Genomic DNA, 72,089 nt, shown 5'->3' on the forward strand with positions numbered 1-72,089 from the left:
ATTTTTCATGATATGCATATAATTTGCAACACTTCAATGAACATGCGATGTATTGTTTTTCGTCCCATTTGCAGTTTAAAAAAGTGTCGAAAGTCAAGAAAATTACGTGAGATGATGTAAGCCTTCTTGCGTGGAATATATTCAGCAAGAGTCGAGACGTTCTTATTTAAGATACGATCAGCTCCGTCTTTTACCGTAAGGAAATTGTTATTACTTCCATTCCTTGCAATCATAATTTAACAACAACATACTTAAATTAAAATAAAATATTTCTTTACAATTTGTCCACAACATGATTTTTAATATTTGATTGATTATTTAATGTTGCATCCACATAGAGTGCGGTGTAAGGTTCACTAACTTTTATGTTACATGGTAGCAACACAATAGTTTCCATGACAACCAGTGGCGTAGCTACTTCATAGTATAAATCAGTGGTTTCCAAACTTGAAGTTACTACGCCTCCCTGACAGTTATAAACATGTGCGTTTGCGCACACTATAAATCAGTGGTTTGCAAATTTGAAGTTATACNCTAAATGAATGCTTTCTTTAGATCAGTGGTTTCCAAACTTCAAGCAACACAATAGTTTCCATGACAACCAGTGGCGTAGCTACTTCATAGTATAAATCAGTGGTTTCCAAACTTGAAGTTACTACGCCTCCCTCAAAAGTATGTAATCATTTGGCGCCTCCCCTTTCATAAAAGGAACGCGCATTACAGCAATATGGATAAGAGCACAGGAATGTATCTATACTTTAGCAGATATTAGGAAAATTGCTCACTGCTACTAATATTCCCCTTAGACTAGTTCACGCCACCCCAGGGAGGCGCGCCTCACAGTTTGGAAAACGCTGGTATAAATGCAAGATTACATATTTTGTTGTTAAATTGCTAAGATGTCACTTAAAACCATAGGTTCCTAGGGCCCACGACAACCTTAATGTGGTCCCCAATGACAACTAAAGGTAGGTGGTATACCTGAAGGTCATTAATGTCTCATGGTATCAGTAATGAGAATGCATATTCTAAAGTGGTTCCGATTTCTAAGATAACTATTTCTTTTCACAAATGATTGCAGATAAGATTGTGTTTCGTATTTGGTTTGTTTCTTGGATGTCTTAAATGAAATGAAATTGCGCTCTCAAATTGGTCGAGTGCACGTGATTGCGTTGGTTACTTTAATTGAGTAAGCATGTAAAGTGTTTTGTAATGGAAACAAAAAAGGAAGAAAGAAAAAAAAAGCGCGAAAGACAATTGAAGTGGTTTAATTGAATCGGAGATTGAACCGATAGATGTGGGCGTACTCTAAATGTGTGCTTGTGCACACGTAAGTCTGCAAGAAACGATCTTTTCAGTATTCAAAGAAAGTAACGAAAACAGAAAGTTCGCATAGTATTCGGGTCATGTTGCTCTGAAATGGCGAATAGAAAGAACAAAAAAAAAAAGAAATACGTAAAAATGGTCAAAACACATTGGAAACACCGCTCTAAATATTACTTTATTATTGCCAAGAGTCAAGTGAATGCATGAATGAATTTGAAATATTTCCAGTAAGAAAAGATAGAATAAAGAGCGAGTAAACAAATAATAGGAGAATGAATTAAAATTGTTGAGGAATTCTTTCGGCCACGCAAATAGCTGTAAAAGAATCGGTAAATCGTATGGATTGAATGAATTGTATTGAACGAACTACCGTGCACAGCAAGGATTCGATTAGTCCGGAATTAAAAGTTTTTCTGTAATCAAAAAAATATGAGCTGGTGTGGTTGATAAGTAGATTCTAGATTCAAGTGTCTGATAGACTTCGATTAATCCGGTTGGCTATAGTCCGGTTTGTAAATGTCAAAAAGACTCGTGGGTCCCTTGTAATTCCAAGACACTGGCTAATGGATAAGATAGTGCTGCCCGATTAATCCAGTTTCAAATTGCCGCACTATTCGAGGTATTGCTGTATTCCTATTTATATGTTTTTGTATTTCGCGCCAGATGACATTACGTCTGCGGTAAAGAAATATAGTAAGTCACCGAAGTGTGGTGTGCAGTCGAATGTTGGTGTACAGTTTAATACCGTTTAGCATTTAGAACGAGTCTCGAAACGAAGAGCATCATAGCATGCATGCACACGTGTATATCGTGTGGTGTAGTTGGCATGTAATTAGACAAATCCATTTAGTCCAGGCAGTACCGTTAAATCGCGACATCAACGTTTTCGCTTACGTAATGCAATTAATATATATATATAAAAAGAAAATAAAAGTAAAAAGGAAATGTAACTTGTTGACGGTTCGCAGAAGGAGTCAAATGTAATTACGAAATGACGAGGATTTAAAATGAAATTAATGTAATTGAAAAATTGCCGCGCTTGTTAAATTCATTATTAAATCAGGTAGTTTGCAATTCGTTTTGTGTGATTGATTTGAAACGCGTTATTATTTGAATATGAATTATTACTTTGATTTATACAAATTTATCAAAATTAAGTTTTTAGTAAATAGAATGAAAGAAGTATCGCAAGAAAAAGGAGTATAAATCAATATAGCTTTAAAGAAAAACCTATATACAATCTAAATGATCCAAATGTTTAGTGAATTATAGCGTCTTAATGAATATAAATACACTTTATTACTTTTACATTCATGAATTGAAATGCACAGTTTATCTTAATGACTATAATTGAAATTGTAAATCCACTTTATATTTTAAGTTGTTAGATTTATTATCCAATAAATGATCCATAAAATTGTGAGATAATCTTAACCTAAATTATTTGGAGAAAGCTATAAACTCTTCCACAGTTTTCAAATAGATTGAACTTACATACATTTTCATTAAAAATTAAACTTATTAGTAAAATCGAATGTCTTCACAAATCATCCATTTTTTTTTAACTATTCGCGATTTCCTATACTTTACAGTCAAAGTTGATAAAACGAGTGACCTCTGTATTCATTATATTATCAGAAGTAAAAAAAAATAACATATAATTTTTAAATTACAATTTATTAGCTTCTTAATTAATTGAAGTCTAATTATTATAACTTGTTGGAACAGAAAATAAATAATTATAAATGTAATAAAATAAATGTTATTATTATTATTTTCTTTGTTTCTTTACGGTGATAATAATTATTTTCAATTATACACGAAGTTATTAAAGTACTAAAAGCATGTAGGAAATGTCGGTATGGGTCTCACGGCCGTGACTTAAATGTAACGTCTGACCTTTAATAGGTTCCCAACTTGTTTCAAGTAAAGAAAGAACAAAAAAAAACAATATAAAATAAAAAACAATAATTCAAGTATGAAGACTAAACAGACGATAAACATTATTGATCCATAGCAACGAGTTTTAAATTACTCACAGTTTACCTGTACTTTTATTACAGTACTTTTAGTATAGTGAAAAGCAAGCGTTGCATATAAATTCTTAGTATATAATAAAAGGGTTTTATTTGCACGCAAAAAACGTGAGTAAAGTGAACTATATTATAGCACTAAATAAATAATATATTACGTAATAATTTGATAATTTTGGGATGTAAGAGTCTTTTGCCTGTTAAAAAAGTCTAGTGATCTGCACGTAACTATTTTTATTAGAGAAATTAATTTTCCAACATAGTGAGAGTTTGAGAGCCGCAATTTCTTACCGCAAGAGCCGCATTTTCCCACTTATAGAATATAATAAACAATGATTGCTATGTGTACTTTGTATTATACACAAATTCAATTAAGTTTTTGAATCATTTATATGAGTATGGCTTATACAAAAGTAAATAAAAAATCATTTTGAAATTGGATAATTTAATTAACTGTAATTATCAAAATCATTTGTTAAAAAATGTAACAATTTAATCTTGTATTAAGTAAATTAATCTATAATGTGTTAGCTAGTATATAGAAATTAATTTCAGTTTAATTATACTTGGATTATAATTAAAGAAAACCATTTATTTCACTTGTTTTGTTATCAAATTTACCTAATTTTATTTTAATATCAATATTTTGAATTAATATCTGTTAAATAGTTTGGTTAACTGAGAGATTTGAAACTACTGAAACAACTAAGTTAATATATTTTGGTTTCATTTAATTAAATAATGAATGTAATAACCGTAGTAATTGCAATTCTTGAAGAAAACAATAAATAAAATGTGATTGGTAATTGGATTTTTTTTAAACTTATATCACGTACCAACTTATATAAAAAATCACTATCATTAGTTACTTAGTTGGAATGTCAAATTATTTAAATGTCAAATGTAATTTTCGATATTTTATTCTTTTTGATAGATTTGTTACGTTCATAAAGAACGTAGTGTATACGCACCATTATATTCCAATTTCTGATAAATTTATAACTTTCATAAAGTGTGTACGCGCACACAGAAATTGTACATCAAAAGAATTTCATTGACATATATTTGACGTTAGGTTTGAAGTTATTTTAAATTAACTCGGATAATCGAGCCAAGTAACTTGTAATCACGCAAGTATACCTTATTGTTACAAGGAAAGTATTATGTAATTTTTTTATGAAATAAACTTTGGTAATCATAGAGGTTATATATAATTTACATTGACATTTGACAAGTTACTTGGAAAGTATAGATTTTATGTTATAAAGTAGAAGTAGTAGAAGTACTTACTTGTTGGTTTATTGGGTATATTGGCAGCATAAGTGGCAGTGAACGTGGAAGAAACCTGTAAATGAAAACACAATTCAAACCGTCTGATATACAACAACAAAAAATAAACAAATAAATAAAAGATGAACGACAGAGTGTTTCCAATGTTTTTCCCATGCTACCGGATTTGGAGCAACCTAACTGTATCGCACCGATACGTATCCGTGCATTTCTTCTCTAATCATGGGAATCTTCGGTTTTTCCGCTGAAGATCTTCGAGGAACGTTATAAATAAACTGTGCAATTATTTATTGCATGGATAATTGGGTCAAAATAATTACGAGACGGCGGCGGCAGTAGTAGCAGCAGAAACGTATCTTGTTGCTAATTTCATACCGTATGGACTATATCATTATGTTACACATATAATATATAATTTACCTTCGTTTTGCTGGGCGCAGCACAACGAATGAAAAAAAAATAACACAAAAAAATCAACGTTTCGAGACAAGACTTTCTGCAAGACATAATGGAAACGTATGGTGGCAGGCTGCAATTAGATTCAGTTAGGAAAATATGCTGGATTTGTTTGCCAGTCGTAATTATATGATGCTGCTTATTATATATAAATATATATCAAGGTATTTAAATGTACGACCACCAAAGGTGAGTTTTTCATCCTGTTATAAATCATTGTAGAAATTGAATAGTCCTTTTTTTTATTTATACAGTCAAAGAGTTTATTTATTTATACGTATTTAGTCTGGTTTCAAAGAGTATGAAATATTAGCTGACCCGGACTATGCGATTTATTAGACACATCATAGAATAAAACATAATTTCTCATTTAAGACATTTTATATAATTCGAAAAACCAGTTGTAATTACACGCAAAACTAGTTATTTTATGTTAGAGATTCAATGGAAATTAATGTATATTTCTGAAAAATAATAGTTTCTTGCATTTTGGATAATTCAAAGAATAATACCAACTTTTGTTGGGTGCCATGGAAATCTATGTTACTTATTTGTCATAACCGTCAGATATAATTGTACTGTCATCTGTCATTAGTATTTGGAATATCACGTGTATGTATATGTCAGATTCATTCATTCATAAAACATTTACAATCGTGATGCGTGACAATTCATTCAATAAAATTTCAAAAGAAAAGGACGTTTGTTAATTATATGTTTGAAGTCTAGTTTATAATGCTTTATACATAATGAATGAACACTTAAGAGAAGTAAAAAAAATCCTATTGAAGATACGTTATTAAAGTTACCATTGTGCGGGATAAAAACGAGAAATATAAATATGTATCATGTGATCTTTAATTTGAAGCTATTTATCCAAGGCAAGAAGATACGATGGGATGAGAATATACGTATTTATTCCACCTTTCTTCTCAGCATGATTAAATGAGTTTGAATGCACAACGAGTTTCTCGAACGATATTTATAAATATCTTGGATTTAATGAAAGAAATGATTAAAGTTAAATAACTGGAATCAAGAACAACGTCTGGTATTAATGAAAAAAATATGTTTTTTTTTTTGTCTTTTTACTGCTATGCAATATGCAATATCTCTACAAGAGATAATGCATATTTTTATTATATTATACATAAAATAATTGGAATTACTGATTTGTAATTTGCAAATTTTTACTAAACATAAAGTTTGCTTTAAAACAAAAACGTTTAATTTCTTTAATAAAACACGTTCAGCTTGCTATTATTGTTATTAGGTAACAAATCACCTACTCATGTTTGTGGCAAGGTTTCCCCTTTCATTTGATTTTATCTATGCTCATGTCGGTGTAAAACTGTTACTTTTCTTTTGTTTTTATAAACATTTTCATTGAAACGTCGCTTAAGAAAAGTTGAAAAAGTACTGACATTTACCGAATTATTCAATTGAGTGTATGTTTTACATATTTCTATTAACATTTGACCTAATTAGACAAACATCATTTGTCAAAAATCGATTTATTATTGACATTTTGGAAATTGAATTTTAAAATTCACATTTGATCTAATTAGATAAACGTCAGTTGTCAAAAATTGATACATTATTGATATTTAGAAAATTGTTAAATTAAATATTTATATTGAAATTTGATCTAATTACAAAAAACGTCAATTACGAAAAGAGGTTTAGCGTATTATTAAGTTTACAATATGTATATTGCTTTATATTGGATTTGAATCTAATTAGAAGAATGTCACTTGTCAAAAATTGATACATTATTGATATTTTGATAATTGTTAAATTAAATATTTATATTGAAATTTGATCTAATTACAAAAACGTCAATTACGAAAAGACGTTTAGCGTATTATTAAATTTACAATATGTATATTGGATTTGAATCTTATTAGAAGAATGTCACTTGTCAAAAATTGACATTTTGAAAACTGCATTTTCATATTGACATTTGATCTACTTAGATAAACGTCAGTTGTCAAAAATTAACACATTATTGACATTTTGAAAATTAAAAGTGTATATTGAAATTTCATCTAATTAGACAAATGTCAGTTGTGAAAAATTAACAAGATAACTGACATTTAGTGAATTGTTAAATTGAGTATTTATTTATATTGAAATTTGACCCAATTAGAGAAACCGGTTGATTTATAACGTAGAAGATTATGGTAATACGTAGGATTAAGTACCAAATAAGGTGAAATGTTTGTCCTTAGAGTGATTTATTGAATGAGTTGAAAGTAAATTGTGGGTGAACTGATAAGTATCTCTATAAATATCAAAATATAATTAGATAATAACACCATATTCGATATTAGGTCAGATTAGTCACATTCTTTGAAATTTAATTAAATTAATTAATAAAATTGATGTAATTTCCTAAACCGATTTAAAATTTACAGTTTATTCAATCTTTTTGATAATTAATTAAATTAAATGTTTTACAAAATATTAACAAATAATAAATGTTATAAACTAAAAGATTAAATATAAAAATAATTCATAATTTAACAGGATGTTAGTTTTAAAGACTTCGAAGATTTAAATGATATTGTTTTTTTTTTATAAAAAAAGTAGTTTAAATATGAATATGGTAATTTAAACAACTTAATTATTATCTATAATAATTGCAGATGTTATTACAAATGTACATATTTTGTGATTTGAATATACGTCTTGTAATGAAAAACCCACCGCTAAGTACTTCCTTAAATGGAGATGATGTATAGCTGTGGATTCATCCACAGACTTCTAATTAGATGACGTAATTTTCGTTATTGTTTTCTACGCCGTCTGCGCGTGTTTTTTTTCTCTCCTGTTGTTTTTGATGTTGTTGTTATTATTATTATTATTATTATTTCTGAGTAATTAGTGGATGAGTTGGCTTCTATTCATAAAATCGAAACAACAACAAGAAAAAAATAACAGTTCTGGAAGAATATCGTGCATGATACGTAGCCTGCAGACCTCTCAAGGTAGTCAAGGCAACAAACAGTTACGTCACACGTCACACATCTACACGTTATTTATTCTTGCGCTATTATTTTTTGCTTCTTATTATTTATCCAGTCTGTTCGATTTCCCAAGGATGCACGGCGTGCCGCTATTACTGTAATTAAAAAGCAACCGTTGCATATGTAGTTATATAGATTTAAGTACATAAGATGCACCGACATCTGCGGTAATTGTTTTTAATTTAATTTACCTGCCATTGTCCTCGGCGGATTTGAATATAAACGCGATGCAAATGAGGGAAGGAATTATTTTTTCCGGTATATGCGTGGAGGAAGTCGAACGGTTTTTGATTGCCATGCAAACGGATTGATACAGGTTGAAAATAATACAATCGTTAGTTACACAATTCGGATTAGAGAATAGAAGATAATTCGATTAAAGACCGTTAAATCGTGTTGTTTAGATTGGACTAATCTTTGCTCTTAAACTGTTTTTTTTTATTCGATTTCATTATTTAATTATTGCGTCTACTAATTGATTAATAAATACTAGTCTGACGTTATTTTCAATGTGGCGCTTATAATTAATTATTTTCCGCTGTAAATTACATATCAAACATCTTCTTTTCTTAAACGTCAATTGTCAAAAAAAATGACACTTTACTGACTTTTTGATTTAATTACAAAAATGTCAATAATCTTTGGATTAATATGTTGTTTAAACTGTCATAGGCATATCTTCATTAAAGTCTATGCGAACGTCAGTTGTCAAAAAATGACACATTATTGATATTTTGAAAATTGACATATTTCTTTATATAGAAATATTATCAAATTAGATCAACCTCAGTTGTCAAAAATTGACATATTAATGACATTTTGTAAACTGAATATTTATATTAAAATTTCATCTAATTAGACGAATGCAAGTTCTCAAGATTTGTATTTAATTATAAGAAAACGTCAATTACAAAAAAAAATATAATTCTGACATTTAGCGTATTGTTAAATTGTAATATCTCTTTATATTGAAATTTCATTTAATTATACAAACGTCAGTTGTCAAAAATTGACACATTATTAATATTTTGAAAATTGACAATATGTATATTTCTTTATATAGAAATGTTATCTAATTAGGTGAACGTCAGTTGTCAAATTGACATATTATTGAAATTTTGTAAACTGAATATTTATATTAAAATTTCATTTAATTAGACGAATGCCAGTTTTCAAAATTTGATTTAATTATAAGAAAACGTCAATTTCGAAAAAATAATATAAATCTGACATTTAGCGTTTTGTTAAATTGTAATATTTCTTTATATTAAAATTTCATTTAATTATATAAACGTCAGTTGTCAAAAATTTACTATTATTGATATTGAAAATTGACAAAATGTATATTTCTTTATATAGAAATGTTATCTAATTAGATGAACGTCATTTGTCAAAAATTGACATATTATTGAAATTTTTTAAATTGAATATTTATATTAAAATTTCATCTAATTAGACGAATGCCAGTTCTCAAAATTTGTTTTTAATTATAAGAAAACGTCAATTACAAAAAAAATAATATAATTTTGACATTTAGCGTATTGTTAAATTATAATATTTCTTTATATTGAAATTTCATTTAATTAAACAAACATCAGTTGTCAAAAATTGACACATTATTGATATTTTGTAATTAAAATATTGACAATATGTATATTTCTTTATATAGAAATGTTATCTAATTAGATGAACGTCATTTGTCAAAAATTGACATATTATTGAAATTTTGTAAATTGAATATTTATATTAAAATTTCATCTAATTAGACGAATGCCAGTTCTCAAAATTTGTTTTTAATTATAAGAAAACGTCAATTACAAAAAAAATAATATAATTTTGACATTTAGCGTATTGTTAAATTGTAATATTTCTTTATATTGTCATTTCATTTAATTATACAAACGTCAGTTGTCAAAAATTGACATTTTGTAAATTGTCAAATTAAATATTTGTATTGAAATTTAATGTAATTAGATAAACGTCAGTTGTCAAAAGAATGACACATTATTGATAAATTGAAAATTGAATATCCAACATCTTCTTTTCAAAGTGTTTTAAACTAACATCAACATATTGAATTATTAATTTACTAAACAAACAGAAATTAAAGCCAATTTGTATCAATTTTAGAGTTTACCTGTATAAAAAATATATTCTTCGAAGAAATTAAATTGGCTTCAACATATCATTGAAATCTTTTAAAGAAAAATCAGAATTGTTAATTTAGTTCATTAACAGAAATGAAAGCAAATTTGTATCAAAGATTGTCCAGTAAATCAACTTTCAAAAGTTATTAAAAAAAATTGTTATAGCAAATTATTATGAAAAGCATGAAATTTCCATGCATTCACTTTAATACAATAACCGTTTCTAATATTTATAAACAAATAATGTTAATACTAATTACTTTAATTACATCCAATCGACGATTCAATAACCGTTGCTAATATTAGAAGGAAAAACATCGCAGTAGTAATAACAGCAACAAAAAGAACTAATTATACAACACATCAATAGCATGCAACGGCCTTGAGTGCGTCTCTGTCCATTTTACCATCTAAAAATAGATGCTCTAACCAATTCAACCGCAAAAAAGAACTTACATATTCTATACCTTTTACCTCCATAAAATGATCATCTCTTTTACGCTTTGGATTTTTGAAGAGTTGCATCACAGAAAAATCCCGAACATAAACATAAAGGTCATCCGTATTTTTAAATTGATGACATGGAGGTAAAACAAACAAAATTAAATAAATTTCTATGGCGTCTCTATTAAAATGGTCACATCAATTTACTTTAATTGCAGTGCGAGAGGAATCTTACAAGAATGAAAAAAATGTAATAATAATGTAGGAGACTACGAGTTAATAGCGTCCACTTAAATTCGTCGCGGAATCAAGGATGACGATGAAGTTATTAATTTCGGTAATAAATTTACTACTTTGTCATTGAAGGATATAGCATTGAAAAAAAAAATATAAAATGCGGATGTTAAATATAGGTATTATCTGTTATTAGTATTCATTGCTTCCAGTTCTTCTTGTAAATAGTATTAATTTGGTCTTTACTATTCATTTCCCACTTAAACCACTTTTTTTTTTACTTTGTCATTTTTTTATGAAAATGAGCTTAACTCATATTATTTTAGTATTAATTTGGTTTTTACTATTCATTTCCCACTTTTTTTGCTTTGTTATTAAAATGAGCTTAACTCATTAAGATTTAACAAATCAGTATTAATTTTGTGCGGATAAACCAATAAACCGGACTAATCGAAAAACTAAGTAGATATAAGAAGACTCTTGACTATATAAAGAGAGGAAAAAAAGATCATTAATTTATAAATAAAAATTATGTGCTATTTTTTTCAAAAAACTTGTTTTGATCAATTTTAAATTAGTTTGTTTTGAAATTTGTTAACTGGACTTTAGAGAATCCGGACTAATCAAAGTAAATTTTTACCAATTATTGAAATTAATAATTTTGTTTAATACTACTTCTATGTATAACATATTTTTTTGTATTACATAATAATTGACTAAATAATGATTAAAATACCAAATTTGTATATTACAATTACCTAAAAATACGAAGCAGGAAATAAAAAATAAGAGTATCATTAAAAAAACCAGCTAGAATCAAAAAGGATGAAACAAATAAGAGAGAAAAAAAAGTTGAACATAGGCGTGTACGAAAACTGTAATTGCATAATCACGTAGCGACTCGAATTGCGTCGGAATGTAATCTAATTTAATAAACGCAAAGTTACTCAACAATGCGAGGCGTAGAAGAGGCAGAAAAAAAAGGAAGAACCGGAGGATAATTGACGGATCGAAGTCGGGCCGCGGACAGCGTAATTCTATTCCTCCTTTCAACGTTATTAATCTGAATCTAACGGCGTTCTTGATTAAAAAGCAAAATAAAAATATCCATTTTTTTTATTCCTGGTTTTTCTTTCCTTCTCTTTTCATTGAAATATAATACTCTTCTCAATAGGTATTAAATTGTATCCTCTCATACAATGCGCAACGTGTTTTCAGGATACTTTTTGGTGAAATCCCATCGACAAGAATAATTTTACGGTGATTATCTGATTCACCGTGTAATAGATTTTTTTTTGTTTGAAATGTTTGTAAATTTTTGAAACACGTGCTTAGAATTCTTGATTAAATATTTAGTCTTTGGTGCATATCAATAAGCAATCATAATAAAAAACTGGAATTTTGAGTAAAAACAATAGTTTCTTGATCAAATATAAAAAGTGTCATAAAAGAAGTGTTACTATTTCATTTTTAATTATTTTTTTTATAAAACTGTTTTAAAAGAAACATTTTATTTTTAATTAACTTTTTAATTAATTAATATAAATAAATCTCTATCAATCATTAAAATTATATTAAATTATTCAATTTTAATGACTTTTGTATTAATACAATATTTTTCTTAAATTTTTTTTGAAATTAATATTTAAATTTTTTAACGTCATTTTCGTAATTTCTTAATTTTGACATTTTCATTTATTTAATTTTGTTTCGCATTTTGCTTAGGTCTCTGTTTTTCAATACTTGAGGTGTTTTTTTTGCATGATTTATTTTATCCTATATTTCAAAAATGTATTTTTCGAATTAATTTTATATTATAAATCTTGTAGTTTAATTTGAAGAAAATATGAATTAAATTAGCTAATAAATATTATATAATTATTAAATAAAAATTGACATAACCTCAACTAATAAAAAAATGGCGATGAAATAAAATAGCAACACTTCTTTTATGACACCTTGAAAAAATCCAATTTCAATTGATTTGATGAATGAAATTCGATAAATTTTATACAAAATTTATTTTATAGTTTTCTTATACGCAAAAACAATAGTGAATGAAAAAAAAATTGTCCGTATTTGTTGGTTGATGGAACAAAATCATTGATCTATGTCGAACCTTCGATTGAATCATTTGGATTCTCTGGTGCGTATTCTTCGGGATTTAATTAATGAAGCGTAACCCATGATTCTCCTATGTAGATAGATCAGATTTCCGTGCAGCCAAGTATAATCTGCATAAATTACCATGCATTAGGTTTCCTTAAAAAAAAACTCCAATTTCATCCACATAGATGTGCAGATAAAATCTTTAAAAATGCATCCACGAGTATTTTCATTTCCAACTGTAATTTATCGATATTTACACGAGTATTAGGATGAGAATTTCGCCCCTTTTAGAATGAATCGTTAAACGTGTAGAATTAATGTCAAAATAATGACGGTTTCATTGACGTTTTACACGTTTCGGGTCTAACTATTACGACTTAATTTAATGTAAACTTAATGCGCGGGTGCGGTCATACAAAGTTCGCACGTAATCACACCCAACGTAATCATCATCGAAGATCTCCTCACTTCCGCAGGTTTACAATACTCCTCTCCCTACTATAAACTGAAGACTGTTAAAATAATCATCAATTAAATGTAATGCATATCTTCATTCATAATGATACATTACAAATCATCAATTGATAATCAAATTGCGTAATTGAATTTAACTTTACTATCAAGATGAATCATCTTTTAAATCGTGATCAATGATTAAGATAAAAACCTAAATTCCTGTAATAAGCACTTCGAGGAGGATTAACGTGTAATTAAATTAATGGAGCAGTTTTATTACGCGTTTCGACTACTTTATTTACGATTGTGGAGCAAATTGACAAAGGCCCAAGAATAAATCCGAGACTCTAAAGGAGAATTCCTCAGCTTTTCCGAATATGGTTGTATAAGATTACCATCGCATTTCCAGGATAAATAATTGCGAATGGAAAGAGAAATACGAGTTTGATTTTCTTTGCGTATTTGGAAAATGATTTATAAAATCTGTTCAAATCTGCTTTAATTATTTACAAAATTTATTTAGAATTCTCGTTTTGATAATACGCATTTACAGGTTAAATAATAAGAAAAGAAACAGCAAGTTTAGTTTCTTCTTTTACTTGTAAATTAATAAATAAATTAAATATTTTAAGTGTAATAATAATTCAATACTTTTAAAGTTTTTCTAGTTGAAATAAAACCAATTGATTAGAAATCTCATCCGATTTAATCTAGGATTAATTCTCTTCTCTTTCTTAGAAATATTTGTTTATAATATTTTACAATTTGAAATAAAACTCATTTATTAGAAACTTCTTTAGATTAATAAAAGTGAGCTTAGAGAGAGAAACGGATAGAGAAGTTCATTAGTTTTCGCTTTAGACCACTTCATTTCCGTTTCCGGTTGCACAAAAACTCAATTAATATTAATGTTTCAGCTTGGAATTCTGATCACGTCTCATTTGCAATCTTTGTTTTTTAGTATTCTTAATGCGAATATCATTTTTTTTGCACCTTAGAAGAAAATAATGAAATAATAATTTTATTTTCTTGGTTAATATCAGGATATTCTTTATGCAAATGTAAAGCTGCGGTTGTAGTAAATTCGATTGAAGTATTAGCATATTTATTATATGGGACATTTCTTGTGAATCGTCTGTGTGATTCAATTAATGAAATTTTTATGAAGGTTTTAGTTGTAATCAAAGAGAGTCTGGAATTTCAATATGCAGATGAGTGCTATAATTGCATGTTTCTAATATATTTTGTAGATATTTCATATTTCAATGAAAATTCAATAATATTTTTGTCATCAAATCTAAATTGAAATATTTGTATTAAATTTGGAAAATTTCTAGAAATATTTCAATATACTACTGAATATTTGAATTTGCCGTCTATTTTCTTACTTTCATGAAAATTTAATAAAAATATTTCTTGAAATCTAAATTTGAATTTAAAAATTTGCATTAACTTTGGGAAATTTCTAGAATTTATTTATTATCAATGGAAATATAAGACGTATTTCAATGTGCTAATGAATATTAGAATTTATAGTTTATTTTCATATTTCAATACAAATATTTGAATATTTCTTGAGTTGAAACAGATCTAAGTTTGAATTAAAATATTTGTATTAAATTTAGAAAATTTCTAGAATTTATTTATTAATAAATATTATTTCTGTCTATTTTCGTAAGTCCATAAAAATAATGAACACAAAAAATTGAATATTTCTTGAGATCAAACAAATTTTAGTTAAAACTAATAAAAAATTCAATATAAATATCGAATTTCGATAATTTCTAAGGTTTTTCAATTATTTTCATCATATTATGGATTCAAACAATTTTGGATTGATTTTACAATTATAAAGTAACAGCAACAAAGAAAAACGAATGAAAAGCGAAAATATCTTTAAAAAAATTGATTGAACTTCCTTACTTTGATTAGCTTGTTTGTGGTAATTCAATGCAATTCAACAATCGTAGATATCAAACAGGCTTTTCTTCACCTCCACTTTCCTTCCCATTCCTCCGCATTGCATTGCGTTGCGTTCTTTCTTTTTCTCTTGAGGAAATCCAAAAGCTTATTAACAACATTCCAGCATATTTTAACAAGAGAACGAAAAGGAAAAGAACGTTTTGCCATGGCAATTAAACTTCTCCGATGCAAATCGCATTTGAATGGAAGTGAAAATGAAACCGAAAGTTGTCGTCCATTGTATGAGCTTTTGTTCGTAAACGCAAATGAGATAACTTACCAATACGGCGATGACGGTGAAAATCATAATAGCGTTGGAAGATGACGAAGATGTAGATGTAGAAGACGAACTCTTTGAGAACATCATCGCTGCGAAGATTCTGCAAGAGAGAAAGTTTATTTATTGGCAATATTATTCGTACGGAAAGTGTCGAAAATGGAAAACTATAGCGAATTAGGAGCTCGAAGGTTGTCACCGATTTGAAATGAATTGCGTTAATTGTAGATTATTCATGAGTTGATGGGATTTAATTAAAAGAGAATGAGGGAAAAAATTGTGATAATCCTCATTATTTTTTCCTTTTGATTGGATGAAATGGTTTAATTGAAGGTTGCATCCTTAAAGAAGTGGAAAACAACGCTGAAGTTTATCCTCGTCGGTATTAATTGTCAAGGTTGAGTTGAGTTAAGAGAGGATATGACATCGTGAAATTCTTCGATGCTCGCACAGCAACGATCATTAAACGCTAATTGTTGCCCATAAAATCGCTGACGAACGATTTTCTGCATTTTGCCAGACGAATCTCCACCGTCTCCGTCCCTTATCAAAATAGCTCCTAATTAACTGACGTTATTTCCACAAAGCCGAAACTATTCATGTTCGTCTATTCGTAGTTATCCACGAGACATAGGAGAACAAAAAAAAACACACATTTTCTTGGACATAACTTCTGCTGTTTATGGACAGGATATAAATTCCCGCGTCCCACTAACAAGGTAACTATTATCTAAATCATTTTCTTATTATTATTATTACGAAAACGAATGCTAGTTAGATTCCTTTATGATCATTTTATACAGAATTTACTAGTTATGGTTAGTTTGAGATGTTTATCGATAATGATGTAAGGTTTTTTGTTTGTTTGTTTGCGCAAATCATATTTATAAATGAAGAGTTTATTAAAAATAATATGTTTACTTCAAATAACTTTATGAAATTAATGATTAAAAAAAATAAGTTGTAATAACTAAATAAAAAAACTCTCCCACGTTTCTGTCAAATTTATATAAAATTTAAGTATTATCCGTCTATTTTCATATTTCCCTGTAAATTTAACTATTCCTGGATATCAAACAGATCCAAGTTCGAATTATTTAGAAATATTTATAGAAAATTTAGCAATTTTCTAGAATTGATTTATTTCATTTATCCACAAAAAAAGTTTACTTTAATATTATAATAATTTTCTTATAAAATAGAATCAATTTGTAATAATAAATCTATGACTAAACACGCAAATCTTACATAATTTTATGATAATTTCGTCTAGATCATTTTTACAATTTAAAAAAAAAATCTATTGTAAAGTAAGTAAAAGTAACTAAACAAAGTATTCTGTAAATAAACCATAGAAAATTATTTCTTCTTGGCAATTTTTAAATAAAAATGTTTAAATAAAGAAAATAATAATCAAAATTTTGTTTCATACATTTTTTTTTTACAAATTTTAATTAAACTTTAATTTCTGAAAATATATATTGCATAAAGTAAGCTGGAATTAAGTTTTTCTATTATTTTTTACAAAAAAAAATAGAAAATCAATGTAAAAATAAAACTATTTCAATTAATTATATTTCTTAGAAGTTAAGTGTTTAATTTTAACAAATATTTAAAATCTTAACGCAAGTTTAATTTATATAATGACCAATTTACGAGGAATTAATGTGTAATTAAATTAATGGAGCTTGTTTTAATGCTCGGTTTATTGTTTTAGAGTTATAGCAAAAGTTTTATTATTTACGATGGAAATTCGTCATGTTACTTTTCCAATAAAATTAAAAAAAAAGTAAAAAATTCTTCACAGTCTTATTAATCCTCTCCGAATATAGTTATACAAGATTACCATCATATTTCCAGGATTAAATAGTACTGAAGAAGATATTAAAACATCCATCATACATTTTATTGGACTTAACTTCTACGGCTTTCCACGACTGGGAAATAAAATACCGCATTCCTATTAACAAGATATAGTCTTTATCCAATTAGTTGTTTTTTTTTCTTATAAAGTTATTCTATTATTGAATAGTTTAAATAGTTTTCTTGATATTAGAATAAACATATTTTGTTGAAATTATTAAAAATATTGTAATTATTAGCAAAAGAAAAATGTTGATTATAAGATATTAAAAAAATTATATAAACTAAACATAATTTTTGATCAGAAATTTAAAAAAAGTAAATAATTGAGTTGTTTTAAACAACTAGAAATTAATACTTTATAGTTTACATAAATATAAATGGATTTATATAATGTCTTATTTCTTGGTAAATTTTTAGCTATAACTAATTTTCTTACTCAGTTATGAAAGTATTTACAATTTACAAATTTCAAAGAAAATTACATTTTAATATGAAATTAAATTTGATTAATTTCTGAAAATCTAAATTTATGATATTTAGGTTTTAAATGTAAATTGATTTGACTAATCTTCACGCGAGGAAATGAATTGACTGAAGATTAATCAAGAAAAAAGTAAAATTAAGCTTATTGAAAGTAAAAAAAAGAGTGAAGATCTCGGTAAAAACAATGATTATTTAAACATGCATTGTTTTATTGCCGCATCAAAGAGTTTGAGGAATAAATAAGAAACAGGAAGACGGAACCGCCATTTTGTGGCGTGAAACATGTAAATTAATGCGCCCATTAAAATAATGTGTTAAACAAATCCATTATACGCTATTATTATTTTTTACTATATTTTTTTTTTAATTACAAATAATTACACGTCCCCGAGAATCGTTCCGCCGTTTTGGTTCCGCTCTTCGCGCGGATCTTCATCGTCGATGAATCTGAATTAAAGCAATTTCAAGAACTAAGTATTCCTAATTCCACCTTCATCAGATACGAATCAGGTGTTTTCCTTAATTGTTTTGTATTTTAATTACGGACTAGATCGAAATCAGGAAGGACTGAAGTTTATAAAACTTCAATTAAAAATAGGAAAAGAAAAAACGTTTCTATATTACGTGAAGTTGTATCAAGTATAATAATGATAATAACACGATGCAGGTGCAATAAATTTTGTTTGCTGGTTAAAACTGGTTTAAATGTCTTATGCAAAACGAGTTTTAACAGTTTCTGCCATCAAAAAATACAGCTGATATTTGCATTCGAGGAAACGAGAATCGATTGTGATCTTGGAAATTGATCCATTTCGATGATGATCCAATTTCCTTCTTAAGGACAGGATGCGAGTATCCCTTTATTATTGTTTTTATTTTCGAATCGAAGAGTTTCTTCGATTCGAAAAGTGAAACAATCAACAGGTATCTCTTGAGTTTCGTCCTTGTTTCTGCAGTTGCATTTTATGCGGGGCTGTAAAATCGCATTTGTGTCAATGCGATGACGTTTAACGCGTCTCAATCAATGACATCGAGAACACGAGAATTTGCCGCGATTACTTTCATGGGTTTTACCGACGTTCACGTAACTTTTCAAATTAATGCTCGTTTATGTTCTTCGATTTTACTCATAGAACGCAATGGAAAGAAGAAAATGTATAATTTATTCGTTAATCGTATTGTTTCCTTCTGAATTCTCCAGAGGATTTATAAACTTTCGCTATTTTCAGATCTTACGAAGAATCTCTTTGTAATTTTTGTGTACATAAGAGAAATTGTACATTTGCATTCATTTTCTATTAGACAATAAGCTAAGTTCATTCTATAAATAAAGAAAAAAACCTGATTTTATGTTAAAATATAAAGTTTTAACTAATTATTATATATTTCTAATTAAAATAAGTGATCAATATTTCTTCTTAGTTTAATTATAAAACTTCTTAGCTTGCAGTTGAAGTGATTAACAATGATTTTGAATAATTTTTTACTTTATCTATATAATTTTATAAGATTACTTAAGAAAATATTGAAAAAATATACATTTTCAAGTGATTACTACAGAATTTGATATTTCATTGATTTAAATTGAACATTTTTTTATTACTAAATTGAAATCTTTTCAATAAGTTAATACATTTACATTTCAGGTAATCTCTATAGAATTTGATACGAAGATTGAATACGTCCGATAATTCATTTTCAATTAAGCAATAGAATTTTAAAAGATTTCAAGATTTTGTTTTATAAAAAAGTGGAAATTCAAATATTCAAATTCTAATGAATGCGCATTAAAACACTGAAACGCTTCTAAATGTGTTCATAACAAATTCCTATAAAATGAAAATATTTTTCTAGTAAATGTACATTAGATTCCTTTGAAACATGTTTATATAAGAAAATGAATATTTCTTAATAAGAATTTATTTTGTAGAAAATTAAAGTTAATACAAATATTGTAGAAACCGGAAACGTAAATTGGATTTGATAAAATGTATTTATTTTCTACATAAATTTCAGTAATTTAGATAAGTTTAACGATTTAATTAAGTCACTTCTTAATTTTCTATTAATATTAATTGAAAACTTTAGATACATTTTTGAAGCTACATTCACATATTGAAATTCATCAAAATGTGACATTTATAAGGAGAATCTTCACTATTTTTTCTCTTTTAATAGTTTTGTTATTATGAGCCGTAGGAAGATCGAAAGATTTGACATTTAAACTCAAAATCGAAAGTGGATATTCTCAATATTAATATCAGCATCTTTTTTTTTTCTTCTCTCTCTCTCTTTCGATGAAATGACGCAACGCGCGTTTAAATACAGAATTAGATAGAGATAGATGAATAGAGAATGAGAGACGGAAAATTACCGTTCGCGAAGTAATTATGTTTGTCGGCGATAAAACTCAGAAAATATTATATACGTGTTTCTGAACACAAGAAAAATATATTATAGATTGTGTAAAATACATGACGAAATGAATTCCATTTAGTGTAGTTCTTGCATAACCGGCTCGTGTACGTGTGTGCAAGCATTACAGAAGGAGAATGAGAGAGAAAAATGTGTGTATTCTGGTTAAGGACGTTGTATTAATATTAAAATTATGGAGAAAAAAAAACCGGGTACGGTTTTCAGTGGAAAATGTAAAGTGATTCTCGGATTCATAAATTCTCAACTGCATTTAGTCATGTTTCTTTTAGTAAATATGTATTAAGTTTAAAATTGTAATTTTCTTGGGCAATTTCAGATTAGTTACCAATTGAATTTTTTTAAAATTTGATCTGTATTTGGGTCTACTATATGTTTCACTTTCTACGCATTTAACAACATTTGTATCAAATTACTTGTATTATTTTTATTGTTAGAAATTATGTTTATTTAAATGTAATTTCCTTCGTTATGTATTCTTTATATTTTATATGTTATTACAATAATATTTATTTAGTTATTGTATGTAACAACGAACATAAATTTGAACAAATGAAATGAATTGTGAGAAAAATAATTTCATAATTTAGTGCAAAACAAATATGATTAAAGATATATACAGTGAGTGTGTCTGTAATGATTATAGATTAAGCTTCATATTCAAATAACAGATGTCGCTTTGTTCCTTATTATAAAATGTAAGAAATTTACGTTTTAGATTTACATTATTTCAGTGAAATTATGATTCTAACAAATTATACTGCAAAAATGAACAAATCAAATATAATATTGCAATGTTTTTCATATAAAAATCTATGATTTTACTTTATTACATGATTCAAATTTGTAAAAAAATGTTAATACTTTAATTTTCATTAATTTTATTTATTTAATTTTTTCTTCATCATAGATATAAATATAAAATTAAGGTGAAAATTTGAATAAATTTAGTTTCATAATTATTTTTGTTGATTGATGGAAATACTTTGAATTATTTTTTTTGAAAAATTTTCTTCACTTAATTTTACATAATTTTCTATTTTTCTTCGTATTTACCAATAAGCAAATCAGTAAATATTTTGTTTTTTTTGGTGTTGATTGACTGATGAAGTGTTAATACAAATTTAGTAATTAGATCATAATTAATAAAATTGTGCTAATATTTTACCTGTGTTGTTTATAAATAGTAAAGAATCCAATAGAGAAAGAGATTGTGAGTTAAGTTAAAGCTCCTGTTGCGTCGTCCTGAAGGAGTTTGAGTAATCCTTAATAATTTCAAAGGAAATATCACAGTATTTCGATTAAAATTAATAATTGCGTAAAAAAAAACCAACGAACAACCGAAAATAAAACTTAAATATTAATCAGTCTTAATTGAAACTAGTCGTGTGCGATGTTCTTCGTTCACTCGTTATCATCGAATTTTCTTTTTCTGTCTGCGTGCTGATCTTCTCTTCTCTTGTGTATTTACTTCGTTCGCTTCTTTCTCATAGTACATCTATTATTTTGTTGTTTTTTTTTTTGTTCGAATGATCACTTCCAATTTTAGCTCTGCGATTCTTCAGAGGTAAGCACCACCGTCATGCCGTTCGACGTCGAATTTGACTGAGCGCTGCGCGGATTGTTTTTTGACTGTATTGATGAGGATTGTGTGGATGTATGTGTGTGTATGGATGTTACGACACGCGCGACGCGGTCTCTTCGCGGTTTCGATGTGGACTGTGGGCTTCGCGCGCCTTCGATCGTAGCTCGGATTGTGTATCCTCTGGTCTTTGCTGGTTAGCGTAGAAAGCAAAAGGAAGGTTGGGATCAGGTAGGTAGATTCCATTCGAAGCTGCGAACAGTCGCCAGATGGTTGCGCCGTTCTTTCTTTCTCTCTATCCCTTTGTTCTTACACCTTATTCTTCTCACCTTAATTTTGAGGGTGGTCCTCGGTGGATGCGTGTCCGCTCGCTCACCTGTGCGAGCGCTCATTTTCACGGGGTGTTACGTGATCGGATTGCGTAACGTCCGGCGCGAGTCGAATACCCTTAACCTTAATATCCGCGTCAAACACTGCAAGAACTATTTGCTATTCCACAAATTGATTTGGAAGACTATTTGGGTTATTTGCTCGAATCTAGCGCAAGCTTAAAATTCGCGAAAAATAGTTGAAGCTAAGCATGCATAAGAAAACAGGATTATTGACAAATTTTTCGAATATAAAGTGTTACACCTTGATTTGGTATTTAAATTTATATGGAAAATAAATCAAATAAGCGGATTCTACTGAAACTCAAACCGCAACTCTAAAATTCCAAAAAGAATAACGTGACTTGAAAAGATATAACAAATTTTGACTATTGAATTTGTACCAAATTATTATGACAGCAAATTACTTGCATTTTTTTTTAATGTGACAACTTGTAAAAGTAATTGTCACATGTAAGGAATATAATTGTAAAAAAATCATATATGTGTATGACACATAAATTTACTTGCAAAGTTTCTTGTATTTATTCTTGTGACATGTGTATTTCCTTAAACAAACTACATCTCGTACAAGTTTAGGTACCCACCTAATTAAAGTGACTACAAAGTACGTGTAAGTAGTTATAGCATGTACACTAACTAAATTAACTAAATACAGATTTATTTTTTACATAAGTACAAACGCAAGGAAAATACACACTATACTAAAATTAACTTTGCAATAAACTACACAAAATTTTTCAAAAATTTTAGTATTTGATAGCTATACTTTATGCAATAATTAAGAAATTTGTTATTTCTTGATTTTGTTTAGAAACTTTACAGAATTTTTTTTTTTTTGGAAAACTAAATGATTTTTTTCTTATCAATTTTGAATATCAAATTGTTTACACATTCCTTTACAACGAATGTAATTGACTTAAGTAAATTTATACTGATGCAATCGAAAAATAGGTTTTAATTAGCCGCAGCTCTGAACTGTCGCCAATACATTAATCAGTAGGTGGATAATGAAGGTAATCGTGACTAGAAGAAATGCATTCGAGTGTCATGCATTTTTCGACTTTCGAAAAGACAAACATTCTTCGACAACCAACAAGATTATTCTGTTTGACAACTTGTACAAGTAAATGAGACAACTCGTACAAGTATATTTTTAAGTAAGCTAAGACTTTTAATTATTTTATAATATTTGGCAACTTGTGCAAGTACTTGCGATTTCTCCCAACTTAAATATTTAACTATTGATATAACGAAGTTGGTATTAACGAATTCCGTTGACATTTAATTTAATGGGTATGAATTCATGACAGGTGTACCAATATAATATATAACATTTCATTACTTATAGTTATTTCCATATGTATAAGTAATTTATAGTGTTGTACACATTTATACTTTTTTACTTAAAATCAATATTTTATATAAAATTGTGTAAAAAGACAATTATTTTCATTATAAAGTAAATTAAATTAAAAAAATATTAGAACCTTGAAGGTTATGTATGATTATCAACTGTCAGAAAGATAAATATTAAGCCTTAGATGACTATCCTTATGTAAATTGATGTACAGTTTACGAAGAGTATAGGTAACATTATGATGCCGAGAACGGTAAACCACATGTTGCAAAGCCAAAGACGCCGACTGTAATTGAGAAATTATCATTTGTTCCCACCACTTTTTGACTTCCTCAACGATAACAAGTTCTTAGAAGATGATGATGACCTCTCTCAATAATACTATTATTTGGTTTGTTAAAAAAAACAACTTAAAAATACACACAAAAATCATATTGTTAAATAATTATGATATTATTATTTTTATTTAAAACCAAAACTTTAACGCGAAGATTGAAGTATATAATAATTACATGATTTATCATAAAGAATCGACGGATGAGAGGACTTTCCAAATGCAGCAGCAACAGCGCGAAAGGAGTATTCCTAATAAGCTCATAATCAATTACAAGAAATGCATTATAACCACAAAGTATCATCATTAAATAGAAACATTTATTTTTGCAGCAAATTTCATTTGATTTACAGAAGATAATTATAGTTCCTAATCGTAGTTTCTGTTTATCAGATTTCGTTTCAATAAATTATGTAATATGTGATTGCATTGATTTCTCACTTTAGAAATAATGATTGGATTTCCTTTTTTTTTGAAAACTTAAATGAAAAACTTGACTTGGTTTTAATATTTCGTTAATTTACTTGCACAATGATTACTACATAAGCTACACACTGCATGGCACAGAAATACCTCGCATAGTCCGGATTCGATCAGTCCGGATTTAATATAGTCCGGTTTGAATCTCTTTTCTCTTTGTGTCCGGTTTCAAACAGGACTATGCGAATCATTGCGTATAATTCTAAATTAATTAGTGATAATTATTTTTAAATTATACTAAATTTGTATTGTATTTTGGTTATTTTAAATTCTGAACAGTTAAATTTATTGTGTAATAAATAATTGTTGCTTAAAAATAAAAGTATGTATTTTTTGTTGTTTTCCGTTATTCATCGACATTTGTTTACTCTTCTACAAGTTTATATTATATGTCTTACATAACATACGTGCATTCCGTTATTTGGTATAAGTTTATAAATAATCATCGTATATACAAAAAATTATCCATTATTGTTATTACTATTATAACTGTATCCGCCTGTTAAATTATTGTTATTCATTGTTGGTGAAGACAATGTTGAGAGGCTCATGATCTAATTATTCTCCATCAGTTGTAGTACCACGAACGTGTACGCGATTTATGGACGGTTCTCGAAAAGAGGTACATTGTTGCAATAGATTATTTGCAACAGGACTCATTCATTAGGCGGCTTAAGACTTCGCGCAGGCAAGTATCAATCACGATGGAGGCGTTAAATCGTGAGGGAACACAATAGGCCCTAGGAAACATCTCGAAGCGTTATTGCGCAATTTGCTGAAGATCGTTATCGCATGGAGGAAAATTAAAGTTGACAATTTATTTGACATCTGTTCACTTGATTTAAGCATGGGAATTGTCTTATATAAACTATACAGTTTGGATATTAAATTTTGTATTTTCAAGTTAATTCAATTTATATTTTAAAATCGTATTACAATTTAATTGATTGAAATATTTGATTTTCATTCAAGTTTTCGTGAAAATTTCTTGTGATAAGAAGTTAACAATTTATTGGCCAACTGATTTAAGCATAGGAATTGTGTAATATTTTGTGCATTTCATTTATATTGTTGAGTTATGTTTTTATAAACAATTTTTGTTATTATTACTTGACAATTTATTGAACTAAGATATTGGATTTTTTATATTTTCAATGAAGATTTTGTAAGCAAATTCTTAATTTTGTAAGCAAAAAAAATCAACGATTGGACTAAGTTAGTAGTTAGTTTTATATTGTTTTATACTAAATTTTGTATATCAATATTTGTGATTCATGTTTTTGTATTTAATTCTTATTACAATAAATTAGACAAAATATTCTTTTTTCCATATTTTTCTACTAAATTCTCATGAAAATTTAACATTTAATTTATTTTTATGTCTGATTGAAAATTCTCTGTGTTCTGCAGAACTTACGTTGCAAAGGGTTGATCGTAAGTCGAATTTGTTCGTTAGTCAGGGAAATTTAAAAAAATCAAAATATATTTCTCTTACCACATTTTATCATGGTTTTTACTTTTATATATGTTAAATTCCGTATTACTGACTGTTTAAATATCTTCGATTAGTACGGTTTCAAACAGTGCGGGATATATTTCGTGCCAATTACAAGCATTGCATTATCTAAGAGTTGAATTACATAATGAAACAGTATATGCAACTGTATTATCTTTGAACAAAAAAATGTGTGCTACTACTGCCATCTTTGAATCAATAGACTGGCGAGAAAATCGTATTTTTTTTATTACGTAAGTTATTAAATATCATGACTTTTCAAATAAATATGTATGTGTGAGAAATAAAGAAAAATTAAATAACACCAACATTTCCGGTATTTATAAACTATTATGATTTTCGTTTATTTTCGTTACTGTGCATTTTCTTTGCAGATTTAATGGACATATGAATAGATGTCACTTAACAAACGTTATAAAGATTTTTAAAATAAAAATTGTTAAGAGGTTTAATAAAAAAATAATAAATTTAATTGAAATTTAACAAAAAAAAATGTAAATTAATTATAAAAACATTTTGTTAAATGAATAAATAAATTTTGTTTATTATTCTTTATAAAAATGATTGAATAAATTCTAAATTGATAGTTTTGTACACGTTTATTACAGAAATAATTAGGATTTTTATACTTTGATTTATATATATATTGATTTTTAATTTATTGTAGAATTCAAGTTGAAACTTTCTTAAATAATTAAAAAAATTAAGCTTCGGAAATGGTAATTTTGAAACAAATGCAACATTTAAGATGGACAACGGTAATTAGTTTAGACTTTCATGTAAAATGTTATAAATTCTGTGTTTCAGTGTTTAGAGAAATGAAAAAGTATATTGATTAAATAATTATTTGGTATTATTATCATTTCATATAAAAATATTTGAAATTAATTAATAAAATATTCAAATTCTCTTAAATTAAAAGTAAAAAAAAAATATATTACAGACAGTTGTACGTTTTGGAAACACTGTTCCATTGTTATATTCGATAAAAATCCACATCGATTTAGTATAAGTCGGGTTGTATTTTTTGCTTTCACTATATATTCTATGCAGCTGATGGGACAGCAAGAATTGTTAACAAAACGACAATAGATTTCGGTATTAAATTTAATTACGATCGGTCCATTAAGCATCAGATTGCAGTCAAATAAAGCCACTAGGGAATTTCACAAACGAAATAAATAAAAGAGACCTCAAAACATAGAATGAAGAACGGATCTGACGAAAAAAAAACAGTATAAAATAGAGTATAGAGTAAATGCGAATCAACTAAATAAATTATACCTATATCACGAGTGTTCGAAATGAACCGTGGGGTGGTCCAGTTCGGAATTTATCTGCGTTTCATTGGGAACGAATGCGGTGAATGAATGATTTAAGTGGTGGAAATCACGGTCTGCAATTTTTCCTAAACCTGTGTATCGGGATTCAATACTCATCAATCCTTATATAAAGCCCTCAAGACACTAAATTGTTTTTCTTTCCCTTCTCCTTCTTCAGGATTTGTGTGTGTTTGTGTATCTATATAGAATAATGAAGGGTCGAAGATAAGGCCGGACCTTTTTGGATCGTCGTGGATATTACAATTTCGCTAGGAGTAATTTTATTACAGCTTTATCTTCACTTCGCCAAAACCGCGCATCCATCAGATAAAGCTAATTGATCAACGTACCCTCGTCAGCGCAGCTTCCAACTAGTTTTAAAAGCAACTGTTTTTTTTTTCATTCTCTTTGTTCGTGCTACGAGAGGTCAACTTCATTACTGCAGTTTGTCTCATATAAAAAAATGTAATATACTAAAAACAAACAGTTAGCAATTTGTCAAATTACAAAATCGTTTATTTTATTTGTAAAATTTGAAAATTGTTTTTCAAACTTGTAAAATTTACAATTAGATTTGGAATTAATAAAAAAAAGTAAACGTAACGTCTTTGTAAAATTCGAAAACCGGTTTTGAAATTTACTAATAAAGATTATATAACTAACCGGTTTATTTAAAATGTTGATGATAATCAAAGCGGTTTTGTTATAGAAGTGATTATTAATTTGTAAAATTGAAAAATTAACTAAGAAATTTTTTAAAGAAAAGTAAAATTTTAATATATTACATACAAAAAAACCGTTTTAAAGCGAATTTTGGAGATAATGAAAGCGGTTTTATATAACGGAATAAATGTGAAAATTTATCGGTTTTTGGAAATACCGGTTAACGGTTTAATTATATGTTAAAATTATTGTAAAAAACCGTTTTTTTTAAATACCTTTTCATTACGATATGATAAAGTTATTCGAAAAAAAAAGTAGGTAATTACGTTAATTGTAGAAAGGACTGAGCGGTGACTCGTTGAATAATGAAATTGATTAAATTATAGCATGGTAGAGGTTAAAGCAGTTGGCATGGATCGTAATTTAAAACATGCATTTTGCTGTGCGAAGATATGATACATTCTGGTGTTCGTGAGTGGTGCGAATATGTCTGTTTCTGTTCTCGTTCCCATATGCATGGATGCTGCTCGTTAGAGGTACGTGCATAGAGAGAGAGACAGAGAGAGAGACAGAGAGAGAGTTCAGTTTTGTGTATGGGAAAATTTAATTAAATAACACGAATGCGGTTGTGTGGTTATGCACTTTACACACTGCAGCGCCGGCCATCATTAAGTTAATTAGGTAAGGCCACAACGGTTCGGGGTTTTCACGGGGGGGTGCGGTGGGGTCGAAAGCGTGGCTTTTACGAGCCACTCGAAACCGCTTGAATATGTGAAACGCATCCTTGATTGATACACTGCTAAATACTAGATTCATCAAACTAATTTATTATTGGCTTTATTTCATATCAACCCTTATACTATTCCACTTTCCTATATAGTATACATCATAATTCAAGATTCAAATTTACGAAAAAATAGTTTCCAATTAATAGAGGAACTTAAAGCTATATAAAATTAAATAGTATAAAACTTCACTGTAATATAATTTTGTGTACTAATAAAAATAAAAATAAAATTCAATTAAAATTTGGTATATTTTGAAATATTCAAAGCGGACTATAGTAAATTCGGATTGATCATGCGATGTATGTTTCTTTAGATTCTTTGAAGTAATTTTTCAACTTTTCGACATTTTGCGTACCAAAAAAAAGGATTTATTGATTATTCAATTAAAATTTAATTTATTTTGAAATATTCAAACCGGACTATAGTAAATTCGGATTGATCAAAGACGATTGATCATGCGATGTATGATTCTTTAGATTCTTTGAAGTAATTTTTCAACTTTTTCACATTTTGCGTACTAAAAAAAGGATTTATTGATTATTCAATTAAAATTTAATTTATTTTGAAATATTCATACCGGACTATAGTGAATTCGTATTGATCGAAGCCGTACTATGTGAGGTATTAGTGTATTAGATTTATGAAACTAATTTCTCAACGTTTCCACAATTTGTATAGTAATTAAAAATAATAAAATTTATTGTTTTTTTCAATTAAAATTTAGTTTATCTTGAATTATTGAAACCGGACTATAGTAAATCCGGATTGATCGAAGACGTACTAGGCGAGGTATTAGTGTATTAGATTCATCAAACTAATTTCTCATCTTTTCCACATCTTGTGTACTAATTTAAAAAAATAGAATTTCTTGGTTTTTCAATTAAAATTTAGTTTATTTTGAAATATTCAAACCGGACTATAGTGAATCCGGATTGATCGAAAGCGCACTATCCGAGATATTAGTATATTACATTCATCAAACTAATTTCTCAATTTTTCCACATTTTGTATACTAATTTAAATATAGAATTTATTGATTTTTCAATTAAAATTTAGTTTATTTTGAAATATTCAAACTGGACTATAGTGAATTCGGATTGATCAAAGGCGCACTATGCGAGTTATTAGTGTATTAGATTAATCAAACTAATTTCTCAATTTTTCCACATCTTGTGTACTAATTTAAAAAATAGAATTTATTGATTTTTAATTAAAATTTAGTTTATTTTGAAATATTCAAACCGGACTATAGTGAATCCGGATTGATCGAAAGCGCACTATTATTAGTGTATTATATTCATCAAACTAATTTCTCAACTTTTCCACACTCCACTATTCCAACATTCATGCTTACATCAAAATTCAAATTTAATTAAATGAAATTGAATTGAAGTCAAACTCTATAATTTTATAGATTTCTATTTAAAAGACTATAATCTTAAGTCAACTTATAGTTAATAATACAAAAAATAACTATTATTAATAAATTTTAGTTATTGACTAATAATTATCATCAATTATTTAATGAAAAATAACTAACAATTTATTAAAAAAAAATAGTAATATTGACTTATTAGCTTAGCTCACTAAGTAATAGTAAATACCAAGTAAGTGATTGGTATATGTTATGAAAGAAGAAAAGTAGTCTACGGTTTTTGGAATTATTGCTTTATTAACTTTGTCACAATTTTATTTGTACAACTAATTTAGTTGACTAATAAAGTTATAATAATATTGAATAAAAACAATAAAATTTCAATTGTTTTTTATATCGATTAATAACGATAATGTGTGTATATTCATTTACCAAATTTGTTATTATTTTTGTTACAATTATATTTGTATAACTAATTTAATTGACTAATAAAATTATTGTAATATTGGATAATAATAAACATTCCATTGCCACCTTGATATTCCTTTAATTACCTTAATGGATTTGATAAAACTAACATTATTGTTGTACATTAATATTAGATTAATCGTTTATCCAATAATTTCCTGGAAACATTACGTTCGGATGGAATTTGCTCAATTTTAACCATTAAGTAAAAACCGTATTGTATTTATTATTAAAATCATATTATTACCAGAATATCGATCAAACAAAAAACAAATTAATACAAAAAAAAAAAACGAAAATAATACCACACGCATTTCCTTTGTTCGTATCAATAAAAAAATAAAAATAAAACGAATTCACTTATTTTTTTTTTGATGAATGTTAAAACTATAAATTGTTATTAAATATATGTAATTTGTGTACTTCCTTCTCATAAATTTAATCTCATGAATATTTTTTTTAACATTTATTTATTCACAAACTGCCACAATCAAATATAAATAATGAAATTTCAATTTAATTCTTGCATTTTTAAGTATAAAATTATAAATATTTGTTTTAATTTTTGTCGAAAATAAAATTTTCATACTAATAATTTTCAAAAAATAAATTAAAAACGATACAAAAAATTACTTGTAAATTACTTGGCAAGTTACACGTAACATCAAATATAATTAATATATAAGAAATTTGTATTAACATTAATCAAATGTTAAAAATAGTAAAAATGTAATATAATTATGACTATTAATTTTTAAATAATATTTTTTTTTAATTATTTACAAAGCAATCTATCTACAATAAAAAGAAAAAAGATAACATGCTATAGTTCTGGGCTTAATAGTGAGAAAAATTCAAAATATATATTGGAGATTGATCCAGCTACCAAACTCCACAGAGTGCTTATAAAAGGAAAATTTACAAAAAAATTGATGTTTTTAGTTTTTCGTTAATAACTCGAAAAGTAATAAACTTTTTTATGATTTAATTGCATAATAAGATGCACGCATGCGTTGCGCAACTTTTTATGTAACAAAAGTTACGTAATGTTCGTTACGTAACTGAGAAACGAAGTTTTTCCAATTTTTTTCCAGTTTTTTGTCAATTTCTCGACAACCCCTTAAGATAATTACATCATCGACCATTCGTATTAAACCTGAATGTCTCACCTTTCCAACGAGCCTACTGCCGTCTTCGTACTGCTGCCGGGTCACCTGCTATGAGCTGTAGAAAATTTGAAAAAAAGTGAATTGAATTTGCGAAAAAATGGATGTTTTTAGTTTTTCGTTAATAACTCGAAAAGTAATAAACTTTTTTATGATTTTATTTGCTTAATCAGATACACCCATGCGTTGCGCAACCGATGTTGGTATTTAATAATAATAATAATCTTTATTAGTAACAATTGTAACCAAAGGGCTATCGATTTATAATTATCAGTTTATAAACATTATTATGAGATTTAGTATTTTAATTTCTTTGCTCAATGATACTTTTGTCACTTTTAATTGTATTAATTATCCAAATTTATTGCATAAGGTTGAAAGCATCATATAAATTACATGTGAGGCATAAGTATCTATACCAACTATTATGTAAACATGGTAGCACATTATATAATTAACAATTCAGTTTCTGTCATCTCTATTTTTGTGTTTTAAAACAATGAATTGCTTATAAAATTTTATAAACTTTCAGTTTAATTACATATTTCTTATTTAATGTTTAACTAAGATAATAATGAAAATACATGCATGTTGTATTTATTATGTAATAATTGCAATTATATGATTATGACCCATTGTGTAGTGTGTATATGGGTTTTAATTGAACGCGTAATATAATACAAATAATGATTAACGGTTTTCGGTTGCGGCATATCGAGTCCAAAATTTGCAACGAGACCTGCACGGATTAGAAGTTATATTAGAGACATTTATCTATGGTGGAAAATCTATGAATATTTAATGCACGCATTGAAATATAATATTTACGGCCGCCTGACTACGTTTAATGGCGAAATTTATGGGGGGCCGAGGCATCGCCTCCGGAACAATATTTAAATAGGGGGCGGCATGATTATAATTCAAACCCCTCCACCGACCGCGCGCGCGTTAATTAATACATATAATTGTACGTTATACAATCCCCATCCACCTCCAACCCCCAGTCGAGTCGAAGCCGAATAATCTGATTAGTGGACTATTTCGAAGACAATCAGCGATTTGGGCGGCGGCCGAAAACCCGCCCTACACCAAATTCAATGAATATATATATATATTTCTACAAGGACGAACTTGATCCGAATCTGATTCGATTCTTACCAAATACGAATCTTAATTTCCCTCATCACAGCGGATCTCCGCAGGGGATTTAGAAGCACGCACAGATCAATTCTTGTATCCAATTTGTTTGAGTTTGCTGGATTGGGAAGTATTGCTTTGCAGATGCGAAAATTGCAATGGATAAGATAAACGAAACAGTGAAGTTTGCTGATGCTGGATGAGAGGGAAACGGAATTAAACATTAATAAATCTGGCGCCCTTTATGCTGCCGCCGCCACAGCCGTCGGCTCCGGGGCGTGCGGCTAGGATTTAGACAAAGCCATGACCTGGCGCAACGTTTCCCAAGGACTTCTGAAGTATGGGATAGGCGGCAAGGGTGGCGGCGGCGGTGGCGGATATATACAGACTAGATACACTTTAAAGATAGCACTTCAATCAACTCCTGTTTGTCTTTAAACTCGAGCACCACTTTGCTTCTACGTTTACTTAAAAATTCGTCTTCGTTTGCAGAGTCTTATGAATAATAATTATTACGAATTAATCAAATTGCAATTACATTTTCTTCATTCAACACTCAAAATGATTTATATTTCATACATATTATAATTTTTCCGAGTCTATATCAAAATCCCGACAACCTTAATCCCTACTGTCGGGATTTTTTATTGTTGGGATTTTGGTTGACGGGATTTCAATCTACGATTTTTAAAGAAAACAATTTAATAAGTTAATTATTTGTCAATTTAAACGTAATATGTTATGTAATGCTTTGATGTTAATAATCTTATCTACTAACTATCAAGTTGATTTTTATTTGTATTCTTTTCAAGATTTCTTTTTAAATATTAAACTTCTGTTTTAAAACCTTTGGTGAAGGTTAGGTAGGTTCTAGGCAATAAAATGCGGCGTTTTGGTTAGATATGAATGCTATAAACCGAAGTTTCCAGACTGCAAATAGCAGCGCGATGAAAAAGGGAACGAGCGAGGAAGAGGGCTGGTGGCTATGTAGGTTGTAGTCTGGATATAGCGTACGTGCCTGCGGTGCGTTCTCTTCAGTTCAGTGTCCCTCTTCCTCCTACTACTCCTCATTCTCATCCTCCATCTCCTGCTTTACCATCTTCTTCCCTTATTCTGGTGGCTCGATGTCCCGGTTTGGGGTTGAAGGATAAGCCGTGCGCTGCATGCATAACTTAGGAGCCACTCACACACCTCTCTCACACACAGTCTTCTAACAGCAAGAACATACACACGTCCTTCTCTTCCCTTTGCACACGCATTGTTCTTTCATGATACTTCTGGAATGGACTGTCACTGTATGCCCATGTACATTTTTTTTTCGCATGCATTTTTCATGCGCGGTCCTTCAACAGCAGACAATAAAAGTAAAATATATGCAACAATGCCGGAATCGTCTTTAGATATATACCTAACCTGCATATACATACCTTATTTATACCTCATCAAATAACCATTTTTATATGCTCACTGCTAAATCATTACTAACTGCGCAGTTGAATTGGTTTAGAAGCTAACAAATTTCGAGCTGGAAAACTTTTAAAGTAAAACTGAAAATACAAAATCTCAATTATTTATTTTGTAAGCTATTATTATGATAATCTTTAATCTTCAATATTTTCTTTAGAGAAATTTAAAAAGATTGAGAATTCAATGGAAATCACTATGGTTAATTCAGTATTTTACTGAATTATAGTACAATTATTGTTTATGTACAATAAATATAAACTGGTTTACTAATTCCAAAAATTTGTAATTCTCAAGTGAAATTTTCAGAAATTAATTTTTATTTTTAATATTTTTATTTTAAAAATTGTTAAATTACTTCAAAACTTTCATTTTTAATCAAAATTTTAAAAATCTTATAAAAAATTTCAAAACTTTCATTTTTAATCAAAATTTTAAAAATCTTATAAAAAATTCTTCTATGTTTTAAAACGACATTAAAAGTAATTGATTTGTGAATAAGAAAACAATTTTGAATTGTTAAGTTAGTTCAAAAGATTCATTTGTAATCATGTTTTTGCGAATCTTATAAGAAATTATTCAATGTTTCAAAAAAACATTAAAATTAGTTGATTTAAAATTGATAAATTATTACAAAACAATATTTGTGAATCTGAATGTAATCTCAAAAATAAATTAATTTGCTCTTAATGAATATTTATTACTGTTTCATAATTAAACATAGAGATGAGAAAATAAAAAGTGTGAATCTGACGAAATTTTTAAATTCTCTTAAAAGTATGTCGTTGAATATTTGTTACATTAAGTATTTATTAGTATAAATTTAAGTTATTTATATATTTGTAACTCAATGTTAACATGGCTTTATAAATGATTATGTGTATCGAATCAAATTGAAATTAAATGTAAACTGTTTTCTAGTTTTCTTCCGCACTAATCGTCTGTGAATTAGTGACAAGTTGTTTGAGATAGGGAATCACCTGTTTGCGCATTTACTGTATTATTCAATGATGTTTGGGGCAAAGATCTGGAAGATAGCCAGCCAGAACCGGCCAGCTCCATCCGTGCTTTTCCAACAGATGTTGCAACACCGGGAATGCCGTTGTTGCATAAAAGCAGGAAACTGTATATAAATAAAATGCACATATAAATCAAAGGCAACATTTTATTTACGCTTCTTTCATAACACAAAAAAAGATGTTTCTGTAGTAGTAATATCATGAATACATTTTCATCTATTATTAGAAATCTAATTATTGGTATTTTATTGAAAAAGAATAATTACTAGTTTTAATATAAATTGAATTATAATACTGAATTATAAGAAAAAACCAACAAATAAATGTACATCTAAAATACAGTGGAATCTCGCTTAACGAGTTTAATCCGTTTCAAATTTTTTACTTGTATAGTGAAACATATTCAAAAATACACATAATATCTGTACACAAGTTTTAAAAATGATGTAGCAGGCGATCAATCCGGGACTTCTCTTCTCATCGTCGTTCGTTATGCGAAACGTTTCTTGTTAAGCGAGTCATTTTTCTTACAATTCTCGAGGTGCTCGTTAAGCGAGGTTCCACTGTATATCATTTTAAGTTCAAAACATGCAACAATTCCAACATAAAATACAATGCAATAAATTTCTTTGTTTCAACGAATAGTTTTAATGATCTTTATTTATAATGTATTTATTGATGATCGGGGATAAATGAAAGGTAAAATTAATTCGTCGGTAATTGTTCATGCGAAACAATTGGAAACCGTATTGTTTCATTAAAACATTCTGCGGATATCGAATTTTGATTTACGCATTCATCGGAAATGTTGATGCAAATTACAAATCGAGAATGTGATTTGTTAAATATCGTAGGAAATAATTAGTTTAGTTATAAAGGTAAGTACACATTTTACGTTATTTATTGTATCAAGTGAAGCAACAAAAATTGAATATAAGTACAGCTATATTTCGCATAGCGCGGATATTTCGATTAGTGCGGATTTGCTATAGTAGAAAATTTTAGAACAAAGTTAATTTTGATTGAGCAAAATCATTTCTGCTACACTACACAAAATTATGTTTTATATAATTTTTTTTTGAATATAATCAAGTCTTTTAGTGTTGTTTATTTTTGTATGTATTTAGTTCATCGATCAGTCCGGTTTCAAAGAGTGCGGCATATTCATGGAAACGGCACTGTGCGAGGTATTGATGCATTTATTTGGAATTAAAAAAAAAAAATAATAAGAAGTATGTCACAAAAATATTGTTTAGTTTTATTAATTACAAATTGATTACTTACAAATTTCTTATTTTCAAGTTTCTTCATTTCATATATTTACTACGTTGTTTATTTATAAAAAAAATGTACATTTATAGTCAAAGCAAATGAATTATAAAAGAAAAACTAAGAAAATTTAATTGAAAACTTAAAAGATTAAAAAAAAAATCGAATTTAAAATAAAGAATTGTTTAGATATTATAATATGTTGATGATTAAGTATTTACAAATTGTTACATTTATATTGTTGTGTAAATAATGAATAAGTTGTTAGAAAACATTAAAATTGTAAAAATTGTTTTTTTTGCGAAAAATTCTTGAGAGACAAAAGACAAAATTGAAGACAAACGAGACGGTATTTTTTCTACACATACACATTCTTCGGGAGGACCAAAAAGTTTGAGAAACACTGTATGGAATCAAGTAAAGAAATTTAGGAAAGAATTTAATTTATAGATGTTTTAGGGTTGAAAAGAAAAGTATTCGTTGTCCGACCTTTTCCAAGATATTACGGCATTATTAAGCAAATGTTTAAGTTTGTGTACCGCTGGGGGTAGAAAGGGTGCGCGTGTTTGTTTGTTTGTATGTATGTGTATATATGAGCCTCACAAATATTTGCGCGTCGAGTTTTAATTTCCTTTCGAAATTGTATGTGAAAGCATGCTTCGCTCATCATGTATGCACGTATATATAGATATATACGAATGTTGCAGGGTTGAAAATCGATAATTCGAAATTAATAAATCCAGGCGTTTACATGGAGCGCGAAATAAACGTGGCGCGAAGCCCACATTCGCACGAACTACTGTTTGGATTTGCCGAAGAGATTCTTCTCTTTTCTCTCTCTCTCTCTGCTTCCTCGTGCAAATAGTAGCATCCCTCCGTTGTGTCGGTCTGGCGTGGGCGGTTGCTCTGTCTGTGTTATTATTTTATTATTAATGCACACCCTGATTGCAACGATAACCGTTACAAACCGTTCCGGGCCGTTCGCTGTTTGCGCCCGACTCGGTTTTGTGCATCTTGTGCAGAATCCACCGAAACGCAAATATTTCCGAATAATTTATCTATAACAAGAGTGGAAATGCGCCGTTCTGTGATGTATGTAAATATTTGCCACATTCCGCAAACGCCACGGTCGTATCCGTACTCCGCTTCGCTCCGGATTTCGTTTTTTATTTCATTCTGCGCGAAGGTAGGTGGTTGTTTATGATTCCCCTGTATGTCTCTAATCAACTGTTCTCTTTGCCTTCAACTCAAATTAACGTACAACTTAATTAAATTATCTGTGACATATACAATGACCGTTCGGTTAACGTACATACATTTCTGTACGTTAAGCGAATGTACGTTGATTGGATGCATATCACATTTTAAATAAAACACTGTTCTTTTGCCTTCAATTCAAATTAACGTACGACTTAATTAAATTATCTGTTACATAAGCAATTCCTGTTTGGTTGACGTACATACATTTCCGTACATTAAGCGAATGTACGTTGATTGAATGCATATCATATTTTAAATAAAACACTGTTCTTTTTGCCTTCAACTCAAATTAACGTACGACTTAATTAAATTATCTGTGACATATACAATGACCGTCCGGTTAACGTACATAAACTTCCGTACATTAAGCGGATGTACGTTGATTGGATGCATATCGTATATTAAATAAAACACTGTTCTTTTGCCTTCAATTCAAATTAACGTACGACTTAATTAAATTATCTGTTACATAAGCAATTCCTGTTTGGTTGACGTACGTACATTTCCGTACATTAAGCGAATGTATGACTTAATTAAACTAACTGTGACATATACAATGGACGTTTGGTTAACGTACATAAACTTCCGTACATTAAGCGAATGTACGTTGATTGTATACATATCATATTTTAAATACATATTATATTTGAATACATATTATATTTTAAATAAAACACTGTTCTTTTTGCCTTCAATTCAAATTAAAGTACGACTTAATTAAATTATCTGTGACATATAAAATTACTGTTCGGTTAACGTACATAAATTTCTGTACGTTGATTGGATGCATATCATATTTTAAATAAAACACTATTCTTTTTGCCTTCAACTCAAATTAACGTACGACTTAATTAAACTATCTGTGACATATACAATGGACGTTTGGTTAACGTACATAAATTTCTGTACGTTAAGCGAATGTACGTTGTTTGGATGCATATCATAATTTAAATAAAACACATACAATCACTGTTCACTCGTACGTAATATGACAAAAACAATGTACGTTAAGCAAAGAAAGAATCGTTAATTAGAAGCGAATTTCTATATAAAAGTTGTTAATACATATAACATTTATTTTCTTTTCATTCTTGATGTTCAAATTGTACGTATTATTGAATCGAATATATTTATGTTTGTTGCATTTATCAAATGTTTGTTAAATAAAATTATTTATATATAAATACATTTTATCATTCGCCAATTTTGTAAATGTAAAATGTTATTTTATTTCTGTAATTATCTTGTGTTTTTTAAATGATTGTTGATTCACATTATAATTAAAATATCTGTGTGCTATACAAGAAATGTTTGTTTATATACATAATATGTATGGAAATTAATTTACATTAAGTGAATATTCGTTAATGGAATAGTAAATTATGTAATTCATAAAATAAAACATATACATGTTTATTAATAATTTTTATTCAGTTGACGTACACAATGTTTACAGAAAGCTAATGTGCGTTAAATAGATAATGAATTTTTATATACATTTTTTATATACTTGGTGTACATCTAACATTTGATTTTCAGTTTATAATACCGTACGTATCATTGACGTATATACAGTGGAACCTCGCTTAATGAATTTAATCCGTTCCAAAATTTCCGGATTTTTACTCGTATAGTGAAACACGTTTTCCCATATAAACTAATATAAATTACGATAATTCCTTGCCGGAAGAAAATAGTATAACTTGGTCTCGATTTTTAATGATTTTGCTTTTCATATCTATGGTTCTATTTATTATTTGCCTTTTTATTCGGATATATGAATAAAAATTATATTTGCAAAGTATAGTCCGCTTTAAGCAAAGATGACATAGAAAATCGGAGATGGTTAATACATTAAAAAATACACATAATATGTGTACACAAGTTTTAAAAATGATGTAAAAGGCGCGCAATCCGGGACTTCTCTTCTCATCGTCAGTCGTTATGCGAAACGTTGTTAACGAGCAATTTTCTTACAATTCATTTTGCTCGTTAAGCGAAATGCTCATTATGAGAGGTGCTCGTTAAGCGAGGTATTTTATATGAATTTAGATTGTTCCTTTCATTTATATATTAACGTTTTTTATGTCCACACCATCATTTCTTGATCAGTTTATTTATATATTTCATACTGTACGTGCCATCAAATGTACTTTAAAATTATGTGTGTTATATAAAACAATTTATATAAATACCTTATACTGTTTGTAGTCATTCTGTTAGACCATTTAAAACCAGACTTTTCGAGTAATAACTGTACGAAACGTTCCAAAAACTATGTAATTTTTTTAAAATTTAAATTAACGATATAATTATTATGTTTTCTTACTTAAATTGAATAGTAAAACGATACATGACTGAATTTCTATTTTTAATACAACAAAAATATTTATAAATTTATTTTTTTTACAACTCAAAAAATATGCAATATCAACACATTTCTCTATATTTCTTATCTTTATATATAAACTTTATTATTTATTGTATATAAGTACAAAATTTATAAGTCCTGAATTAGTTTCGGTTATTAAATTTGAGCTGTTAATTATTTACTCAAAATTTATTTTTGCTAACTAGTTTTTAATTAATAGTCAATATTATTTTAATATATAGTTAAATCAATATAATGATTTAACTAACCAAATATAGAAATGTTGATAAATTACGAAACATGTGCTGTGGACTTTCAACTATCTGCTAATTGAGAGAGAGAGATCAAAGCCAAACTACGAACTACGCACACTGGATTTCATTACATTATCATCGATAATGGCTACTATAGTTGGTATTCCCTATATTATTACAAGAATCGATTCCTGCAAATGGTGCAACAAATTGGAAATGTCGACAGAAGCAATACATATATTGTATATACAGTTTCAAATTCTATATTTAAAAGACTTATATACCAAGTATATTGTAAATTATAGAAATTTCAGCGTATTTCCATTTATAATAATGTAACTAATTATAGAATTAGAAAATTGTTGATGATGAGATTATATAACAATTTTGTTTTTTTGTATGTATTAGAGTTATTGACTTTGCGGAAAGTTGTGTGACTGTTTCTTGATGGGAAAATTGGAAGGCAAATCATTATTATGATGTCAGCGGGGAATGGAATTTCGCTGTTGATGGAAAAACGAAGCCTCGGAGGAGGCGGAGGCAGCGGCTTTAGAGCGTAGACAAAAAGAGCTGAAATTTAATTTGGTACGTGCATGTTTTCCCCGGCTTCTCTTCCGCGCGCCGCAGCTTCCTTTCCAGCTCACGTGTCCTTTCTTCCTCTCGTCCTGCCGGCAGAAGGAGAGGAGGATTCGCAGCAGGAAACAAGGGCCAGATTGATTGAAGCCGCGACAACCGAAGATTGAACGACTCCCGGAAAACCGGATATTAATGGCCGCCTTATTCGAATTCCTACTGCTCTCAGACTCGTCTGAGTGGTGGATGAAGACGCAATCGTTGCGAACGTAAAAAAAGGAGAAGGAAAAGAAATAATACAGCAGGGATTTGCGAGGGGTTGAGGTCGTCGCAGTTGGTAATTAGCAGGACGATCCGGTTGATGCGTTGCCATGAATTGGTCGTAGGGTTTTGGTCTGACGCGGGTTTAAGTTCGTTTGAAGTACTGCTGACTGAAGTGACACAAATGCATGGTTTGTGCTGCAGCGCTCAGTTTCAGATAGTTAAGGGCCACAAGGGCTTTAAACCAGCCGCACAATCTCTGTTACGTTTAAACACGCCAATTTCAAAGGAAATTTCATTCCTTTCACGGCCGTAAAAACATACGGCCACATCCACATATAGACTCTCTCTCCTCTGCAGCTCCATCCGCAGACACATACTAAATCTGCCTAATAAAAACTTCTTTACGATACTTTCTTCTCGTTCCACCCATAAACACCGATAACTAATCTATTTTTGTTATATATTACCTCTATCACCGTAATTGCAAACGTATTGACTTACTTTTGTTAACAAAAGAATAATTAACTATATCCTTTTCTACACACTCATTCTTTATTTTTTATAACAAAATAAAAAGCAGTAAAAATGAATAATCTAAACAATTCGTAATATTTTCAAAGCTTTGACCAATATTAGTTCCAATAAATGAATAAATAAATTTATTTTTAATGATTCATACTAATTAGATTGAGGTAAATCTGAAAAATGTTAAATATAATAATATCAAAATACAATAATTATTAAAATATATGAACAATCATTGAGACTATTTACATTTGATTTATGAAATTCACTCAAAAAGTTAAATAAATAAAATATTTCCACTGTTAAAATATTGATATAAATAAGTTTGAAATTCGGTTTTGGAATTTGTACTAAATTCCAACAGTGTTTTTTTTTTCTGTTGCGGCGACATTTAATAAAATTCAAAGCGTTTAACTAATTTCGGAACGAAACGACTTCATCCTTAATTAATCCGACTCGAGATGAATTTTTTATACATTCTTTCCACCGTTTCAAATATATTTTTTTTGTTCATTTTCTTTTTGTCCCTACGAACAGCTTTCAGTTGTTTCCCCGTGTCCTTTTTTACGTCTGCTACATCCTTTCGCTCATCTCCTCAAACACGACCTTTAAATATTTAAATGCTTGCCTTGTGTTTTATCTCGTATTCTCTCACTCTCTAGTTATACCACAATCGTCTTTCTTTTACGCTTTTCATTAGTTCTCTCTTTCTCGCGTTTGTTTTGCTCTCACATGAAACTGAAACATTTGAAATAAAAACTTTTTCAGTCGGTCTCCAATTTTGTTACTCTCCCAATTTTTAACAATTCGTGCAGATTGATCGTAGCGCATTTCGCCCGACTCTCAAAAAAATGGTTATCTATGGTATGAAAATAAGAGAAATATAAAAAACGATGCGTGGAAATGTAATAAAAATATGGTGCTCGTCCTCTTCCCTCCCACAAAGCCCGGGCTGAAATCATTCCTGTGTCAAGCAGATTCATACATATTTATCCTTTAAAATAAATATTCGCCAACATGTGCAGCGCATTGCTTGTGTTCCAGAAGTGCGGAAGTAATGTACATATAAATGCATAGCGACAATTGCTCGAGCGTTCATCCCACTATAAATTACATAATGTTTGTTTGCTTGTACTACATTAATTGACAATTGAATTTTCAAGCAACGAAGAAAATATGAATTATTACATAACAAATAGTTTTTTTTAGAACTTTAACTCACTTTTTAACAATGTTATATGTAAATATGTAATGTATTTACTTATTTTTGTATTTTTTTCAAATATTTTTTGCTCTTAATAATTGCATAAAATAATTATGTTCATTTGTTGTTTAAATTTTTACTAGACTTATGAAATATTGAAGTAATTTCTTTAAATTTTGATTAATTTATTTAAAATTTTGTAAAAATAAATTGTAATTTGTGTAACTTTCAGTGCATACATATATTTTTTTAAGTTGTTTTCTAATGTTTCCCGGGAATTTGAATCAATGACGTTTATCAATCATTACATTGAGTTCTTTTTGTGAAACTTTTCCATACAATACGAATTTTCATACTAGTCTCACGAACTAGTTCCGTTCAACTTACGAACAATTGAAGTTGTTCGTAAGTATGGGGAATTTAAAAATATACTTTTCTTACCCCACTATATCATGGCTTTTACTTTTATATACTTTACTTACAAATATTTTTGAATGTAGACATCATAATTATTTAATAAAAAACAACAAAAAGAAATTACTACTTTTTGTTTGGACAGTAACAAGTTAGAGCTTTTAGAATTTTGTTCGTAAGTCCGGTAGTTCGTAATTCGAGGGATACTTGTATACAAAAACAATTAAATTGTTGTCGGTCATAGTAAAATATATAAGAAATTGTGATTTCACAGTTAGCATAATGAGTAATGAGTGTAGTAAATATTTGTTTTATTTTCCCGGGAAATTTTCCCGCAATATTTCAATTATCGAATGCTGATTTTATCATCATCTTAAATTCTGATTAATTTACTAATATTTTTTTAAAACATAATTTTTACATGCCAATTTCTTTAACATTACAAATTGATCATTATTGTTTTATTCATTATCTCAATACATAAATATAATTTCGTAAATTAATGATCATATTCTGTTTCCAAATTTGTATCAACCTTTAATAGAAAAATTGAATATATTTATATCTTATATAAAGTGAATACATTTAGTATTAATTGCAAACTAAGACAATGCGTATAATTATATCCAAATCTAAATCAAACAGTGATTAAGAAAGTCCATCGATTAAAGCGCATAGCATGTGTCTGGAGATTAGCTTGCAGCCAATCTTCGTTTTTATTGCACATACTTTTGCCCAGATTTTATTAATTTTCTTTCATTACGCCGCCCTCCGCGTGCTACAATTATCTTCAGGAGCATTGTGAGCCCATTCCTCGCACGTGCTGAAATTTCATTAAAAAAATATCGCGCACGCGATTGCCTCCCTCTGATTGCGTTTCATTTCCTTTCATTGCTATTTTATTTCTACACTATTAATAGTTTTCTTGCAATCTCGTCTGGTTTTACAATTTTTCATTGTTTGTCCATTACCCAACCAACAACATTTTTTCTGTTCTTGTTGTTATTGGTTTTTTTTATCAATGCAGTTTCGATTTTTGTTCCGCTTTCAATTTCGAAACTAGGCATTTTTATGGCCAAACTCAAAAACAATCAAAATGTACTCCGGCGGCGATGCGTTTTATTTATTTTTTTTCTGTTCGTTTGGTTTGTTGTTGCTGTTGTTGTTTAGTGTATTTTTTTTTTGGTTGGAGTTATTTTACGACTGCATTTTTATTATTCCAAATGTATTTCGACTTGTTTCAGTGCGTTTCTACTTTTTTTTGTCGTGCAGTTCTGGACATAAATGGAATAATTCGACGCTGAATTTAGTGCTTGTAGTAATTGGACACATTGCTTCAGTTAGTTTACAGAAACTGAATCGAAAAATAAGTTGAAACTTTGTAATGTTCGTTTAATTTATTAGCTTTTCAATGATCAATAAGGCACATAAAAATACTTAATAAATATTAAATTATGTGTATGTTTTTATAATTGTAATTTGATGTAAAGTTTGTAATTCAAGTATACATTTATTACTTCTCTGTTTATTTCCAAAGGACATTAAGTAAATTACTTGAAAACTTTAAGTGAAAATGAATCTAAACGAGGTAAGTCTTGTATAAGTTTTATTTGACACGTTGATTTTACTTTAATTAATAAAAGTTTACAATTTTTTGACAAGAAATTTAAAATTTGAAATTGAAACAAATGAATGAAATATTTACATGATAAATATAAATAATTTTATAAACTATTTAAATTTACTAATAATTGCTTTAATCCGGAATCATTTAGAATATATTTGAAAGTTAACTTTTTAACTTATAAATTTTTGTAATGAAAAAAAATATGTGAACACTTTATGTGTTGTTAATTGATATGAAATGAATGAAATTATATGTTGTGTATTTGTAGAATAAATGCATATATTCAAATAATTAAATATTTAAGAAAATAGTGAACATTGTCTGGTGGGAAATTTGTAGTTTCAATAACATCAATATTTATTCAGAAGTAAAGTAATTGCAAAACACAGTAAATTAAATATTGAAATGTTTGGGCGTTGTTTCAAAAGCCACGTCAGCAATTATTATATAGACACGTACATTTGCGCATTGATTGCCACTAATTATAACGTACATTACAGATGCATAAAGCACAGTTTACAGCTTTCCGGTGGATGAATCAAGAATGATGTTAAAAGGACATCATTCTTGATATATTTATGTATTTTATGTATTTTTTGTATCAAGTTGGAACTAATGAAGCCGCGCTGCGGAAAATCTGAAAGGAATCCGACGTTTTTCTAAAAGAAAAGTTCTCGTAAAGAGTTTAAGTTGCAACAAGGAAATATGCGAGGCTGAAAGAGGAAATAAGGGCGGAAGAAAGAACAAGATACGGTTCGAGCGAAAACAGGTCTTCGTCTCCCTCGAGAAATCGAAATCGCTCAAGTCTCCATGCAAAAAACGTCCACTTGTTCAATCACACTTGAGTTCATCGAAATATATTTTATTTGTTATAAAGCAATTGCCGATTAGCACTCTTTTAATTCGCGTTTAATTAATGAGGCCGGAAGTGGGGAAAACTTTAAATCGAGCGGAAAATTGGGTTTCGAGAAGAGTTAGTTTCGTACTTTTAAGGGCTGCGTGAACTTTAGGCCTCGTTACATATTTTTTTTATTGCGTCAGGGTTTCGTCTCGTTTCTTCTATGCTTTGTTTTTTTCTTCCTTCTTCTTCAACCCTTACCTTAGGGCAGTAATTATTGGCACGGAACATGCGACAAACTGCGGCAATGAAATTTTCTCACACACTCATATATACATACACATTTTTGTATATGTACACACACATATATATACAGCAAGAATACAACCTCTGCACCTTTCCACCTACGAAACTTAATTATTATGTAATTATTCAAATCGCTGGAAAATCTATGCATTATTCATGTAAGCGTATGCATCCAAATACACAAGTTAAAAATCGCGCCAAGCTGTTCACAGAAATCTTACACTTCTCGGTATTCATTCTTTCACAACAAAAATATTATTGTTAAACATTGATTTTTCATCAAGTTTTTTTTTAAATTACGAATGTAAAATTCTTTCATTTCATAACAATTAAATCATTAGAAATTTTAAATTGTTTATTGAATAATTTAATTTATTCTTGTTTCAATACTTGGAATACTTTCAAACCAACTTGCCACTGAGCTTATACACTCTGAATCTTATCGAAGAAGATTGAAACGAGACGAAACGAGAACCTCCCTAATCGCTTTCAAGTTAGTATTAGTGATATTAGTGATGTCTAAATTGACAATAAGACTTATTTGCGTCTATGTGCATTCTGTGGTGTTTGGTCGCTGGATTCATCTCTAATATATATTTTAATTTTTCATTAATTAATCCAAAACTAGAGCATGTTATCTGTTTTTCTTTTTTTATGCTTGTAGGTAGATTTCTTTGTAAAACAATTAAAAAAAATGCCTGTTTTCATTAAATTTAGCAAACCCGGCGCATTCACCAATTTATTATCTATTTCTAATGTATGTTGCAATGAAATAAAACATCAAATATACGATTGGAAGTATTTTTTGTATTTATATAAGAATTGATTTAATGTTTGCCACAGCCGATGTTCATCGTGAGGTAGATCGGTCTTTTTCGTAAAAATAGAAACGATTGCTTGAATTTGCAACAAATACAATAAATACGCACCTGCACATGACTCATCGTAACTTATCAGCACAGGTGTTTTCGTAACCATGGTACCAGGCACGAGTTTTTAACAATCTCCTAATTTTTGTTATTGAATTTTTGTTTTATCAATTATATTTGTATTAAAATTTATATAATATTAAAAACAGTAAAAACGTTTAAAAATTGATGCAAGACTTTGAATTTATTAATAAATATATAGTCTTATTTAATATTGTCTGAATTACTGTGAGAAATGATTAAAGGAAACAAATATCAGACATTAATTATGCTTGAAAACCTACTATATTAATTAAATTATTGTATTAAATCAGGGAAAGAAATGTTCATTTTGTTTACGTTAATTGTTAAAAAAGTAAATTATGCAACCAATATGCAATTAAATTGGAATATAGTGAATGCGTTTACTAATGTAAAATAAAAGATAAAAAAAAACTATATTCGACGAGTGCAATGGAATGCAACAGTAAAAAAAATGCAGACGTCTGCTTAAATTCTCGGAAATACGCATTATCAATGAATGAACTTGAATGAAACGTAGTAAAAATCATAAAAAAGATGTGTAGAAAGTTCCGTCTCTGGTCTAGACGTTAAGATAAAAATAATTTATTCCTATACATTATTCCCAAGTCTCGATTATTATTTCCAAATAGTTTGTTTGCATTCTTTTCCTTTTAAATTCACTATTTTTACACGAATTACGTAACGTGATTACACAAGTTACTTGCTAAGTAATGACTAGTGCAACTTGGATAAATTAAATGCATATTTAATAAGTGCGAGTATTTGAACAAGTGAATATACTTGACACGTTACTTGGCAAGTGATTAATTTAGGAATTGTGCAATACTATTATATAAGTTTAAGACAACAGGATAAAAATGTTCAAAACTAAATGTATGATTATATTAATATTGTCGATATTGGATAATTCCATTGTAGATCGTTCTAATATGAGCGGCGACAGGCTGAGAGACACCATGAAAGATGTGTTTAGTGAATCCACGTTGATGGGGGAACCCTCCTGCGGCGTTTCCAAAACAGGAATTGAAAATTTACGCGCGCCCCCATCTAATAGAGGCGAAATTACTTAGGCCAAACGCCCTCCAACCTCGACAGGGGTTGTGCGCCTTTTGAAATGGGGGTGATGTTATAAGATGGTGAGATGAGGAAGACTTTATTTAACCCCAACAACGCACGCACACAAATTTATTATGTCAGTGCGAAAGCACCCGTTGTGTTTGTACACTTTAGAAATCTAGGTTGGATTTAGATAGGAAATTTTGCAAAACCTGGATGATGTTTATTAACTTAATAAACAAATTAACCTGGAATGTTATTTTATGGTATAATAAGCCTGACCCTGTTGACCGTTCTCAGTGGTGTAATTTCATGGAATTAACGGTACTTTATGATAATGAACGTGAAGTTATCAACATAATTTAGGACGTACCTTCGTGTTATAAATGACATATGTAATAATAAGCCTACTGTTTCATTACTTACTCAACAAATACAAACATTGTTATACCAGTTGCGTATTTTGTTTTCTATTCTACATATCTTCATTGATAAATGGAAATTACTATCAGGATATTTGCAAACAAAAATGAGGAAATTTAATTGATAAATATTTACTTATTTAAGAAAAACACAATACAATTACAATACTTTTACTTCCGAATATTATTAAAGAAAAACTAATTATTTAATTACTTACATTCTTATATATGATTTATTAATCATATCGACCGAATTGCTTATTAAAAAAAATTACTTATCCCAATTTGTATATACATTTTCATTTGATTTTTCTATGATTTAGAAAATAATAATTTTTAATATAAACTCAATAAGTAATTGCTTGTATATAGGAAACATTTATAATATATAATAATAAATATAGCGAAATGTAATGCAATAAAAAATATAAATTTTGAAAACAGGACTGAAATTATTAAAATTGACTATGATCTAAAAAAAAAGAAGAAAATTAAATTATGAAGATTTAAGTTTAAAATGAAAATCTTTAAAAAAAAAATGTATTTAAAATCTTATTATATTTGAATATTTTTTTTATTATAATAATGCATTTTTTAAATATGTGAAATTAATGTACGGTGTAAAAATGAGGAAATTTAATTGATAAATATTTACTTACTAAAGAAAAACTCAATACAATTACTTTCATTCTTATTTATGATTTATTAATCATAATTATATCTACTATAGTGAATTAGTTTTCTAGAAAATATTAATTATTAATATAAACTCAATTAATAATTGCTTGTATATAGGAAACATTTATAATATATAATAATAAATATAGCGAAAGGTAATGTAATAAAAAATATAAATTTTGAAAACAGAACTGAAATTATTAAAATTGACTATGATCTAAAAAAATAAATCATGAAGATTTAAGATTAAAATGAAAATCTTTGAACAAAAAATGTATTTAAAATCTTATTACTTTTGAATTTTTTTTATTATAATAATGCATTTTTAAAATAAGTGAAATTAAAGTACGGTGTAACCCGAAAATACAAAAGACTACAATTCTACGGTGTTACAAGCTTTATAGAAGTCTAAGGTAGTTTATGGTACTATTGAGAATTCTAAAATTTGGTGTTTCCAAATGAATATTGTCGTCTAAGATCTGGTGTAGTCTCAAGTATTGATGTAAATTTATTTATTTCACCTACTTCATCGTCTGAAGAAATACTTTATAGTTGTTTAAATTATCTATTGTTCTTTATATTGTTGTCATTTATGTCAATATTCTAAAAACAATAAGTCTTTAGATATTAAAAATAACTTATTTTGTTTCATTACTTACTCAACAAATACAAACATTGTTATACCAGTTGCGTATTTTGTTTTCTATTCTACATATCTTCATTGATAAATGGAAATTACTATCAGGATATTTGTAAACAAAAATGAGGAAATTTAATTGATAAATATTTACTTACTAAAGAAAAACTCAATACAATTACTTTCATTCTTATTTTTGATTTATTAATCATAATCATATCTACTGTACTGAATTAGTTTTCTAGAAAATACTAATTATTAATATAAACTCAATTAATAATTGCTTGTATATAGGAAACATTTATAATATATAATAATAAATATAGCAAAAGGTAATGTAATAAAAAATATAAATTTAGAAAACAGAAGTGAAATTATTAAAATTGACTATGATCTAAAAAAATAAATCATGAAGATTTAAGATTAAAATGAAATTTAAAATCTTATTATTTTTGAATATTATTTTATTATAATAATGCATTTTTAAAATAAGTGAAATTAATGTACGGTGTAACCCGAAAATACAAAAGACTAGAATTCTACGGTGCTAAGATCTAGTGTGGTCTCAAGTATTGATGTAAATTTATTTATTTACTTACCTACTTCATCATCTTAAGACATACTTTATAGTTGTTTAAGTTATGTATTGTTCTTTATATTTTACGCCATTAATAGTGGTAATTTTGATGAAATTATCTCAATTTTCTAAAAACAACAACTCTTTAAATATTAAAAATAACTTACTTTGAATATGTTTATGTTTATTTTGATGCAGTGCATGGAAGGGAGAGTGAATGTAAAATAAATGTATTGCATAAATTCGTTCCAATTTCAATGTTTATTCAGTACGTGTTTGATGTGAAGATTCGAATTCGAAATTTTCGAGTACGGTTTGAGGATGGGTCGGGTGGATGTTGTTTGAAGATCGCGGGGGCGGCAAATAAGTCATTGAATCCGGGATTCCTGGCCACGTCAGCACACAGACGGACGACCCTCATGGGAGTAGTCGAACTGTATTGGTGTCACACCGGAATCGTCCATAATATATGTCCCTCACCCTACAACGACGTCTCTTAAAAAAAAATATAGAAAAAGAGGAATGGAAAGGAAGCAGAAGCGCATGCAAAACTATTGCAACCATGATTAATGCCGTGGAACCACCCCTAAACCAAAAAAAGATAAAAAAACACGAAGGTTTGAGAAAGAAAAAGCACCCGAAGCAATAAAAATCCCCCCACGAGCAAGAAGAAAAAAAAAGGTATACATCTTAAACTGAATTACTGTTATTGCTCTCGAGCTTCTTCAGAAATTAAAATGCTGGAAGCCTTCGGCCCCATTTTACATACATATATATATATACCATTCTCGTGGTGGTTGCGGTTTTTTTTATTCTGCTCGTCATTTTTTTTTTCTTCTTCTACACTCTCTTTTTAGTCTGCTCTTAAAGGATTTTCTTGAAACAATGAGACGCGGGTTATTAACTTTTACCCTTTTGGCCTGCTTCTTCTATCTCCTCGGCTACTTATTTCACCGTCACAGGGAAAAAATATTGCAGAAGAGGGGTCAGAGTGAGAGAGATTCGCATATGCAAGCTGCAGCACTTTGAAGCGTGCATAAATATTTATAAGATAAAAAATTCCGGACAGGCTCACGGGATAAATTATTTTCTACATCAATAATTCCGATCCAGCTGCATCCCGGATGAAATATTCAGGTTCCGGATATTGCTGGAAATTGGACCGATGCCGAACATTTGTAAAGAATAAAAAAAATATAATAATTTATAGACAATTTAGTGGCGATTGGTTAAATTATTGTATTGACTGAAAGTTGTTTTCATCAAAAAATGTTTGAAAATACAAATACGAAGAATATTGTAGGTGTATTTGCAAGTGGAATTAATCTTTCTATTCCACTTGAAACTACACCCCATTTAAACGGTAGATAGAGAAAAACGTGTAAAACGAAAGGTATGAAAAAAGCGCAAAATTTCGATGTTTATTAATTACGAATATTTTTAATTTTAACGTAAATCAAACAAAACTATTGAAAAGCAAAAAAAAAATATATTAAATCTTTTATTAATTAAACACAAAATATAAAGGAACAAAAAATAAAATCTAAAAGATTCATAAGTAAATTATTACAAGTACCGTGTTAAACGAGGGATAGGTGTATAATTGAGATATTTAATACATTAGTAACTTGTCAAGTAATGCGCAGAATCTTTGAGGTCTGTTTACAACTAGAATAATTATTTGCACCTGAATAAATTATTTATGTAATGAGTAGATTAATAACTTCTCATGTAACAAGTAGATTATTTAGGATGTGTATACAACTAAAATAATTACTTGTACTTGAAAGACAAATAATTTATGTATATAGAAAATTGTCATGTAAAGCATAGTTTATTTGGAGTTTGTCTTTAACTTGAAAATATTCTTGAAATTTTTCTTACACTTCAAGAATGAATTTGTATATTTATCAAATTAGTAACTTGTCAAGTAATGCGTAGAATCTTTGGGGTCTTTCACAACTAGAATAATTACTTGCAGATTAATAACTTCTCATGTAACAAGTAGATTATTTAGGGTGTGTATACAACTAGAATAATTACTTGTACTTGAAAGACAAATAATTTATGTATTCAGTAAGTTGTAATGTAAAGCATAGTTTATTTGGGGTTTGTCAACAACTTGAAAATATTCTTCAAATTTTTCTTACATTTCAAAAATTAATTTGTGTATTTACCAAATTAGTAACTTGTCAAGTAATGCGTAGAATCTTTGGGGTCTGTTCACAATTGGAATAATTACTTGCACCTGAATAAATTATTTATGTATTGAGTAGATTAGTAACTTCTCATGTAACAAGTAGAATATTTAGGGTGTGTATACAACTAGAATAGTAACTTGTCATGTAAAGCATAGATTATTTGTGGTTTGCAACTTGAATATATTCTTAAAATTTTTGTTACACATCAAAAATTTATTTGTGTATTTACCAAATTAGTAACTTGTCAATTAACTAGAATTAACTTGAAAATGTACTTGTACTTGAAAAAATAATTTATGTGTTTACTATCTTAGTAACTTGTTATGTAAAACGTAGATTGTTTGGGGTGTATTTGCAACTAGAAAATGTACTTGTACATGATTTATGTATTTACTAAATTAGTAACTTGTCAAGTAACGCGTAGAACATTTTAAATTTCTTTGCAACGTAGAATATGTGGAGTGTTTTTGTAATTCGAAAATTTACTTGCAGTACAAAAATTTAAACTATTTTTTCTAGAGATAATTGTGAAATGTTCTTCAATATTTTTTATTAGTTAATTTTATTGCAATAATTAGTTTCAATTTTATCACAAACTCTTCTATTTTTTTCTTAATTTTGTCATCATTATCAATTAATTTTTATAACAATTTTTATGATTTTTTTTTACAGTAATAATTAATTGTTAATATACTAAATGTTAATTGATAAATTAGAAGATTGGTTATCTTATCCGGTCTTGTTACAGTTACAATTAGTATTTTTTGTTGATATTTCTTTATTATAAATTGAATCATTTGCGGATGTGTGTTTTGAATATGTATTTCATTTAGTTTTCGGGAGTTTCGTCTCCGTCCAAAAACGTGAGGGAAATCCGGAACGAGGAAAGACAAAAAATAAGTTTAAAATCCTTGCGCCAACCAAAGACGAGAAAAATTGCATGCAAATGAGATAACTGGAGTTTAAAGTTATGAAACCCAGCACCTTTCTTCCTCCCCAACTACGCTCATCATTATTATCATCATCATCATGATGAACGAAACCCAAAAAAAAAAGTTTCACCATCCTAACTTTTTCAATTGTTTTCCAAAAAGAAGACAAAATCCAAGGCCACCCTCCTTCGCACGATTTTCCTCTCCCAACAAATTTCTTATGCAAATTTTATATCCGTCTAGTAAGTATATTTAGGGGTGCATATTGGATCCTTGCATGTCCAAAAAAAAAGAAGTTACAAGAAGAGGAAACGACACCGGGCTTTACCTTTGAATGCATTTTTTATGACCATAGGGGGTGAAGGATTCCCTTTTTTTTTCGTCCTCTCCCTATTTTTTTGGTCTCTCTTCATCTGCTGCTTTACTTTGTCCCCTTCAGCCGCACAAACAAATAAAAAAACAACCAAATCGTATCATAAATTTAAATTTCCGCTCTGTATAGTTTTTTTTTATTGCTCACGTTTCAGCTGACAAATCAATAAATAGAATTAGGTCCGACCGATTCAGGCTAATTACACTGTTTTTTTTTGGTTCGATGTTATTGCTATTTTACGTGTATTCGAATAACAGTTCTACTTCGAAAATGGCATTAATAACAGAACGGTCGAGCAATCAATATTGCACGCATTGCCAAATCCATTAAAAACTCTGTACAGTTTTTATATGCTTAATGGAATATATCCAGAGGCATGTAAATAGAAAAAAATAATGACCAGAGATATTTATACAAAAATATATATGCGATAGTTTTCAATTAGAATTTTAATGGATTTTTTTTTTAATAAATAGAGATTTTATAAAATTCGTAACAAGTTACAGTCGTATTGAGATGAAATTACAAATTTTAATTTAATTTAAGAAAATACTGGAAAATCTTTTTCAATTGGAGCAAAAATTAAACATTGAACATTTATGAAAATGTGATTTCAATTAGAGCAGTTTTCAAGATTGGATTTTGCTTAGTTCAATAGTGAATCAGATAGGCGAACTGCTTTGTTCGTGGTCTGTAGATGGACAAGAGAATAAACACAAGGGATAAGAAACAAAGCGACTTTCATGTAGTTTAATCAACAAGTTACCTACTTCTTTTCTTTCCTGAAATTTTCTTATCTAAAACAAGATATCGTTACCCTTGAAGTATACTAGAATGTATTCAGTAAAACCAATGTATTAATTAATTATTTTTGTGTACTGATTTTAATTACATTAAATTTCTTATTTTGTAAATATACAGAGTGGCCCAACTGAACTGCAACCAAATTAAAACTGCTATAACTTTTAAACCGTTGGCAAACTTTTGTCCATATTTCCATTGGAATTCTGATGGAATTATAACGAAGCTAGTAGTATTACAAAATGCTATTTAGGTGGTCAAAAAAACTAAATATGTGGTACAAGTGGTTCATAAACTTAAGGCTAAACATATCGAAAATAACTATGCAACAAATACTCAAAATCGAACTCAAATTGAAGCCTTACAAGTTCCAAAACGGACAAGATCTCACCGATTTTCAAAGAAAACTAGACTCGATAGACCGAAGGACCTGTTTCGCTTGCATGAGAAAAGTTTCCCAATTGAGAAATTCGTAAACAACAAAATCGATCGAATTATTGAAAGTTTGGATTAAAAAATAATTTTTGTGAAAATAGTTTTTTTTTGTATTTTTTTTTTCGTATACAAAATATTTTATACTTTTTAGTCAATCTCATAAAAAATACAGCTTAAATTAATAAGAAATTGTTCGTTTGATTTAATTAAAATTGATTTTTTTGTATTTTTTGGAATTACTAATTAATTTACTTTAAGCTTCTTTACAATTCTAAAGAATTAAAATTTAATTAATTAGAAAATAACATTTTATTAAATTGTATTTGTTGTGTTGAAATTACATTAAAACAAAATTAGAAAATTATATTATTTCTTCTTTCTACATAATGTCATTTCAATTACTTTGACTTATTTTCGAATCTTTTAGCTGCTCAACCCAACATATTTATTTGTAGTTGTACTTCGACCCAATTGCTAATAATTTTTCACTAGATACTTGCTTTGATACATGGGGCCAGCTGCCATTTCTTGTCTCATTTTTTTTTTTTTATTTAACTTCTTATGTCATCAAATGAAGATTGTTTTACATATAAAATTAGAATAATTTGGACAAAATTATATAATTGTATAATAATCTGCAATACAATATGATAATATAACTACAGACAAAAATCTATGAAACAAATAAAAAAAAATCATAAAAGTTATTTAAAATTGATTAAAACCTTGTTTTGCAAAATATTTATGTTCTAAAGGTAATGCTTTTAATGTACATAAATTCGGTTTGAAATTGCTTAGATTTCAAAGTATGAAGTTGGCTAGTAGCTGCTGGATAGTTTTGAATAAATGATGAGTGAAGCTTGAGTCCGTGCACATCCACACCCTCATACACACACTAACACATAAACACGTCTGTATACATACAGACAAGGACGCGACCCTAGCATACATACAAACAAGTTGTAAATGGATATTCACTAATTTATATCCTCGTGTAATTAACTCCCGCGGGGAAAGCCAAAGCAATTCTTACACCCTAATTAAATTCTGTTAGTCAGAGACATGGAGTTACATATATAAACGAATTCGCAGCCGAAAACGTCTAATGGCCTTCAATTTATTTATTTATTTTTATTTATTATCTGTGTGTGTGTGTGTGTGTTTCCCGGCGTCAAATCCAATTAATAATTTAATAAAGAAACACAAGTATATCAGGTTTTAATATGTATCAGCTAGGAGTTTTCATTTAACAAGCTAATGGAATTAAGAAGCTCATTAGTTCGCTCTCTCACGTAAGGAGCTTAGCCTCAGACGTCTTTTATATAACTCGCATCTCTCTTACTCCCAACACACACATACAGGCACGTATACATACACTTTTTTGTGTACTTGTATTTAAGCATTACTTAATTCCTGCTCGGCTCCGAGTACGTCCTATAAATAAATGTAATATACAAAGCATATCTTATTAGGATTACGCCGGAATTAATGGAGCCCGGAGAGATTTCGACCATTTTGCGGAGATTTTATTTTTTGTTTTCTTTATACCTGTACTCTTCCACTCACGCAAACCCCAACTGCGCGAAGGCTTAACAACTTACTTGTCAACTCTTTAATTTTACAAATTCCCAAATCTCTATATTATTACAGATACAAAAAAATGTTTTATGAAGCTATAGCTTTATTAACTTAATTTATAAATTATTTAGATTTACAAATTAAAAAATTAAAAAATATGGCGAATATATTTGCCGCTCGTCCTTTAAGGATTGATATAATATTGTATAATTAATTACGTTTGAAATGTATTACAAATTTGAATATTTGCTACAAACCGGGGTAATGTATATGGGACGTCGATGGTTTTAGGAAATGAGATCAATAAACTAATTTAAATGGTAATTGGAAATCGCATAACTAAACTGTATATACATATGAGCGGGACAATTGAATGCGATGAATTGGAAATTGCGGTGACCTCTTAAGGAGGATGGGATTTGCTGGAATTATATTGTTGTTGCTTCTGCTGCTGCTGCTGTTGTTGTTTGTAATGAATGAATGAATGAATATTATAGACACATACAAATAATACACGTGTACGTACATATACCTGATAGTGCCGTAATGCAAATCCCTTCCGTTCACTTCCGCCTTAACCGTAACACACAGAACATAAACTTCGCCTCGGATGTTATGCGTTAAATAGGCCATACGCTGCTTTCCCTGTTCCAACTGCATCCGGTTCAATTTACGCGTGTAATATTATCTTGTTCGAATTAGCTGAAACCACACATCATCAATTCATGAACCTACAACCACAGAAAACAGTAACAATACAAACTTTTTTCAATTTTTTATGCAATTCTCAATTATAACATCAATTTTATTTATGTCTTGTTAAGTATCAACTAAAAGGTGTCCCAAAAAGAACTGACATTTTAAATTTGTCACCAATTTTTTCTCGATAAAACCAGAGTAAATTCTTTTATATGTTGTCATTAGTAAACTTTGAGGTTAAGTTATAAAGGTACACCACTGTTTGAAACCGGACTATTCGAAGACTTTATAACCGCATACAAATACTTACTGTACTATTGCCAAATCCATTAAAAACTCTGTATAGTTTTTATATGCTTAATGGAATATATCCAGCGGCATGTAAATAGAAAAAAATAATTACCAGAGATATTTATACAAATAAATATATGCGATAGTTTTCAATTAGAATTTTAATGGATTTTTTAATAAATAGAGATTTTATAAAATTCGAAATTCGTAACAAGTTACAATCGTATTGAGATGAAATAACAAATTTTAATTTAATTGAAGCAATTTTCTACAAATTTATTGTATTATTTAATAAAAATAGTTTTTATTAGATTTTTTTTACAATTTCTTTAGATGTTTTTTAAATTAAACAAATTTTCAATAAAGTATGTATAATTTTACAAATCCGGTTTAATTTACGCGTGTAATATTATCTTGTTCGAATTAGCAGAAACACATCACATCATCAATTCATGAACCTACAACCACAGAAAACAGTAACAAGACAAACTTTTTTCAATTTTTTATGCAATTCTCAATTATAACATCAATTTTTTTTATGTCTTGTTAAGTATCAACTAAAAGATGTCCCAAAAAGAACTGACATTTTAAATTTGTCACCAATTTTTTCTCGATAAAACCAGAGTAAATTCTTTTATATGTTGTCATTAGTAAACTTTGAGGTTAAGTTATAAAGGTACACCACTGTTTGAAACCGGACTATTCGAAGACTTTATAACCGCATACAAATACTTACTGTACTATTGCCAAATCCATTAAAAACTCTGTATAATTTTTATATGCTTAATGGAATATATCCAGCGGCATGTAAATAGAAAAAATAATTACCAGAGATATTTATACAAATAAATATATGCGATAGTTTTCAATTAGAATTTTAATGGATTTTTTTTAATAAATAGAGATTTTATAAAATTCGAAATTCGTAACAAGTTACAATCGTATTGAGATGAAATAACAAATTTTAATTTAATTGAAGCAATTTTCTACAAATTTATTGTATTATTTAATAAAAATAGTTTTTATTAGATTTTTTTTACAATTTATTTAGATGTTTTTAAATTAAATAAATTTTCAATAAAGTATGTATAATTTTACAAATCCGGTTTAATTTACGCGTGTAATATTATCTTGTTCGAATTATCTGAAACCACACATCATCAATTCATGAACCTACAACCACAGAAAACAGTAACAACACAAACTTTTTTCAATTTTTTATGCAATTCTCAATTATAACATCAATTTTTTTATGTCTTGTTAAGTATCAACTAAAAGGTGTCCCAAAAAGAACTGACATTTTAAATTTGTCACCAATTTTTTCTCGATAAAACCAGAGTAAATTCTTTTATATGTTGTCATTAGTAAACTTTGAGGTTAAGTTATAAAGGTACACCACTGTTTGAAACTGGACTATTCGATGACTTTATAACCGCATAAAAATACTTACTGTACTATTGCCAAATCCATTAAAAACTCTGTATAGTTTTTATATGCTTAATGGAATACATCCAGCGACATGTAAATAGAAAAAAATAATTACCAGAGATATTTATACAAATAAATATATGCGATAGTTTTCAAATAGAATTTTAATGGATTTTTTAATAAATAGAGATTTTATAAAATTCGAAATTCGTAACAAGTTACAATTGTATTGAGATGAAATAACAAATTTTAATATAATTGAAGCAATTTTCTACAAATTTATTGTATTATTTAATAAAAATAGTTTTTATTAGATTTTTTTTCCAATTTCTTTAGATGTTTTTTTAAATTAAATAAATTTTCAATAAAGTATCATCAATTCATGAACCTACAACCACAGAAAACAGTAACAACATAAACTTTTTGAAATTTTTTATGCAATTCTCAATTATAACATCAATTTTTTATGTCTTGTTAAGTATCAACTAAAAGGTGTCCCAAAAAGAACTGACATTTTAAATTTGTCGCCAATTTTTACTCGATAAAACCAGAGTAAATTCTTTTATATGTTGTCATTAGTAAACTTTGAGGTTAAGTTATAAAGGTACACGACTGTTTAAAACCTGACTATTCGAAGACTTTATAACCGCATGGAAATACTTACTGTACTATTTTTTTTACAATTTATTTTTATTTTGTTCAATTAAAATTTAGTTTGTCATGTAATTTTCAAACCGTACTGTAGTGGATCTGCTCTAATCTAATCCGCACTATGCGAGATATTGCTGTATTTAATATAGATTAAAGCTAAAAATATTTAATGTTGCAGCCAAAATAAACTTAAGATCAGTCCATTAACAGCATTCGTTTCTTACAGTAGAATGTGAAAAAGAAACTCGCATTGTGCATCGAAATATATATATTATGTGTATGTAAAGAAGTTTTTTTTTTTTGAGGAAGAACTCGATAAAATTATCGAGCTCGTTGGGAGCCCCACTACAAAAGATACGAAAAAGTTTCCGCATCGAAAAATTTTGTTGCACTTAATAATAATTCCGAAATATTCGCAGTGCTTAAATTTGTTCCGAGAACTTTACAAAAGTGTATTAAGGTCTGCAGAGCCGAAGGGCGGAAGAGCGAGAAAAAAAAGGGATGGTGGATGAAAAAGGAGTGAATTAACGAGCAATTAACATTAATTTTGAATACTTGCTTTTTGTTACAAAACGGTGCTATTATGTGGATAATTTATTCGCTCGTTCGGTTTTTGCAAAGTTATTGAAAAATCGGTGTCGTGACAGGATTAAATACGTTTACATCAAATTGCTGTGCTTGGTACTCAGCTATTACCAATTTTGTCGTAAGTATTGATTTACTATAAAGAACTGAATTACGTGTACTTAAATTGAAACAGTAAATTAATGAATAATCAAATCATTTTTTTGTGAAACAAATAATTTATTACAAAATTTATTTGTTACTGAGATTTTCAATTAATTATGAATAGATTATAATTATTGTATTAAATAAAATAAGTAAATTATTTGAACTTAAATTATTTTAAAGAAATTTTATTGATAATTATTTTAAAATATGTTGAAAGGCGAGCAATGTACAACAGCTTTAAACTATAAAATATGACAGTTCATTGGTATTATACAGAAAATATGTTTGAAAGGAGAGCACGAATAACAGCTTGAATCCATAAAACGTTATAGTTCACTGGTATGGTACAGCTCGTTAATTTGATGGTACCATTAAGAAGTCCACCGGGTCCTAATTACACTAGCGATTATACATCTAATTCAGATAATAGATAGTACGTAAAGTTTCTTGTCTTGTAGTTAACATGCAATGAAAAGTTAAGGAACCCCGAAGACATCGAATACGAAATTACGCTGTAATATGCATGCATGCATCCGCGGTTCTGGCACGGGCGCAAAACCACTCCTCATCATAATATGACTCACTAATCATCATCATCTTAATAAATTCAGCATTTCCCATCACAACGTATTGTTGATTATGAAAATTGGAATTCGAGTCTTGGAATATCCTTGAATAATAAAACCGAGCACAAAAGATGGAAACGTTCTTTAGCCGAATGCTAAATTAACCTTAAATGGACGAGTGGCGGATATATCCGCCATATCCTTTACATGTTACACTTCGTCTATTGCATGCAACTGAGTAGCCAGTTCTAAGTGAAGCACCACTAGTTTATTTCATTAGGAACTGTCAAGTGCTGACGTTAGTTCTGTAGAGGCGTCACTTGTGTTATGAAATACGTTACAATATAATAAATGCAATAACAATAATCAAACGGTTTTTGACCAGAGGACTTTCTGTCTCAAAATAAAACATTTATCGTTGTTTCTGATATTAAATTTACCGTATTTTGCGTTTCGTCTCGTTCTTTAAGTGGATGACATTTCCAAGTGGGTTTTTTTTTTTTTTGGGGAGGGAGTGGTAAAAATCAAAGACGCGTTTCATTCGTAAAACGCTCGTGCATTAAACTAGGAATAGCTTTCAGACTTGTCGGGTCTTTGTAGTTCGGAGCTCCAGTTTTTAATGCGAGCTCATAAATGTATTTCCAGTCGTATGTGTGTTTACATATATGCTTGCTTAAGTGAGCGTGAGAAAGACGAAAATAATAAGAAAGAATGGAAGAATGAAAGTGAGAGAGAAAAACACTACCTCTTGTAATATGAAGGGCTGTAAAAGTTACGAAAATGGTGAATAAATAAAAATTCGTTTGTTTTATTTATAGAAAAAAAATAAGTTTTTATTTACAATCCACTATTTAATAAATTTTACAACCTAATCAAATAATAAAACGATATTGGTTTAACAAATGTCAATAAAAAGAAACAAAAAAAATCATAATATGGATATTATGGCTGAGCGGCGGATATATCCGCCCAAGTTTTTATACAAATAATCTAGTCCTCAAGTCTTTTTCAGATGGAGTCGTCATGTTGTTATTATTATGCTGTTATTACTTAAGTTATCAAAACCCGTCACTACAATGGTTCTGTAGAAGTTAATAAAAGCCAACAAAAAACTAGTAATATTGAAAACAAAAATAACGAAAATAAACGTTTTAATAGAAAAAAATAGAATGTTTGTAAAATCAAAATATTTATTTTGTGGATGCGCCTGGTAATGCTATTTGCTCGTTGAATAAATCCAATGAATATGTTGCAAAAATAAATGATTTAATAAATACAATGCTTTCAAAATCTACATAATTAACATCATACATTAGTGGAGTAATTACAACTGATCAACATATAAATTATCAATGAATACACATAGCATTTATTAAAAATAGTAATCGTGAAAATTAAAACTTTATTTTTTATACAACTTTTATTCAAATAAATCTCATAATATAATTAAACAAATGTACAAATTCACAAATAATAACAATTCATTTTGTATTTTTACTAATTAATTACTCTATAGGTGTAAACTGGATGGACATAGTAACAAAATGAAAAACTATATCAGATTCTTCAAATTAATCCATTTACGTAAACATGGATTAATAATGTTGTTGAAACAAGCACGTATTCTACAAAGCGCATTACGATCCGATTAAATTAAATCTGCTGTTGCAACGAACATCATTATTACATATTTTTTTGTATTTCCAAATACATTTTGACGTACGTAAATAATGAATGGAGCTAAATGCAAATGTATATTAATTATTTATAGCTTATCGGTGCATTGAGTTTAAATTTAATATTAGACAGGTTGTCGATATTTCCAATAATATAAATAATTTAAATTTATGTTTAAAATAATAATGTTGTAACATTCATGAAAACCTTTTCAATGAGTTAAAAAGCATTATTTTTATGTCCTATAATTTAATTCACAATCTGTTCTTCAATGTGAACATTGAGTAAATTTAGGATCGCGATGAATAGTTACCATTATGATGATTTGATTCTATGATGAACGATGGATGGATGGATGGATGAATGAACATATATTTCATTCATTAAAGAAAGTTGTATTTATACCATAAATTAAAAATGTATAAAGAATGAAATTGATATTTAAAAGGTAACAAAAGTTAAGCAATTATAGAATAATATGTTTTATTTTGTCTTCAATCTTATTAATTATATATTTATTATAAAGGTAGTAATTACAATTAATGCAGTTTCTAAGACGCCAAGCGAGTAACGATCTTTACGAAATGCCGCGCGACGATAAGAGGGTTAAGAACCTCACGGTTAATGATCAGTTACTTTTACTTTTTTGCTGCTACTACGAATAATAAAACTAATATTTAAATTACGATAATTATGCACATGAAAAAGTCATTAGTATTGGAAAGTTTTCATGCTTTAATGGAAAATCAATAAAATAAATAAAATGAATATGAGCAGATATTTATGATATGAATAATTCAGAATGTTAAGTGGTAATCGTCTGAAAGCTTTGTGCGGTTGGCTCGAGATTTAATGCAATTTTATATTATCAAAAAAAAAAACTGATTTATTTGATTGTATTTGTTATTGATAGTTATATAACTTAAGTTATATTGATCTAAATGTAATTTAGTATTTGATTATTCCCAGAATGTGGCAAATTGCAAATAAATAAAATAAAAGTTTGTTCAAAAATTATTAGATTTTTTGTTGATAATAATATAAATCAAAATAAATTTTGTTTTAATTGCTTCAAAATATTTAATAGTTAAAGCTGGTAGTTACAAATTTTCATATATTTGTACACATTTTAAAATTTAATAAAAATGAGAAAAATCTCTATTTTTTTTAGCTAAAAAAGGAAAATATTTCAATAAAAAAAAGTCCTGTTAAATAGAAAATATTAATATAAATTTAATGAGAGAATTAGTTTCAGAGATGAGAGAGTATAGAAAGTTAATGTGGAACTGGGAAAAATATGAGTGCCTTCTCAACTAAATATACATACTCATAGTTGGTTGTACAAGTGAAGTTATATATATTTTTTTGTAAATGTCGAGATTTTTATTACAACAACTGAGACTGTATCTATAATTACGATAAGTAAGTTTCAATTGGGTCAACTTTTTTTATACTAATTAACAACCCTGATGGAATTTAAACGAAACAATTAAAATCCGTGAATTGTAGAACAACAATACTGTTAAATTGTAACCTTAACTACTTTATTTAGATATATACAATTAATTAATTGTATATTAATTTTATTAGATTTTTTAGCTTCTTAATATTATTAAAGTATTCATATAATTTGTTTTTTTTTTATATTATATTAAAATAGCTTAAAATCTGGAAATATATTTATATTGAATACAATATATGTCTTTAGTTAAAGTGTTCATACTTCTAATTAGAATGAATGGTTATTGAGTAGTATGAGAAGACGTTAGACACTCTATTTGTGTAGCATTAAGAAAATGATTTTAAAATTTGTCAGCTTATATAATAAGAAATCTACAACTGTTACAAATCTCTAGTTACACTTAAATGTAAGCTTGTATATTTTACTATAATTGGAGTAGTTTAGAGTAATTCAAGACAATATGATAGTTTATTATAAAAAAAAACAGTAACAGTTACAAATCTGCTAGTATACTTAAATTGAAGGCTCTAAACTTGACTTTAAAGTATTAAAGTATATAGACTTACAATTAGCATTGACGGTTGTTAAATGATATGAGAATAAATGAAAAAGTTGCATGTGTGAATCATTTAAAGTAATGATTAACTTTGACATTAACTTTGAATAATTACACTTCTAATTGACATATGTGGTTGTCGAATAATACAAGTAAAGGTATTTAATTAACGGATCTATACTTCTAATTGTAATTTGTAAAACAAAAATTAGTTTTCATCTTTCACAGATTATTAAAAGAAAACAGTGAAAGCTATAATTCTACGTCACACTTCTAAGTAGCATGTGTAGTTGTCGAGTAATACAAGAAAAGGTAAAATCTAAATCATGAAAAACATGATTTTTCTTATTTTTATTACAAGAAAATGTTAGCAGCTGCAAATCGAGTAGTATACTGAAATTAAAGTCTGGCTTTAACCTTTAGAATATGCCATTGAACAATGAACGTCTGCGACGTTTTAAAAAAAATATATTACAATGAAGTAAAAATAACATTTCTAACGATTTCTTTCCCTTAATACTAATCACCTGCACACGCAATCTCTGAAATCTCGTTTCAAAAGCTCAACGTAATTCGCAGTGTCTGTAAGCCAATCCAACGTAAAAAAAAACAAGGCTCTCCTAATCCTCCCCCATCACAAAATTCACCCTAACTCCTATCACCTTTATGCGAAGCATCCATCTATAAATCCATGTTTCGACAGAGTAAGACACCGCTTTAGATTTTGATCTCGAATTAAATTTAAATACCAACTTTAAACCTGTAAAAATGTCGATTAAAACACATAAATATTTCAGTGATAATAAAAAAATAAATAAATAACTAATAAAACAAATATTTATATGTATAAATAAGCTTTGTAATTTGTATACTGATTATTTATATTATATTCATGTAATGTAATTGTATTTCATTGTGTTTAATTCGAAAATGGAACGCGTAATCTGGCTTCAATCAATTCCATTTATAAATATATTTTTTTGTATGTTTTTCAGAGTAATTAAGGTTACTAAATTAGTTTCAAGTGAAGGACAACTGAGTGTTAATTAGAGTCCTTTGAATATTTACATATTCATTGTTAAACGTTTTTTAAATAGAGTAAGATTATTTGAATTTCCAGGAAAATATTACATATTACAGTTAAAATGATCACATTTGAATATTTTGGTTTCTTGGAAGAAATAACGGTATAATTATAACAATTTTATATTTTGAAAACTTGAACTGTTTTCTTCATAAAATAAGTACTTTTCTTAAGTTGTCAATAGAGAAGCAGCTCTTGCATAACAAGGGTCTACAATACGAAAGGGCCTACAAGGGTCTGAAATACTTTGAGCCATCGCTTTGGATAATGTCATTATAGACTTATCCATGAAAAATTGGGCTATTACGTCACTTATTGTCAATAAATAGAATAAGAAAATGAAGAAAAACTATTGAAAACCTAATCTAAATCTTTAAATTAACTAAATATTAATTATATAAAAATTAATCGACTACAAAAGAAAAGTATTGTGGGAAGGAAATACGAGAAATCATTGACCTTTATACACTATGAGCAAATTGGCTTTGTCACAAAGAAATAATGTCATCATCACACAGACAGATTTCTCTTTATAATCCGTCGTTCAATTTTTGCATTAATATTCGTTAAACATTGTAGATTTTAATTAACGCCTCTTCTGACGCTTTCTATTAGAAAAACGACAGGAAAAAAGAGAATTTATAAATTGGTCCCATCAAAGGCAAGTTGCATGGGCTGGGCGCCGCTTACGTAATCAAGGCTCGAGCACCCGATTTGTTCTCGAGCTCGGTAATTATTAGATCATTCTGTTATTTAACGACTTCAATACATTTCGAGCAATACGAGTTAATGAATTAAGTGGAACAACTCTACAGAAGACATTTGAAAAAAAAAGTAATTAATATTCTATTGTAGAATTTGCATAAAAGAAGATGTATAATTGGTATTTATAATACTTATATTCGTTTGTTATCCATTACTAAGCAGACTTATTTTTTTATGATAATTGAAAAACGAGTTATTTTCACATATTAGTAAATGAAACTTAAATATCAATATATAAAGTATGAGTGTAAAATACAAAATAAGTACTTATTCCTTTGCAGATTTTTGTCGGATATATCCGCCCAATTTCTTATACAAAAATAAATATGCTTATGCAATGTTGTATGCATGATCTCTGAGGAAAGGCAGTCATTGAATCTAAGGTCTTACCGAAGTGCCACTAGCTATATTATTACGTAGATGTGCACATAAAGAATCAATTAATATTTCAAATATTTTATGATTATGCATATCATTTGCAAAGACGTATTGACATTTAAAAAAAACAAATCAATTTTAAAACACTTATAGTAACCTTACGTTATTGACAGTTAGTCGAAACAAATTTGTTTGCAAGTCAAAAGTGATCAAAAATTGTGTTTACAGAAAGAAACGTTTGTAAAATGATTAATTGGGGAGGCGTGGACTAGTCTTAGGGGAGGCGCGAATATTAGTAGCAGTGAGCAATTTTCCAAATATCTGCTAAAGTATATATACATTCCTGTGCTCTTATCCATATTGCTGTAATACGCGTTCAAAGTTGAAGAATTGAAATTCGAAAAAGCAGTGTTTTCACATTTCATTAATTTACATTACTATAATAGATAGAATGAATCCAATATATGCATATGAAAGCTGAATGTTTGGGGAATCTAGCAAGTATAGATACATTCCTGTGCTCTTATCCACATTGCTGTAATACGCGTTCAAAGTTGAGAAATTAAAATGAAAACGTTCGAAAAAGCAGTGTTTTCACATTTCATTGATTTACTCGAAAACTATATTAGATAGAATTAATCCAATAAATGCATTTGAAAGCTGAATGTTTGGGGAATCCAGCAAGTATAGATACATTCTTGTGATCTTATCCATATTGCTGTAATACGGGTTCCTTTTATGAAATGAAGGGGGTTGGGGAGGAGCCAAATGATTACATACTTTTGAGGGAGGCATAGTAACATCAAGTTTGGAAACCACTGGGTTACGTGATGTCTTTGAAAATTTGTGAAATTAAAATATTATAATTTGTAAATTTATGTCATGGCATCTATACTTGAGACATTTTTTCCAATTACTATGAGTAGTGCAACTGCAATTGCTTGTTCAGTTTTAATGTCATTAGACTCTATGAAAAGTTATAGTAGTTGGTACACCTGACAGTTATGAATGTGTCATTTCACGCGTATGCAACACTTTTTTTTCTCTCTAATTAGGTTATCCTAGGATTTCTGTTATATACGTGTGTGCATGTACATATTATATATATTTTTTTTTTCCTGCTGGGCGATGAAAGGCTGCAGCGGCTGCATCAATAAGTCGCCTAGGCTATTCGGCCGGTATCGCAGGCGTCCGCGAAAGCTCGCGTCTGTGCCGTCGCGGCGCTGTAGTCAATACCACTTGCGAGCTTTTCGCGAGCGCAGCTCGTCCTGCCGCAACCGTCCTCCGCAGGATAACGCGCGTTACCTTCCATGTACACCTCAAAGTGCGGTACGTGAACGAAAAAAAAAAATAGAGAGAGAAACGGCGCCAAAATTCAAATTCGTTGAGCCCTCTCCAGTGTTCATCTCCTGTGTTTGGATAACAAGTGCAGTGCTTTTCAATTTTCAACGACCGTGCGATTTCGTGGGAAGGAAGAGTTGAAAAGAGATACTTCAAAAAAATAAATAAATAAACAAAAACGACCGGTGAGTTATGAAACTTCGTTAAGGGAAAATGATTTATTGCGTTATTATTTTGACGAGTTATCAGATCTACGCGTTGAAAACAATGACAAAATGGGGATAGAATTAAAAACAAAATAAAATGAAACGTGGAGCTCGTTCGAATTTTATAACGCTTTCGCATGTTTATACACTATTTAAATATGCATTAAATTTGCATTCTTTGCGAATAACAACAACGGTAAATCATAGTTTATATGCGAAACATTTATCGGAGTGATGTACAAGATAAACTATTTATTAAAAATTCAATAAATATAAATTTTGATTATTCACAATAGATATTTAATTAAAAACTATGTTTGCTACAGAGTGACAGTATTTAATATTATTTCAAAATCTATTAATTAATTTTAACAACACTTGTTTTCTTTACTCTCCTGACTTCCAATTAATATATTTAATGAGTAAAAACAGTGGTTTCATTGTAAATTTATCGGTAAGTTAGTTTGAATAACGTTAAAATCGTCAGAGTCGTATACTTGTCGCTAATGAAATGGGCGTTAATTGCTAAAGCGATAATATTGAAACGGTTCAATCGCGCTAATGAGATTGGAATTTTACTGATGACAAGGTGTCGGTGGGACGAAAGCCAAAATATTCATTTTCCCTGATGTCCTAATCACGCCTTTATTAATTCATATTAAAATTTTATGTTTAATCAATTCGGCGCCGAACCTAATCTAATGAATTCCTTAATTACAACCTGTCGGGACAACCCTTTGTTATTCATCAAAATATAACTTAATTGTGTGCAAAAAAAAAAATAAATTCGTTTACGATTTTAATTGATTTAAAATGTATGAATTTGATTCATCTATTATTTTGAAGATTTATATTGAATTTCATTGTTTTTATGCATTAATTTAATATTGATAACTAACTTTTTAATTTATTTTAACAGACATTTGGACAAAGATAAATTATGATTTTTTTTATAAATAATTAATTTTTCTTCTATTTTAATTTTACTTATTTAAATTAGCATAAATATTTGATTTGTTCTAATTCCAATTATTACGAACAAGTTAAATAAATAATATATTAAAAAAAATGAATGTTACAAAAATCTACTGATTTTCATGAATTATTATATTTTCAAGAAGCTTTTTAATAAATGATGAATTTTAATTTTATTTCAATATTATTTAATTAAATACGCGAAATTATTTTAATTACTGGATTTAAATTATGAATAACATAAATGAAGAATAGGAAAAATAATGTTTGAATTTATATAATAATAAATTAAATTCAGAAGTGTTGATTTTTTTGTATTTATTTCATATTAAATTCGCATTTCATTTAATTAAAACCGCACATTGTTATTTTTGCATACATTACTGTTATACCTCTTTCAGCGATATTTAATTCCGACAATTCATAAATTATACACGCGTTTTTATTCTACCACATTAATAAATCATTTCATTATAAACGTAAACGTTATAACTATTACACTTTAATGTACCTAAACTACATTGTAAATATCGATCGAGTAAATTCAATTAGATCTATGCATGTTATTTAAAGAGAATACACTTTTTTAATATATATTATTATGTCTTTTATAGACGTTTACAGTTACTATACTGAGCCAATAATACGCAGTACTTGAGAAGTTATGATATATTCAAAATGATCAAATTAATTGTTTTTACGCCAAATAAGCATTGATTTTTTGACGCTAATTGACAAGTACAGCGTTGTTTATACAAGGTTTATGAATTCTTTAATGTAATTGTGTATATTGAAGTAACTGTCATTAAGTTTGGTACAGTTTTTTTCAGTTATTATGTACATTTAACTAAACAAATAATACACAGCAGTTGACAAGTAATGCGTAGTTTTAGCATATGTGTATAATTAGTTAGTTAAAATAATTGTGTATATACTACAAATAATGAGGAAGTCGTTATAGTAAATCAAGTATAGTTTTTCAGTTATTAAGTACATTTACGTAAGCAATTAATACGTGGTATTTGACAAGTAATGCTTTGTTCATATGAGTAAATAACTGAAAGTAAGGAAGTGATTATATTCACTTGGATATATTTTTTTAGTTATTACGCATATGAATATTAAAAAAATGTTGTTTTTAAGTTATTTTTTTTTGAAGATTGTCATAATACACGTTCATAAAAAAACAAGTATGAGGGAAACGCTTTAATAGACTACCAAAGTTTAAACAATTCAAATAAGATTATCATATAAAATTATATTACTCACAAAAATGTGAGTTTCGTCAATTTTTCTTATTTGAAATCGTTGATCATAATGCAATTTCGTATGCAAGTTTTCGACGCGGAATTGGCCCGACACGCGCATAAAAATCTTCGAATGTGTTTACGGATTACGCTTTACGTCTAGACAATTACTTTAAGTATTCATAGTCTTCACGTGAATTGAATTGAATTCGCCGTGGATGTGATTACATCAAAATCCAATTCAATTTACTTTAACGTATGGGAATAAGACAGGCAAATAGACAACAAAAAAAGAAATTATATTAAACGAGATCGTAGCCAATTTGTTATCATTTTAATTAATTAGTTGCGAAGTTATTACTTACTTCTTGGAATATTTAAAGGAAGGAAACAATATTAATTACTTCCTATTAGTAATTGATTACAAACATTATTAGTAATGATGTAAGCAATAATCGTGCTCAATTTACATTTCAAAGCCTGTTATTTCAATAACAATTAGCTAATTGCTAATATTGTATACATATGTTGTTCTACTAAACACAGTATTATATAATTTAGGTTATTTGGAGTTGGAATTGCGAAGAACGTTCATGTTTTACTTAATATTAATCGCGTTGAAATGAACTGTTTCCTTTGTTGATCAATCCGCAGATGCTACTGACATATCGTGGTTTTGCGTGTTTCGTTGGATGCGAGCCATTTTCCGGTGGCGAAGAGCGTCTCGATCAATAAATATTATGTAAAGTCGAGAATCGTACTTTTGACGCGAGAGATGCACGTTTCGATCAGTGCGAGGAAGAGGTGACAAGAGGTGGACAAAAACGTTTTATTAAATCGTTCGTTATTGCTCGTTAAATTACATCATTTCCATT

At 28.4% G+C, this 72,089-nt stretch overlaps 1 long non-coding RNA gene across 1 annotated transcript; it reads right to left on the reverse strand.

Annotated features, from left to right (window-relative positions):
* Positions 1-4,641: 4,641 nt before the first annotated feature.
* On the reverse strand, positions 4,642-22,272 carry LOC108563616. The gene is made up of 3 exons (XR_001891099.1): positions 21,714-22,272; positions 15,767-15,866; positions 4,642-4,704 (listed from the first exon to the last, which is right to left on the reverse strand). It is a non-coding gene; the product is annotated as an uncharacterized LOC108563616 (long non-coding RNA).
* Between the last annotated feature and the right edge of the window lie 49,817 nt (positions 22,273-72,089).

Source organism: Nicrophorus vespilloides, unplaced genomic scaffold, assembly GCF_001412225.1.
Source record: "Nicrophorus vespilloides isolate i.1.1-1 unplaced genomic scaffold, Nicve_v1.0, whole genome shotgun sequence".
Classification (NCBI taxonomy): domain Eukaryota; kingdom Metazoa; phylum Arthropoda; class Insecta; order Coleoptera; family Silphidae; genus Nicrophorus; species Nicrophorus vespilloides.